The sequence below is a fragment of the Mesoplodon densirostris genome, chromosome X (assembly GCF_025265405.1).
Source record: "Mesoplodon densirostris isolate mMesDen1 chromosome X, mMesDen1 primary haplotype, whole genome shotgun sequence".
Lineage (NCBI taxonomy): Eukaryota > Metazoa > Chordata > Mammalia > Artiodactyla > Ziphiidae > Mesoplodon > Mesoplodon densirostris.
In genome coordinates this window covers 75,229,871-75,301,959 of record NC_082681.1, presented here as the reverse complement: position 1 = coordinate 75,301,959, position 72,089 = coordinate 75,229,871, and the positions used below count along the sequence as shown (strand labels likewise).

Genomic DNA, 72,089 nt, shown 5'->3' with positions numbered 1-72,089 from the left:
TTTTTACACCTGAACATCTAATCTCTTTTGTAAATATAAGTCAGTCTTGCTCTATTATGGGAAGATGTTATTATTCCTATTTTACACTCTGACATTACCAGGGCCCTGTACCCTATCAGTATCTGGGGTCTTTCACTAACCTTTTCATGATCATGTTTTGCCTTAAGAGAATACAAGATGTTTGAAAATAATTTTTTCCCTAACCCAACCACCTGTAGAAAGGACAATCAAGACTGAGTTATACTAAGATAGAATTTAATAACTGATTTTGTTTTTCAGAGAGTGTTTACCCTTTGAGATAGCAAATGATTGTTTTAGAAGGAATAAAATAAATGAGTTAAGGACATGTTGAGCTAAAAATGAGAATTAAACGAGCAAGTTGTATATTATTTATCACTTGTCATGATGGACATCATTCCTCATCATATAATTTCAATATTGACATTCTCCCTTGAGGGATATGACTTTGATTTCTAAGACCAGACTGGAATTATGGGTAAAAGGAACCTCTTTCTCTCCTGATTCAATTCCTTAAATTTATGGAATTTTCTTTCTTTCTTTCTTTCTTTCTTTCTTTCTTTTTTTCTTTTCCCTGATTATCAAAGTGGTAAGTACACATTTTGGAAAATTTGGGAAGTATGGAAAAATATATATAAGAAACAAATCACTCTTAATCTCTCCAGCAAGAGGCCACAAGAAATAGTAGACATAGCAAAGAAAGGCAATGCTATTTCCAGTTACTGAGAAATGAACTTTGTCCCTCTACCCCCAATTGATTGAGCAGCTTTATAATAATAAGCTAACTTCATTTCCACCAGGATTTCATTGATATAGGGGCTTTTAGAGGGAGATACTAAATGGTCATAAAAGGAGTGAACTAGGGATGAAAAGGATTCTATGACAAATTTTAACTAGAGTGCATAAAATAATGTATTCATGATTGTGGTTCCAGGGACCAACCTCATTTCACCTCATTTCTAGTCTGTTACTTGTTCATATCCTAATGGATGTGGCCAGCCCTGTAAGCCCTGATCCCACATGTCCTGCCTGCTAGGTACTAATATAAGATTTTTGTTGATAGTAATTTGGTGTTATAGGCAGGGACTCAAGAATAATCATGTTTTGACTTAACCTATGTAGAGGTCATAAAGGAGCCATACACACAAGTGACAAAGACAGATAGGAATTAAAATATTATTTTGTGATTAGTGGAGTTAGTGCCCAGTACTCTGGTACAGGGCTCTCTGGTAAAGCTAGGTTTCAGTACATAACCTAAGCTCAAGGTCCAGAAAGGGCTTCACCTTTTCCTGCCAAGTCCCAATCTTATTAGTAGTTGACCATTGAATTGATAAGAACTATTAACTACATGAAACATCAAGTGAAGGAGGCAAGAAAGCAAGATTGTTGGGCACCCAGGAGACTGGCTTAGTGTTTTAATTTCTCTGACTGGCAAAAAAGCACTAAAGAGAAAGCCATCTAGAGTACATGACCTTTTAACCCATAGTGACCAGCCCAAACACACTAGAAAACATGGGTCAAGTGATCTAAGCCAATCAAATTACTAGATTTTCCCTGAGGGAGGTAGTGGAGGTGAGGAAGCTGTGATCCTCCTCTTTTTATTCTCACTTTGTGCTTAACTGCCACTCTGAGAGAGGAAACTGTACAATATGTGGATACCCCCATGGGAATCAGATGGCCCTAATTCTTTTAGAGATGGGAAATTTCTCTAAATGGATCTTAAGGACACAGGTTTTGTACTCAGATAGCTGGGATGGACAGGCTCGCATTCTGTCTTCTTGTAGTATTTAGACATTTGTTGTAGTGGTCCCTCCAGTCTCTCCTTAGTTTTTCCTAAGGCCGCCCCCTTTTTCTTCATTATCCATCCTATATATTTAGAATACAGTAGACTTTTGAATAACACAGGTTTGAACTGCTTGGGTCCACTTATATAAGGATTTTTTTTTCAATAATACGTGCTATAGTACTACAATCCGAGGGTGGTTGAATCTGCAGATGCAGAACCATGGATAAGGGCCAGCTGTAACGTTATATGTGTATTTTCGACTGAGGGGAGTGTTGGTACCCTTAAGCCTCGAGTTGTTTTGGGGTGAACTGTATTTCCATTTTCATTTCCCTTTGGCTCCTGTATTCCTAACAATCTAATCTACTTCCTCTTATGAGAAGGTATTCAACATTTATAACAGGTGGCTCTCTGAGTGAAATTCATGGCCTAGCAGTCCTCACAGTCTCAGTCTCCTGCTCATCTATGTATATCCGTGTCCCCAGCAAGATCCCAAGGGTTTTGCTCTATGTCACGGTGACTGCTGTTGTCACTGTCTGCTCCAGGTTCCTTCAGACTACAAAACCTGCCTTTTAGGGAAGGTTCACCCCTTGTTCTCCCAAATGACCCAACAAGGAAAGCACCCTTGCCAAATCCCTAAACCAAAGCTGCTACTGTTGATACTTCCAAAGGCTGTGCCACTCAGTGAGCACCAGTGTATCTGCTGTCATGTTTTCTTTCCTGAAACCTTGCCTTCCCTTGGGTTTTTAATTCTATAGGTCTTGTGTAACCTGTAGTATAATATTCTTTTTTGGCTTCCCCCACACATGCTGCAGCAGTGGCATATGCCTCTAGTTCTATTTCCTTCTGTTTTCCCCTATTTATTTCTTAAGGTCCTGTGTCTCCTCTACTATGTGTAATGCTAACACTATTTGCTGGATCATAGTGTCTTTTGTCTTTCCTTTCTCTTTGTTTTGTGGTCTTGACATTTGTTTTCTTATCATACTCCTTCAGGTTTTGCCTTTTGGGATCCCTCCCATAGGGAGAACTATAAAGAAAAGAAGTTCCAGGTCTACAGGAAGCATTCACTGTTCAAATAAAACTGCCTTACCCGTCTTCACATCCCTGAATAGGAGAATTTCTTCCAGGTGGTATCTTTGCGTCATTCCATTATCTAACCCAGACCAGATCCATACATAATGAAATCCTACTTTAGTGATTTTATCTTTTCTCCTCTTCCCTTAGAGCTCTAACTCCCTAAGTGCCATGGGCATCTTCCCCCGTGCCCCAGGCTATACCTGCTTCCCCAACCATAAGCACTGTGTCTCCTGAAACTCACTAAATGTCTGAAGTATCCTATACTGCTCATCATGGTCTTTCTCTCTCTCTCTTTTTTTTATTGGAGTATAATTGCTTTACAATGGTGTGTTAGTTTCTGCTTTATAACAAAGTGAATGAGTTATGCATATACATATGTTCCCATATCTCTTCCCTCTTGCGTCTCCCTCCCTCCCACCTTCACCATCCCACCCCTCTAGGTGGTCACAAAGCACCGAGCTGATCTCCCTGTGCTATGTGGCTACATCATACAGAGTGAAGTAAGTCAGAAAGAGAAAGACAAATACCATATGCTAACACATATATATGGAATTTAAGAAATAAAAAAAATGTCATGAAGAACCTAGGGGTAAGACAGGAATAAAGACACAGACCTAATAGAGAATGGACTTGAGGATATGGGGAGGGGGAAGGGTAAGCTGTGACAAAGCGTGAAAGTGGCATGGTCTTTCTCTCTTGATGTTTTTCCTGAATATTTTGTAATCTGTCATCAAGAGAAGGATTGTAATCTGCTCTTATTAATGACACTTTGTCTGCAGTATTCAGAGGGCACCTCAATAGTTTTGTGGACCTAGGCTAATTTGTGGGAGAGGGTGGGATAATGGGACCTCTTTGCGGGTACATCCTTCTTTTCCTTTACATGTAAGCCAAATTTTGCCTCTAAGATCTTAAGCCTTCTCAACCTTCATTTCCTGATAATCCTCTGGTTTGCTTTCTGACATTTCTAAAGCTAAAATGGTCTCCTGGGCTGTGGTTCTCTGTTCATATAAAACACACCATTGGGACTTCCCTGGTGGTCCAGTGGTTAAGACTTCGTCTTCCAATGCAGGGGGTGCAGGATCGATCCCTGGTCGGGGAACTAAAATCCCACATGCCTTGCGGCCAAAAACTCAAAACATAAAAACAGAAGCAATATTGTAACAAATTCAATAAAGACTTTTAAAAAATGGTCCACATCAAAAAAAAATCTCTTAAAAAAAAAAAAGCACGCTGTAGTTGCTCTGCCTGCTGCCAAGGTCCTATGCTGTTGCTGTGCCAACCAGATTCTCAAGGCCATGGCATTACTGCCACAGTCTTTTTTTAGTGCATTGGTTTTTTGTTCTGACTTTTTTCTTTGAATTCATGGTAATTTATTTCATTGTTTTTTTTCCCCTGCCACCTCATTCCTAAAAGCAGCCATATTCTTCCATGTATTTAGGGCCCTCACACTTCTTGATCTGGTTTCCAATAAAGTCTACCACCCCTTGGGTTTTTTTTTCATTTTTTTTTTCATTGCAAAGAAGGTCATTTCCAGAACGCTGTACATATTAACTTTTTTTTTATGTTGGGGGTAGGAGTTTATTAATTAATTTATTTTTTTGCTGTGTTGGGTCTTCGTTTCTGTGTAAGGGCTTTCTCTAGTTCTGGCAAGCGGGGGCCACTCTTCATCGCGGTGCACGGGCCTCTCACTATTGCGGCCTTTCTTGTCGAGGAGCACAGGCTCCAGACCCGCAGGCTCAGTAGTTGTGGCTCACGGGCCCAGCTGCTCCGCGGCATGTGGGATCCTCCCAGACCAGGGCCCGAACCCGCATCCCCTGCATCAGCAGGCAGGTTCTCAGCCACTGCGCCACCAGGGAAGCCCCCACCCTTTGGGTTTTTGAAATCAAACATAAGGATCAGGGTCTACCTAAGGGATAATCAGAACCAATTCAAGAACTTATGGTAGGGGAAAGGGGGCCTTAGAAGCATGGCACCCAAGTCACACACATCTCTAGGTGAGTCACACTACATTACCCTCTTATAATGAATGTAACTCAGAATAAGGTAAAGAGCAACATAATATGAGCAGCTGGCACCACCTATTAACAAAATGCCCTAATCTTCACCCACCAAATCTCAGTCTACAGTCATGACAGAGGAACAGAATGAAAAAAGGGGGAAACAAACTATGGTACCCAAAATCATGCCACTGTATTGAAGGGAAAGGCTATGCCCCCCAAAAGACATACAAGCTTTATCCATAATAATCAAACATTAGAAACAATCCAAATGTCCATTAACAGAGGAATGGATAGACAACTTGCAGTATTTTATTACACGGGGTACTATTCAGCAAAAAAAAAAAAAATTAGGTTAAACATTTCTGGCAAGAATGCTTCATAGGTGCTGCTGTGAATCTTATGTTGCATCACATCAGGAGACACATTATAATGTCAGCTTGTCCTAATAACAGTAGTGCGAAGTTTGAACACTTGGTTAAGATGTCTCCACAGACAAAAACTTTCCCCTTTGTAATTAGTAAGTTATCAGTGGGATAATTCTTTCATACTTTATGTATATACTCTTCTCTAACAACTTCCCATCCCATGATTTTAGCATCATTTGATGATACTTACCTAAATCAATTATTACATTGGGGTTACAAAATGATGATTTTCTAATTGTATCATCCTTTTACATTTATTAGCTGCCATTCTTCTATAAGGAAAAATTTTTCCTTAATTTTTTTTTTCCTGCACAGAGTATTTTAACACTATCACTCTTGGGATCTTAGGAATGTATAATGGTAGCACCATACTATTCACACTATTTTAAGCCATTTAAAAATACCTTGTTTTTATGGCGATCTTTCTGTATAAGTGCTGTCAGTAGTAGTCTGTTTATTTTTAATGAATGTATAGTATTCTATAGTATAAGCATACAAAAATTAATTTAACTAGATTATTAGTGAATGAACATTTAGATTGTTTCCAATCTTTTGCCATTGTTAACAATGATACTACAAATATCTTTAAACATATCTTTTGTGAATACATTGGAATTAGTCTTTAGATATTACAAGGTCCCAGGATATGTCATTAAAATTTTTGTTAGATATTACCAAACTGAATACAATAAAGATTATACTCTTGACCGCAATGCACAAGAGTGCCAGTTTCCCTATCCTCTTATAATACAGTGTGTTGTTATTTTAAAAAATCTTTGCAAATCTGAAAGGCCAAAAAAATCTATCTCCTGGCAGTTTTAATAACATTAACTTTATTATGAGATTGTGTACCTTTTCATCTGTATTAAAACCATTTGTATGTTTTACTATGAGAGTTAGCTCATATATTTTGCCCTTTTTTATTGTTGTTGGCTGTGCTACTTGTGGGATCCTAGTTCCCTGACCAGAGATTTAACCCAGGCCCTGGGCAGCGAAAGCACGGTGTCCTCACCACTGGACTGCCAGGGAATTCCCTTGCCCATTTTTCTATTAAGTTATTTTGATCATTTCCCTGACTAACTACATATTAAGGAAATTAGTTCTTTATTATATGTGTTACAAACTGTTCTCCAGTTTCTCATTTGCCTTTTGATTTTGTTTATAGTATTTTTCCCATACAGGGAAAAAAAACCCATGATTTTTATGTAGCCAAATTCATCAATCTTTTTTCTAGTAGCTTCATTATTTGGCTTATTTTAAAAGTTTTTATTAAAATATAATGTACAGAGGGCTTCCCTGGTGGCACAATGGTTAAGAATCTGCCTGCCAATGCAGGGGACACAGGTTCGAGCCCTGGTCTGGGAAGATCCCACATGCCATGGAACAGCTAAGCCTGTACGCCACAACTACTGAGCCTGCACTCTGGAGCCCACGAGCCACAGCTACTGAGCCTGTGCGCCACAATTACTGAAGCCCGCATGCCTAGATCCCGTGCTCCACAAAAGGAGAAGCCACCACAATGAGAAGCTTGTGCACCGCAACGGAGTAGCCCCTGCTCGCCACAACTAGAGAAAGCCCGTGTACAGCAATGAAGACCCACCGCAGCCAAAAATAAATAAATAAATAAAATTGATTTAAAAAGTAAAATAAAATATAATGTACAGAAAAGTGCACATTATCACATATATCATAAATGTAGTTCAATGAATTTTCATAAACTGAATACTTCCATGTAACCAGCATCCAGGTCAATAAATTGAACATGAACAGTATCCTGGTGGCCTGTTTGGTGCTCCCATGCAGTCACTACCTGTTCCTTCCCACACAAAGGAGTAAATTAGTTTTGAAAGTCTTCATTTTTTAATATAACATTTTAAAAAATCCATTTTAGGGTAAAGAGTGAGTCCAGGATCCAATTTTATTTTTTCAAATGACTAGTTAGTTGTCTCAACACCATTTATTAAATAATAAATCTTTTCTCCGATAGGAAATTTTACATTTGTCATATACCAATTTGGTATATGGACCTATTTCTGAACTCTGTTTTTTCCATTGATTTTTTTTTTTTTTTTTTTTTTTTTTTTTGCGGTACGCGGGCCTCTCACTGTTGTGGCCTCTCCCATTGTGGAGCACAGGCTCCAGACGCGCAGGCTCAGCGGCCATGGCTCACGGGCCCAGTCGCTCCGCGGCATGTGGGATCTTCCCAGACCGGGGCACGAACCCGTGTTCCCTGCATCGGCAGGCAGACACTCGACCACTGCGCCACCAGGGAAGCCCTCCATTGATGTGTTTAATTCTTCATGGTTTCCAGCAGGGGAGTGACACAGTCTAAGTTTTTAAAAGATCACTTTGGCTGCTGTGTGGAGAATGGACTGTATGGTGGGGTAGTGTGCAGAGTGCAAGTAGGGAGACCATTTACAAGGATATTTTAGTAATCTAGGTGAGAGACAATAGTGGTTTAGACTAGGAAGGTACAGCAGAATAGAGAAAAGTGGTCAGATATGAGGGAAGGTTTGGGCATTTAATTCATATGCCAGTACCACAAAGCTCTTTTAATTTCTGTATCTTTATAATATACTTTAACGTCTCATAAAATCAATTCCTCCTCATTACTCTTTTTTTTTCTGGGTTTTCTTGACACGAATAATTCTTTTCTTATGAGCTTAAGAATCAGTTTGTTCAGTTTCAAAAAATTCTACTGTTGTCTTTAGCAGATCAAATTAAACTTATAAATTAATACAAACAAGAAAGAACATCTTTATACTATGAGTAGTCCCATCTGGTAACAGAACATTGATGGAAGACTGTGTCCCTCAAAAGTGTATAAAATAATTCTTCATACAGATCTTTTATGTTTCACATTTTTTAGTCCTGAGGTGTTTTTGTAGTTGCTATTTTGAAATTGGACATTCTCTACCATTATATTTTTTATTGCCAATTATTAAGTATCTCAAATATACAAAAGTACAAAAAATCAGACACCTATGTTACTACCACCTAGACTTAATGAATGTTAAAAATGTTCATATTTACTTCAGATCATTTTTACACCTTTTTTTTTTTTTTTTTTTTTTTTTTTTTTGCGGTACGCGGGCCTCTCACTGTTGTGGCCTCTCCCGTTGCGGAGCACAGGCTCCGGACGCACAGGCTCAGCAGCCATGGCTCACGGGCCTAGCCACTCCATGGCATGTGGGATCTTCCCGGACCTGGGCACGAACCCGTGTCCCCTGCATCAGCAGGCGGACTCTCAACCACTGCGCCACCAGGGAAGCCCACCCCTATTTTTAATTGAAGTATAATTGATTACAATATTGTATGTTACAGGTGTACAATATAGTGATTCACAATTTTTAAAGGTTATATTCCATTTATAGTTTTTATAAAATATTGGCTATATTCCCTGTGTTGTAAAATATATCCTTGTAGCTTATGTTATACCTAATAGTTTGTCCCTCTTAATCCCCTACCCTTAACATGCCCCTTCCCTCTCCCTCCCCTCACTGGTAACCACTAGTTTGTTCTCTATATCTTTGAGTTCACTTTCTTTGTTATATTCACTAGTTTTATTTGTTTAGATTCCACATATAAGTGATATCATAAAGTATTTGTCTTTCTCTGTGTGACTTATTTCACTTACCATAATATCCTCCAAGTCCATCTATGTTGTTGCAAATGGCAAAATTTCGTTCTTTTATATGGCTGAGCAGTATTCCATAGTATATATACCACTTCTTCTTTATCCATTCATCTGTTGATGGACATTGAGGTTGCTTCCATATCTTGGCAATTGCAAATAATGCTGATATGAACATGGGGGTGCATGTACCTTTTCAAACTAGTGCTTTTGTTTTTTCAGATATATACCCAGGAGTGGAATTGAGGGTCATATGGTAGTTCTATTTTTAGTTTTTATGAGAAATCTCCATACTGTTTTTCACAATGGCTGTACCAATTTACATTTCCACCAACAGTTTACAAAGGTTCCTTTTTCTCCACATTTTTGTTCTTTTTGATGATAGCCATTCTGACAGGTGTGAGGTGATAGCTCATTGTGGGTTTGATTTGCATTTCCCTGACAATTAGCAATGGTGAGCTGTGCTTGTTGGCCATCTTCATTTCCTCTTTGGAAAAATGTCTATTCAGGTCTTCTGCCCATTTTTAAATCAGGGTTTTTTTTTTAACGTTTTTATTGGAGTATAATTGCTTTACAATGGTGTGTTAGTTTCTGCTTTATGACGAAGTGAATCAGTTATATATATACATATATCCCCATATCTCTTCTCTCTTGTGTCTCCCTCCCTCCCACCCTCCCTATCCCACCCTTCTAGCTGGTCACAAAGCACCAAGCTGATCTCCCTGTGCTATGCGACTGCTTCCCACTAGCTATCTATTTTACATTTGGTAGTGTATATATGTCCATATATACACTACCACTGTCTTTGTCCCAGCTTACCCTTCCCCCTCCCCGTGTCCTCAAGTCCATTATCTAGTAGGTCTGCATCTTTATTCCCATCTTGTCCCTAGGTTCTTCATGACCATATTTTTTTAAGATTCCATATATATGTGTTAGCATATGGTATTTGTTTTTCTCTTTCTGACTTACTTCACTCTGTATGACAGACTCTAGGCCCATCCACCTCACTAAAAACAACTCAATTTCATTTCTTTTTATGGCTGAGTAATATTCCATTGTATATATGTGCCACATCTTTATCCATTCATCTGTCGATGGACACTTAGGTTGCTTCCATGTCCTGGCTATTGTAAATAGAGCTGCAATGAACATTGTGGTACATTACACTTTTTGAATTATGGTTTTCTCAGGTTGTTTGTTTTTTGATGTTGAATTGTATGAGCTATTTATATACGTTGGATATTAACCCCTTATTGGTCATATCATTTGCAAATATTTTCCCCCATTCAATAGATTGTCTTTTTGTTTTTTCAATAGTTTGCTGTGCAAAAGCTTTTAAGTTTAATTAGGTCCCATTTGTTTATTTTTGCTTTTGTTTCTTTTGCCTTTGGAGAGAGATCCAAAAAATATTGCTATGATTTATGTCAAAGAGTGTACACCTTTGCTTTCCTCTAGGAGTTTTATGGTTTCTAGAGATCATTGCTTTTTAAAGAATAAAAAGATATGGATAAAATTAAAGTTCCCCATCCATCTCATTAATCTCATTTCCTCCTTACAGGTAACCTGATATTGGTGAGTATCCCTCTCTACATTCATATGCATCCATAAACATTATATAGTATTGTTTTTTGCATTGTTAAATTACAGTATCATAGTGTGCATGTCATTTTGTAACTTGTTTTTTTAGTTGAATATTTTCTTTTTGAAATTTATCTGTTTCTATGTGTAGTTTTATTTATTTTGTTTTAACTGAATAAGAGAATTCCATTGTATGAATATAATACAATTTAAAAAATCCATCCACTATTAATGGAAATTTGGCAAGTTTCTAACTTTTTGGTATTCTAAAGTATGTTGCAATAATCATGTCTGTACTGATCTTCAGTTTTATTGAATATTGAATTAGTTTCTGAATAGCAGTTAATTCAGTGAACAAATATTATTTTACTTCACAATATGTGCCAGACACTATTCTAGGAGCTGTGTATAACAACAGTGAACAAAGCAGACACAATTTCCTGCCTTCTGAAGATTACATTGAAGTTGGGGGAGATAGACAAAACCCAAAATGTCTAAAGAAAATATAGAGTATGTTATATGCAGATAAGTTAGAGAAAAATAAGACAGGGAAAGCGAATATAGAGTATAGTGATCGTTAATCTTAACTGTCAACTTGGCTAGGCTATACTACCCAGTTATTTAATCAAACACTAATCTAGATGTTGCTGTGAAGGTATTTTATAGATGTGGTTAACATCTACAACTAGTTGGCTTGAAGTAAAGGAGATTACCCTCAATAATGTGGGTGGACTTCACCAGTCAGTTGAAAGTCTTAAGAGCAAACCTGTAGTTTCCTGGAGGAGAAAGAATTCTGCCTCAAGATTGCAGCATCACCTCTTGCAGTTTCCTGCCTGATGGCCTGCCCTATGGATATATGACTTGACAGTCTCTGCAACTGTGTGAGCCAATTCCTTAAGATAAATCTATTATAAATATACATGGGAGATATATATATATATATATATATATATATATATATATATATATATATATATATATATATATATATATAAAATTATGTCCTATTGGTCCTGTGTCTCTGGAGAGCCTCAACTAGTGTAGATTTTGGTTCAGAATCTTAAGAATATGTTGTCTCAATTGGTTCTGGAATTGCTTCTCTAATCTGATTAGTTTAAATACACAAATGACTCTATTTCCAGTGGAAAAGAGGGCACTGGGGAAAAATCAGAATTTCAGGAATTATTGAACATGAGCTCTGAAATGGCATTAATTCTAGGAAACCCAAAACGTCACTGTGCTCCACTAGTCAGAGTAGGGGCTCATGCATGTCAAGTGATCAATGGAGTTTTAGCTAATGTCCATCTCACAGTAGTGGATCCAGTGGGTCCTCAAATATATCTGTGGTTATTTCTCCAGTCTGGAGTGCATAGTTGGAATAGTTGGAATAGATATAGTCAGCAACTGGCAGAATCCCTACATTGGTTCCCTAACCTGTGGAGTGAGGGCTGTTATGGTAGGAAAGGCTAAGTGGAAGCCACTAGAACTGACTCTACCCAGGACAATAGGAAACCAAAAGCAACACCACATTCATAGAGGAGCTGCATAAATCAGTGCCACCATTAATGACTTGAAGGATGCAGGGGTGTTGACTCCCACCACATCCCCAATTCAATTCACCTATTTGGCTTATGTAGCAGATAGGTGGACCTTAGAGAATAACAATGGATTATCATAAACTTAACCAGTTGGTGAGTCCAATTGCAGTTGCTCTTCCAGATATGGTTTCTTTGCTTGAGCAAATTAATATATCCCCTGGTATCTGGGGATATTGCAGCTATTGATCTGGCAAATACTTTTTTTTCTCAATACCTGTTAGTAAACACCACCAGAAGCAGTTTGCTTTCAGCTTGCAAAGCCAGCAATACTGTCCTGCTGCAGGGGTATATCAATTTTCCAGTCCTATTGTCATATTTTAGATTATAAAGATCTTGATTGCCTTTCTCTTCTGTAAGACACCACACTAGTTCATTACATTGATGACATTGTGCTGATTGGAAGTAGTGAACCAGAAGTGGAAACTACTCTAAACTTATTGGAAAGACATTTTCATGTCAGAGGGTGGGAAATAAATCCTACAAAATTCAGGAGGCTTCTATCTCAGTGAAATTTCTAGGGGTCCAGTGGTGTGATATGAAGATATCCCTATGAAGGTTAAATTGCTTCATCTGACCCCTCTACAACCAAAAATGAGGCACAGTGCCTAGTGGGCTTCTTTGGATTTTGGAGTTAACATGTTTCTCATTCAGATGTGCTACCCTGACCTATTTACCAAGTGACCTAAAAAACCGTGCATGGAGCCCAAAACAAGGGAAAACTTTGCAACATGTTCAGGCTGCTGTACAAGCTGCTCTGCTATTGGGCCACATGTTCCAGCAGATCCAATGGCACTTGAAGTGATATTTGTCAGTGGCAGATAGGGATTCCACTTGGGGACTTTTTGGTTGGCCCTTATAGTCAATCATAGTGCATACCCTTATGATTTTGAAGCAAAACCCCGAGAGCCTCTGCAGATAACTACTCCACTTTGGAGAAATAGTTTTTAGCTGCTTGCTGTTGGGCTTTAGTAAAGACTGTACACCTAACCATGGGCCACAAAGTTACTATGAGACCTGAGATGCTCATGATGAAGTGGATATTGCCTCCCCACCCATAATTTTGTCCATGCACAGCAGCACTCCACTAGCAAACGGAAGTGGTATATAAAATTACTCTTTAGCAGACCCTGAGGGCAAAGGTAAATTACATAAAGAAGTGGCTCAAATGTTTATGGTCCCCACTACTTCTATATTACTTCCTTTCTCCCAGCTTCTATCTACTGCCTCATGGAGAGTTCTCTACAGTCAGTTGAGTGAAGAAGAGAAAACTTGGGCCTGGTTTACAGATGGTTCTGCTTGATATGCAGGCACCACTTAAAAGTGGACAGTTTTACTGCAACCTCTTTGTGGGGCATCTCTGAAGGACAGTGATGAAGGGGAATCTTTCCACTGGACAGAACTTTGAGCAGTGAACATGTTTGTTATTTTTACTTTGAAAGAGAAATGGCTAGAGGTGTGAGTGTGCCTATACCAATTCATAGACTGTAGCCAATGGTTTAGATGGGTGAGCAGAGACTTGGAAGGCACATGATTGGAAAATTCGTGAAAAAGAGGTCCGGGGAAGACATATGTGGGCAGGCCTCTTTGAATGGGCAAAACCTCCCACAAAAAACGGAAGATATTTGTGTCCCATGTGAATGCTCACCAAAGAGTGACCTCGGCAGAGGAGGATTTTTATAATCTAGTGGATAAGATGACCTGTTCTGTGGATAGCAGTCAGCCACTTTCCTCAGCCACTCCTGTCATTGCTCAAGGGGCTCATGAACAAAGTGGCCATGCTGATAGGGATGGAATTTATGCATGGGCTCAGAAACATCGACTTCCACTCACCAAGGAGGACCCACTGCTACACCCACTGCTGAGTGTTCAATCTGTCAGCAGCAGAAACCATCACTGAGTCTCTGATATGACACCATTTCCAGAGGTGATCAAGCCAGTTATTTGGTGGCAGCTTGATTAAATTCGACCACCTCCATCATAGAGGGGACAGCCCTTTATTCTTACTGGAACAAACACATTGGATATGGATTTGTCTTCCCACCACACAGTGTTTCTAACAAAACTACCATCTGTTGACTTACAGAATGCCTTATTCACTACAATGTGTTCCAAAGAGCATAGCTTCTGATCATGGAACTCATTTCATAGTACTTGAAATGTGGCAGTGGGGCCATACTCATGGAATTAACTAGTCTTACCATGTTCCTCATCATCCTGAAGCAGCTGAATTGATAGAACCATGGAATGGCCTTATGAAGACTCAATTACAGCACCATCTGGGAGGCAATACTTTGCAAGGCTGGGGCATGTTCTCCAGGAATTTGTATATACCCTAAATCAGCATCCAATACATGGTACTATTCCTCCCATAGCCAAAATTCATGGGTCCAGGAATCAAGGGGTGGAAACGGGAGTGGCACCACTACTATTACAGTAGTTATCCACTAGCAAAATTTTTGCTTTCTGTCTCTGCAACCTTATGTTCTGCTGATCTCCAGGTCTTAGTTCCAAATGCTTCCACCAGGAGATACAACAATGACTCCACAGAACTTGTAGTTAAGACTGTCACCTTGCCACTTTGGGCTCCTCATGCCTCTGAATCACTAGGCAATGAAGGGAGATACTTTACTGGCTGAAGTGATTGATCCTGATTACTAAGGAGAAATTGGGCTCTACTACAAAATGGAGATAAGGAAGAGCATGTATGGAATACAGTAGATCCCTTAGGGCATCTCTTAATACTACCATCCTTGTGATTAAAAATCAATGTAAAACTATAATAACTCAATTCGGTGGGACTACTAATGTCTCAGACCTTTCAGGACTGAAGGTTTGAGTCATTCTATCAGGCAAAGAACCACAACCAGCTGAGGTGCTTGCTAAGGACAAAGGGAATATGGAATAGACAGCGGAATGAGGTAGTTATGGATACCAGTTATGACCATGTGAACAGTTGCAGAAATGAGGGCTATAAGTGTTATAAGTATATACTCCTTATTTTGTTATGAATATGTTTGTGTGTATATTTATGCCAAATACCCTTTCCCCCCTCTGTTATCCCCTCATAGAACATAAGATGCATTAATAACAATTAACTTTAAATGGTAGCATTCATGTTACAGGATATCAAGAAGAGTGACTCAAAGACTTTGCATTCTCTTATGGTGAAAAAGCACATTTTTCAGTTGTACAATGACTTTGTTATTGTCTTTATTTGGAGATATGTGTATGGATACCAATTGGACAAGAGGGGGACAGTGATGGTTCATTTTATGTATCATCTTGGCTAGTTTATTGTATCCAGCTATTTAATCAAACACTTATCGAGGTGTTGCTGTGATGATGTATTGTAGAGGTAGTTAAAATATGCAATCAGTTGACTTGAAGTAAAGAGTACCTTTGATAACGTGGGTGAGCTTCATCAATTAGTTGCAGGATGTAAGAGTGAAAACTGAGATTTCCTGGAGGAGGAAATTCTGCCTCAAGGCTGAGGTGTCACATTCTGACAAATTTCCACCCTGCTGGTTTGCCCTAGATTTCCAACTCAAGACTTCAACATCAACTCTTCTTGAGTTTACAGCCTACTGGCCTGCTACAGATTTCAGACATGCCAGACCCCACAATCACATGTGCCAGTTCCTTAAAATAAATCATATATATATATATATGTATGTATATATGTATATATATGTATATGTATGTATGTATGTGTATATGTGTGTGCTCTCTGTGTGTGTGTATATATATATATATATATATATATATATATATATATATATATATATATATTCTGTTTCTCTGGAGAACCCTGATGGATGTAATTGTGGAAGGGTAATTTTAAATAAGATGATTAGGAAAGATGACATTTGAGTATCATTTATGTTTCCAATAATAGTTCATGCTTTTTTTTTACCGTTTAAAAATAATTTCTTTATTATTTTTATTTATTTGTTAAACTTTCATTTTTTGATAGTGTAGATTCACAGTTTTGTTGATCTTTTCAAAGACCTAGATTTTGCTCTTTTTTTCAAAATTTTCAATTTTGTTGATTTCTGCTCTTATCTTTTTTTTTTTTTTTTTTTTTTTTGTGGTACGTGGGCCTCTCACTGTTGTGGCCTCTCCCGTTGCGGAGCACATGCTCCGGACGCGCAGGCTCAGCAGCCATGGCTCACGGGCCCAGCCACTCCGCGGCATGTGGGATCTTCCCAGACTGGGGCACAAACCCATGTCCCCTGCATCGGCAGGCGGACCCTCAAACACTGCGTCATCAGGGAAGCCCTCTGCTCTTATCTTTATTATTTCCTTCCTTCTTACTTTGTTTGGGTTTGTTTTGTTCTTCTTTTTCTAGTTTCTTGAGTTAGAAATTAGATTATTGTTCTAAAACCTTTCCTGTTTTCTAACTTAAGCATTTAGTGCTATAAATTTCCCTCTTAGCACTTTAACTGCCATCCCAGATATTTTGGTATTTTGTATTTTCACTTGCATTTAGCTCTTTTTTTTCCTTTCAAGACTTCCTTTTTGACCCATGAATTATTTAGAAGTGTCTTTAATTTCCACATTTCATGATTTTCCTCTTGTCTTTCTGTTACTGACTCCTAGTTTGATCCATTGTGGTCAGAGAACACACTGTAGAATTTCAATTCTTTTATTTTATAAAATATTTATTTATTTATTTGGCTGCATTGGGTCTTAGTTGCATCACATGGGATCTTCGTTGTGGCATGCGGGACTTTTCGTTGTGGCACACAGGCTCTTCATTGCAGTACGTGGGCTTCTCTCTAGTTGTGCTGCATCAGCTAGAGCTCACAGGCTCAGTAGTTGCAGCATGCGGGCTCTCTAGTTATAGTGCGTAGGCTCTGGAGTGCATGGGCTCAGTAGTTGCGGTGTGGGGGTTCTCTAGTTGTAGCGCGCAGGCTCCAGAGTACATGGGCTCAGTAGGTAGGCGGGCTCCCTTGTTGTGGCACATGGGCTCTAGAGCGTGCAGGCTCAGTAGTTGTGGCACACAGGCTTAGTTGCCCTGCGGCATGTGGGATCTTAGTTCCTCGACCAGGGGTTGAACCCATGTCCCTTGCATTGGAAGGCAGATTCTTAACCACTGGACCACCAGGGAAGTCCTCAATTCTTTTAAATTTGTTGTTTATTTTGTGGTATGGTCTATCGTGATGAACGTTCCATAAGCACTTAAAAAATGTGTATTCTGCTGTTTTGGGGTAGAGTATCTTATATATGCTAATTAAGTTGGTTGATAGTGTTGATTGGTACTTCTATATCCCTACTGATTTTCAGTGTAGTAAATAGTTCTATCAATTGCTGAGAGTGAGATATGGAAGTTCCTAACTACAATTGTAGATTTGTCTATTTCCCATTTTACCTCTATAAATTTTTGCTTTGTGAATTCTGGGGCTTAGTTTTTTTGATGTGTACACGTTTAGGATTATTAAATCTTCTTGGTGGATTGATCTTTTTATTATATGTAAAGGTTTTATTTGTATCTAGTAATAGACTTTTCTCTGAAGTTTACTTTATCTGACATTATGTAGGCACTTCTGCTCTTTTTAAAAATTAATGTTTACATGGTATATCTCTCTCCATCTTTTTTTTTCCAACTTAATCCATATCATTAAATTTGAAGTGAGTTTCTTGTAGCCAGTACATAGTTGGGTTGTGTTTTTGATTTTTAAAAAAATTTACTTGTCCAATCTTTGCCTTTTGAGTAGTGTGTTTAGAACATTTAAATTTAAGATGATTATTGATTTGTTAATGCTTAAGTCTATCATTTTATTGTTTATTTTCTGTTCATTTCCACTGTTTCTTGTTCTTCTGTATCTCTCTTATTGTCTTCCTGTGAGTTACTTGACCAATTTTTACAATTCTATCTTTATTTATAGTTCCTTGGGGTGTATTACTTTCTATAGCCTTCTTAGTGATTGCTCTGGGTATTACAATATACATTTATGACTTATTACAATTTGCTGATATCAGGGTTTTACCACCTCATTTGTGGTGTGGAAATCCTACTTCCATTTAGGTCCTTGTACCCTCCTCACTTTAAAATATTATTGAGTGTCAGATGGATTTGTAATTTTTTGTTTCATTCATCATGTATGGTATGGGCTGAATTGTGTTTCTTCAAAAGATATGTTAAAATACTAACCCCTAGCTCCTCAGTATGTGACACTATTCAGAAGTAGGGTAATTGAGATGGGGTCAAACCAGAGGCTGGACACTTATTCCAATCTGACTGGTGTCCTTATAAGAAGAGAAGAGACACAGAGACAGAGACACACACAGGGAGAACTCCACATGATGATGGCAGCAGGAATTGAAGCACCACGGCTACAAGCCAAATACTGCCAAAGATTGTCAGCCATCAATATCTAGGTAGGGGAAAGGAAGGATTCTCCCCTATGGGTTTCAGAAGGAGCAAGTCCCTGCCAACACCTTGATTTTGGACTTCTAGCCTCCAGAACTGTGAGATAATAATTTCTGTTTTTTTCCAAGCCACACAGTTTGTAGTACTTTGTTATAATAGCCTTAGGAAATTGATACTGATTTTGGTAATGGGAAGTGAGGTGCTGCTATTTAAAAAATACCTAAATATGTAGAAATGGCTTTGAAATTGGGTAATAGAGGCTGGAAGAATTTTGAGGTGCTTGGTTTTAAAAAACAACCTAGATTGCATCGAAGAGATAATTGGTAGAAATATGAACATTAAAGGTGCTTCTGGTGAGGACTTAGAAGGAAATAATGAACAAGTTATTGGACACTGAAGGAAAGGTGATCGTTGTTATAAAGTGGCAGAAAACTTGTCTGAATCATATTCTGACATTGAATGGAAAGTAAACTTGTAAGTAGTGAACTTGGATATTTAGCTGAGGAGATTTCCAAGCAAAATGTGGAAGGTGAGGCCTGGTTTCTCCTTTCTGTTTATTGTTAAATGCATGCAGAAAGAGATAAATTGTGGAATGAGCTCTTAAGCAGAAAGAAACCAGACAAATAACAGAAATAAAAGGTATCCAAATTGGAAAAGAAGAAAAACGGTCACCATTTGCAGATGACACAATTAATATATATAGAAAACCCCAAAGACTCCAACAAAAAACTATTAGAACTAATAAATGAATTCAGTAAAGTTGCAGAATACAACTAATATACAGAAATCTGTTGCTTTTCTATACACTAATAATGAACTATCAGAAGGAGAAAGGAAGAAAACAATCCCATTTATAATCACATCAGAAAGAGTAAAATAACTAGAATAAACTTAACCAAGGAAGTGAAAGACTTATACTCTCAAAACTATAAAATATTGATGAAGGAAATTAAAGCTGATACAAGGGAATGGAAAGATATCCCTTGCTCTTGGATCAGAAGAATTAATATTGTTAAAATGTCCATACTACCCAAGATAATCTACAGATTTAATGCAATCCCTATCAAAATACCCATGACACTTTTCACAGAACTAGAACAAATAATCATAAACTTCATATGGAACCACAAAAAATCCCAAATTGCCAAAGCAATCTTGAGGAAAAAAAATAACTAAGCTGGAACTATTATGCTCCCAGATTTCAGATTATACTACAAAGCTACAATAATCAAAACAACATGGTACTGGCACAAAAACAGACACATAGATCAATGGAACAGATTTGAGAGCCCAGAAATAAATCCACGTGCTTATGGTCAATTAATCTATGACAAAGGATGCAAGAATATACAATGGAGAAAAGACAGTCTCTTCAGTACATGGTAGTGGGAAAACTGGATAGCTACATGTGAAAGAATGAAATTAGAACATTTTCTCACACCATATACAAAAATAAACTAAAAACGGATTAAAGACCTAAATGTAAGTCCTGAAACCATAAAAATCCTAGAAGAAAACAGGTGGAACACTCTCTGACATAAATCATAGCAATATTTTTTTGATCTGTCTCCTAAAGAAAAAGAAATGGAAGCAAAAATAAACAGATGGGACCTAATTAAACTTGAAAAGCTTTTCCACAACAAAGGAAACTATTGACAAAACAAAAAGACAATCTATTGAATGGGAGAAAATATTTGCAAATTATATGACCTAAAAGGGGTTTATATCCAACATATATAAACAGCTCATACAACTCAATATCAAAAAAAAAACAAACAACCCATTTAAAAAATGGGCAGAAGACCTGAACAGACATTTTTCCAAAGAAGATATACAGATGGCCAACAGCCATATGAAAAGATGCTCAACATCTCTAATCATCAGAGAAATGCAAATCCAAACCACAATGAGCTATAGTGGTAATTTTATTACCACTATTATCAATATAAAACCACCTGCTATATCCCAATATCAAACACCATTATTTGTATGATCAGTATTAATCACAGCAGTATTACTTCTGTTATCATTACCTGTGCTAGCAGCCGGAATCACTATACTACTAACTGACCAAAACCTAAACACAACCTGTCAGAATGGCTATCACCAAAAAGTCCACAAATAACAAATGTGGTTCCTCAAAATCTAAAAATAGAATGACCATTTGATTTCCCAATTCCACTTCTTCGTATATATTCAAAGAAAACGAAAATGCTAATTTGAAAATACATGTGCACCCCAATGTTCATAGCAGTGTTATTTACAATAGCCAGGATATGGAAGCAACCGAAGCGTTCATCAACAGATGAATGGATAAAGATTATATATATATAATATATATTATATATATATATTATATATATATATCACAATGGAATATTTCTCAGCCATAAAGAAGAATGAAAATCTGCCATTTACAACAATGTAGGTGGACCTAGAGGGTATTATGCTAAGTGAAATAAGTCAGACAGAGAAAGACAAATATTCTGTGTTATCACATATGTGGAACTAAAAAAAAAAAAAACACCAAAGACAAAGTGAGGTCTGTCTGCATTTTATGTGTGTGTGTTCATGAAAGGCTTTTTTTTTTTTTTGCCATACGCGGGCCTCTCACTGTTGTGGCCTCTCCTGTTGCGGAGCATAGGCTCCGGACATGCAGGCTCAGTGGCCATGGCTCACGGGCCCAGCCGCTCCACGGCATGTGGGATCTTCCCGGACCGGGGCACGAACCCGTGTCCCCTGCATTGGCAGGCAGACTCTCAACCACTGTGCCACCAGGGAAGCCCCATGAAAGGCTTGTTGATTCAAAGTTGGTATAATTCTGACAAAAGATGGAAAGTATTTTTATTTAATGGCTAAAATAATATCAAAATGTGGCAGTAGCATAACAGATTATCTCACATACCTGCCATTTTGAAACTAATTATGGTCTTTCTGATGATTTTTAAATTTGAAATATTTCAAAAATTGTACAGTCCAACTCTCAATATTTTGTATTGTACTCTCAAATTTGTATAATTAAAATTCCTAGAAAATGTGACCAAATTAGAACACATGAAGCATTGCTCTCTGACCTCAACTCTACTCCTTTCCAACCACACTGGCCATCTTCTAGTTCCTTAAGTACTGCAGGCTTCTCTCTGCCAAAGGTCCTTTGTATGTGGTGTTTCTGGGAAATCCCCCACTCTCATCTCCATATTCCTCTTCACCTAGGTCAATCCTACTCATTCTTAGGGTGCAAGTCTCAGTATCAGGTCAGGTTTCTTTGTCAGTGTTTCTCATGAAACTATGTTACTTTCCTTCAGAGCTCTTATCAGTTTTAAATCATATGTTCATAATCAAAGCGATTTTTATACTAATGTAAGTTTTATGAGGAGAAAGTCAAAGTCCCATTTTGCTCACCATTGGCATCCTCAGTACCTAGCATAGTTCCTGGCACACAGTAGGTGCTCAGAAATAATTTGTTAAATTAATTAATTGATTAATGAACAAGTGTCCATAGTTGCTTCAGTAATTTCTAATTTTGCCACAGCAGCCCAGATAATGGGTTTTAAATTAAAAGGAAGGGCCCTGCAGTATCATAATAGCTAATATTTATTGAGTATCTTATATATGTACCAGCCACTATTTTAAATGCTTTATATGCATTATCTCATTTAATTATTCCCCAAATCCTGTGAGATAGGCACCATAATTATTCCCATTTTACTGATGGAGAAATTGAGGTAAGTCTTATTGTTAACAAGATGAGACGATTGAATTCAATCCCAGGCAGTCTACTTCACATTCCATGCTCTTAAATGCTAAGCCATCTAGCCCAACCTCTTCATTTTCCAGATGGGGAAACTGAGGCCCAGAAGAGAAGTGACTTGTTTTTCTTACAACCAATTTAGTGGCAAAACCAGGAATATAACCCAAGTATCTTGATTAATAATTTATAACTTTTAACTACTTCATTCTGCTATTGATAATAAATTAACTCTAATAGAACTATTACACACATGCAATTATAAAACATGTTATTATGTTTAATATAATGACTCTTTTAATTTCATTTTGAAAAATGGCATCTTTCTCCAAAAAAGATCAAAGCCTTTTTGAGACAGGAGTTTACTAATTTTCTTAGTTTTTAGCCTAATAAAAAAAATACTTGGGGGTAAAATGCTGGAGTGATTTCTAAGGAATCAAAATTAAGAACCTTTAAGAAAATACCTGTACACATCTGTTAAAAAATAGCAGATGTTAAGTATTACCTGACTGCCCGCTTGGTCCCAAGATTTCACAAGTGTGATCTTTAATCCATGATAAGTCTATGGGAGTGATAGTCTTTTTTAAAATAATTAATTAATTAATTTTTGGCTACGTTGGGTCTTCATTGCTGCATGTCGGCTTTCTCTAGTTGCGGCAAGCGGGGGCTACTCTTCGTTGCGGTGCTCAGGCTTCTCATTGCAGTGGCTTCTCTTGTTGCGGAGCACGAGCTCTAGGTGCGCGGGCTTCAGTAGTTGTGGCTCACGGGCCCTAGAGTGCAGGATCAGTAGTTGTGGCACACAGGCTTAGTTGCTCCGCGGCATGTGGGATCTTCCTGGACCAGGGCTCGAACCCATGTGCCCTGCATTGGCAAGTGGATCCTTAACCACTGCGCCACCAGGGAAGTCCCAGTGATAGTCTTGTTATACTAGTTTTTTTCTTTTTTCTTTTGGCAGAGACTCTGGGATACAGAGATATCAAAATAATTTGTCACGAATTTAGCAGCTAGTAAGTGGTGGATCTCGGCTCATTCTCAACTCCAATTCCAAAATAGGGGGTAGGGTGGAAGGTGAGATATTGATTACTAGGAGTGGCATTTTGTGACATTAGTCCCTCCATAACAATGCATGGAAGTTTTTTTTCTTCTCGGGTCCTTAAGGACAGCAAATCATTATAGGCATACCTCGTTTTATTGAGCTTCGCTTTTCGCACTTTGAAGTTACTGCATTTTTTACAAATTGAATGTTTGTGGCAACCCTGCGTTGAGCAAGTCTATGGACACCATTTTTCCAACAGCATTTGTTCACTTTGTGCCTCTGTGTCACAATTTGGTAATTCTTGCAATATTTCAAACTTTTTCATTATCATATTTGTTATGGTGATCTGTGATCACTGATTAATGATGTTACTCTTATGATGGTTAGCATTTTTAAATTAAGGTATGTACATTGTTTTTTGGTAAACATAATGCTATTGCACACTTAATAGATGGCAGTATAGTTAAACATAGCTTTTATATGCACTGGGAAGGCAAAAAATTCTTGTGACTTGTTTTAGTGTGATATTTACTTTATTGCAGTGATCTGGAACTGAGTCTGCAATATCTCTGAGGTATACCTGTAGTTACTTTATGTGTGATTATTAAACTTAAACTGACCAGTGGGTGTTTTTCTTTTTAAATTATTAAATTGTACCTTTCTGCTTCATCTGTGAGCCCCTAGAAGACAAGGTATGTTCTTTATACAGTTGACACAGGGATTGAGGCACCGACCCGCTTCCCAGTTGAAACTCCATATGTAACTTTACAGTGGGCCCTCTGTATCCGCAGTTCTGCATCTGCGGACTCAACCAACCTCCGATCCTATAGTACTGTAGTATCTCCTACTGAAAAAAAATCCACATATAAATGGACCTACACAGTTCAAACCCATGTTGTTCAAGAGTCAACTGTATTTAATTTTTTTGTTTTCTTATCATCTAGTACAATATCTGACACAGAGTCAAATATTTATTGAATAATTGTTAATGTCAGTATTAATATTTATATCATATTTTTGAAGTGGTATAGGCAATATAGTTTATGCTGGAAATAAGTGTCTTGAGTTAGAGACATGGGCTTGGATGGGACAAGCACAGAGGGCTTTGTCAGCTCTGGTGAAAAGTCTTTGAAGGCTATTCATTGTGTGATCTTGAGGAAGTTTACTTCACCTCTCTGGGTCCCAAGTTTCTTAAATGTAAAATAGAGAAAATGCCTCTCTTGCAGAATTGTTGTGAGAAATGATAATTCATGTAAAGTGCATTGCACATAATAGACAATAAATAAATGATAGTTATTTTCTTGGGTCAGTGGAGAGGAGGAGATAGACTAAAACTCCATTATGATGCGAGGAAGATGTTTTGGAGAATTCACGTCCCTAATACAGAAGTTCCTAACCTGTGAATCTTCTGAAATTATATGAAAACTTTTGAGTATGCTCATTTTCAGGGGGCAAAGACCCATTGATTTCATTAGATTCTTAAAGTGGTATGTGGCCTGAAAAATTTAATAACTACAACTCCAATTATTTTAAATAGAATACTGTATTAAAGCAGTGTGATAATCACTTCTCTCCCAAATTAAGTCCATTTAAAGCCCAACTCCAAGGCAGATCAAATGTCTTTAGACAAAGGACTTGCCATCTTCCCCTTAAGCTCTGGTACTATCTCAACTTTGGCCAAGAGGGAAAAGAAGGAATGTGAAACTACTGGGAAAAGAATGGAGCCACTTATCCGCTCCAACCATGCCATTAATTTAGTTCAAGAGGAATTTTTCTCTAGGGCCACGTTCTCTAGGATACACCTCTGAATCCTGAACAGAGTGAAGAATATACACTTGTGATATCCATCACACAGGGAACTCAGAAGTTGGGAAAAACAAAACCTCATAACATTAGAGGGGTCCAATTCTGGGGGCTTTAACTGCTCTGCCCCTCATTCTCTATCATCCCCCACTTCTTTAATCCAGCAACTCCAAATCTCTTTTTACTCTTTAAAGTAATAGCTTCAGAGGTTGTTTTCAGTCTTTCATAGTCCCTGGTGAAGAGAAAAAGACAATATAGTGCATTTTAAATAAAGGATTGTCTGATTGTCTTTTGGTGTTAAAATGATCTTCTGTGAATTGATAATGAAAAGTTTTATTTTTTAAAATGTCTTTACTTAGCAAAATAAAAAGTTGGTGACTATAGAGACTCCCTTCTCCTTTTCTTTTTCCATATTTAAAAATTTCCCAGGTGTGAAATCTAAGTCTGGAAATCACTGAATTAGGACAATGTTGCAATAGTTCAGGTGAAATACCATGAAAACTTGAATTAAGGCAGTGTCAATGGGAGGGGGTGCATAGAAAGGCAGGAGAATTGAGAGTGGCCAATTGGATGTGAGGATAGAAGAGAAAGGAATTGCTGGTGAACCTTGCTCTCTGGCTTGGGTCACTAATTGGATGAATGGCAGCACCATTAACTGAGCTAGAACACACTCAGAGGATAAAGGGACTTTGAAATGATCTTGAATAGATAGGTCTGAAGAACTTGCAGAATGTCCAAGTGGAGATAACCAGCCTATAACTGAAATATAGCACAGGAACTCAGGAGAGGTTTGTGGAAATCTAGGTGGTAGTTGAAGTGGTGGAAGTGAATGAGATCATCCAGTGAGAATAGAGGGCCACTTTCTCATACACATTTTTCAATTTCTTTTTTAAAAATATATATATTTATTTATTTTTGGTTGTGTTGGGTCTGTTGCTGCACAAGGGCTTTCTCTAGTTGTGGCGACCGGGGGCTACTCTTTGTTGCAGTGTGCAGGCTTCTCATTGCAGTGGCTTCTCTTGCTGCGGAGCAGGGGCTCTAAGCACGCGAGCTTCAGTAGTTGCATCATGCGGGCTCAGTAGTTGCGGAACATGGGCTCTAGGGTGTGTGGGCTTCAGTAGTTGTGATGCACGGGCTCAGTAGTTGTGGCTCTTGATCTCTAGAGTGCAGGCTTAGTAGTTGTGGCCCATTGGCTTAGTTGCTCCGTGGCATGTGGGATCTTCCCAGACCAGGGATCAAACTCGTGTCCCCTGCATTAGCAAGTGGATTCTCAACCACTGTGCTGCCAGGGAAGTCCCTTTTCAATTTCTTTGAGTAATGATATTTAAAACCAAAGAAGTGGCTGTTGGCTTGTGTGTGCCACAATGACCTTCTTGTGGTTAGCCAGGGCTCTAGGTTGTCATGGGTGGCTCACGTGGACTGGGTACTTGGAAGCAAAGTCCAGTTTGTCTAGACATAGCCAACATTAAAATACTGAGCACAGTGAGGCTAGAACTTGAGAAAGTCCCATTAAAGGATATTATGGAAAATCTGACATCTTTTGGATAACAGGCAAATTAAAATTTATTACTTTTCAATAAAGAGCTTTGACACTTGGAGAGGACTGCATGTCTGCAGAATCTGTCTGGATCACAAAACAAGGACATCATTTGTTCTAAGTCTTTTGAAGACTGGACACACTAGAACATGATCCCCCAATTTGAGGGGCAGCAAAAATCCTCTGCACAAAACTCTAGCCCAGTGCTTCTCAAATGTTCACATGCATGCAAATCACCTAGGAATCTTGTTAAAGTTCACATTCTGATTCAGTAGAATTGTTGTAGGGCCTGAGATTCAACATTCCTAACGAGTTCCCAGATGATGGTAATGCTGATGTTCCTACTCAAAGTGTTACTCAAAGTGTGGTTAGAACCTTCTACAGCAATTTTACATTGATCAGTGGACTTGTGTTAAACAGGGTACCAAGTTTTTGCAATTATTTTCTTTATCCCTATGTTATGTTTGTTTTCAAATGTAATTTTACATGTTGAATTGAGTACATGAGAGCTTTTATTTTGCATATCTTTTTAAATTTCACTTTAAAAATCATTCTTATTGTGTTTTATAATAGTATTAGTTTGTGATGGATTGGAGGAAAAAATTGATCCCTCACCACAGATAGTTTGAGAAACACTGCTCTAGACAATGAAGAACTTTTTATTTGGGACATAGAATTTAATTAGAAATGGCTGGTTTCTGTTACATATGATTCTAAAGCAGTATTTTAAACTTTTCTTTTTTATTTATTCCATAAACAATAACAAAACTCAGCTAGGTAACATTATGACAGTTTCACCATACACTCAATCACAAATATTTAAAACCTTTGCAACAGGAACAACAAAACCAGAGGTGTTACAAGAATAATTTACAAGAAAATCTATAAAACAGCAAGAAGCTCACAAATGTTCATTTTCTTTTGCACAAGATCACTACACTCTTCCACAACATGTTTTGTGTTACAAAATTCCCAACAAAAGTGTATTTTTTCTTTGTATTGTGGTTTCTAAAACCAGAAACTTTGAAGTAAATATCCTTTTATTAGCACCTAGTGGTGCAGAAAAAGGAAAATTCTCACATACAGACACTTCACAGCACTTTTCTAAGAAAAATATACACTTACAAAATATGTTACAAATTGGCACACTTAAAAATATACAAGATTTTGTAGGCGTCTTAAGAGTGATCCTTAAGCTTTATTCAATTGACTCTACAGATTATTTATAAAGCTTAACTCTAAAAGAAAAAGGCAAATAATTTCCTAACATTTTAAAGTTGCAGTGTCATATGTCAAACAGAAACTTAGGTTACATTCATAAAAATGACCTCTAACACTTTCATTTTAAATTTTCTTAAATGCTTAAGGGGCTTGGGAAAGGAGAAAAAAAAATGGGGATAATCATTTTATTTAGCACCATAAATCAGTAACTTACTAAAGAGGTGCATTCAGTTTTATGAAAATTAAATTAAGGACTAGTACATTCAAAACTCTGTAGGCAGCAAACTCTAGTCAGTGCTACAAGTATCCCAGTAGAGCATCTCAAGCTTTCTACCCTCCTTCACTGGGAGTCAAAAACAAAAGGCCTCTTCTAGTTTTCATTCTAAGCCTTTTCTTTTGTGTTGTAAAACTAGACATCTCTCAAGGAGGCAAAATGATTTAAATATCTCCTTTCTTCTCTTTGAAGGGGATGTCTTTCTAAGACTCAGAAACCACTGAGCCTGCTAGATGCATAGACATCCCTTCCATCTCATGTTTACTCAGATAACAATTTTAAAGCCTCATTCACACCTTAAACTTTGTACTAACTCTCTGTTTTACACTGTCCTTCTCCAATGTTTTACCTCTTAGTTATTATTCTGAAACCAAGAGTACGTCTCAAGTATCATGTAGCTGCAATAGGAGCTCTGCTTCATGACTGTAGCTACTGTTTAATGCTCTGAGTGAAAAATGTGCCTTAAAGGGTAGCCTGAGTACTGCCATCAAAATAATACCATGCTGGCTGAGGACCCTCAAGCTGATGACAGTGTTTCCCAAGTTAAACAGTCCACCTAAAATCTTTTCTCTCTTATTTGGGTCCTTGAGAAACCTTTACAAAATCCCAGGCCTACACTGTGTTGACAAGATCCCTATTTGTTACTAAAAATATTTGATTTTGGTACTAAATCTTCCAAACATGATGGGCTTAGTGAATTTTATGATTAGAAAATGAATTTCATATTAGTGTTATTTCATATAAAGGACATACTCCTGTAGTGATGGTTAGTCACTTAAAAAATCTCTAAATGAATACAAAAACTCCTTAAATTAGATAATTTCTCAACAATACAGGAGAAAACATATACTTCTCGTTCTAGCAATAGTTAGGACTAGCTAGTGCTCCATTCTCTTCAGCGCAGAAACTTAGCTCTCTGTAAATCTTGGAACTGTTCTGAGAGCATCTGTAAATTGAAGATGCAGCAGATCTGCATTAGGCTGGTTCAGCTTGGTAAGAGCAAGCTTGGTTAAGAGGTCCTTGGATATGGTTTTTCTCCTTTAGGCAGTAAATGCTAATTAGAACTCACTAAAATGGAAATTCACTACAACTGCAGAACCTCACATAATAGGACAAAGGATGCTAGCCAGAGTTGTTTACAGCTTGTGAGCATCCTTTATGCTTCTCTCTCTTTTATACACACTTACCCCCCCCATCCCGCCTGCACACATACAGATGCTTCCCAGCAAGAAAAAATGTCAGAGAAGGTGAAAGTTGTCACAACGCCCACCTAGCACCAAGGACTTCAGGGAGATGGCTAAAGAAGTGATGGTCAAGGTAGTGTTGGAGGTTTGAAAACATTTAGGAAAAGGTAAGGCCTTAACACATAATTGCACAAAGTAACAAGTCAGAAGAGAAAGCAGGGAAGAAGCAGCATGTGAAGAAGCTGGTATATGAGACACTGGAGAGGCCACTGGTTCAAGCCAGTTATCACAGACCAAACATAACGCCCAAAGTCTTGAAGAACCTTGGTCAAGGCCACTGTTTCAGCACCCTGCTCCACATAGTCCAGCAACTAACCAGGGCAGAAAGGGATCAGATCTATTCTTATAGATCTTCAAGGAAAAGGAGTTTCCAATTTTCCTTAGTCATGCAATATAATTCTGCATGTGTGTGTGCATGTGTGTGTGCATGTTTAAAATTAGATTTGAAAGTAACCAAGGCAATTAAAAGTAATTAAGAGTGAGAAGGTTTCCCTCTGAACTTCTGGAAGAAAGTAGCCTGGCTAAGGTTCTTATAGTCTGACACTTTGGGGAGGTGGAATATAAGATTATAAAAGAAGAAAAATTCTAAGATCAAGAATTGAAATTAAGTAAGGAGAATACGGGAGAATACCATTCCCAGGAAAGTAAGATTAAATGAGAGTCTGTTGGGGAGGAATTCATAGGAAGCAGCTTCTCAGAGGGAAGAGGTTAGAAGGGAGTGGCAATCAGGGATTTCAGACCAAGGAAAATTCCATATAGCTGACTTGAGATATCAATGATAGGGCAAAACACTACTTTTCTATCACTGGTCCTCACTCCACTAAGGCAGCTGGTTGAATAAGGGAGCTACAAAAAGATAGGCCTACTATGTTGTTACAGGAAGAAAATGAATTGTGAGAGCAGAGACAAGACCAACAAAGCTCTAAAAACCAAAGAACTCGGAACATAATGTACTGAGAGTGATATTAAGTGCATTTAAGAGAATAATCATCTTCTGCCTTATCCTGTTGCTCATTTCTCAAACTCAGCTTCCTGTTGCATTTTGGTACAAAATGATCGGTTACAACTCACTAATTTAATCTTAAAAACATATAATGAACTGTAGGCCAAGAAAAAAGGTACTTTAAAATGGCAATTCTCTTTGGAGAAAGGGATGAACCATGTCCTAGAATTGGCCCCTAGTGGGCTCCATAGGAGCAACTGAAAGAGTATCCATTCCAAAGGACTCATGATAGCAAGTTCTGACAAGGAAATTGTTTATTTCCAAGAGTTTCAGGCTGTCCTTCTATCCCACCTCACCCCATTCTCCAAAGCTGAACTGATACTGAGAAAAACTGGGACAACTGCTCCCATATTTATTTTTATAAAACACATTGTTCTCACGGAACATTTTCTTTATTCCTTATTTGACTGCCACCTTTGATTACATAGAGCGCACTCCATTCCTGTAAGCTAACAGGTGACTTTGAGATCTGGAGTCTTGGGGATCACAGTACAGGCAGAGTTGGTTATTCCAAACTAAATTCAGCTGCAAAACAGAAAAATAAAAACCAAAACAAAACAAAGACCAGTTCCTAGGAACCAGCCATAGCATTTAGTAAAAACAGCTAGCTATCAGAGTGGAGAAATAGAAGAAAATGTTCCAGTTTGGTTATTTTCCCTTTTGGATGGCTGCTGTAGAGCAGGAGACATGTTGCACCCGGTGCCTTTACATTAAGTAATTTTCCAGGACTCACCACACACAAAGCCTAGGAATAGGCCTGAAGCAGCCTCATGAAATGCTCTTCACTCACTTGTCCCCACAGACATACACAATCACACCATCAAGAACACAGGCTTGTTCATTTTACTACCTAGTAGTAAGTAGTAGAGCTGGCTGGTAAAAGGAATCATGGACTGGGAAGTGTGTATACTTATATATATGACAGGCTTCCTTCCATTTCTCTCTGACTACTTTCAAATGTTGCTTCTCTGTTTGTGAATATATTTAGGTGGCAATGACTAGGTAGGTTCATATTTTGCTTAAATTTTTCCTTTTGAAACATCTTCCCTTTTTTTAAAAATTCCCTTTTCCCCCACCCACTTATTCTCCACCCTCCCACCCGCAGCCTATATATTCACAAGTTAATAGGTTAGTAACAATATTAGTAAGAATAGTAAGAGTAACAACGACAACAACCAACAATATTAATAATATGAATCCCCTATATCTCTATAGCACTTTACGATCTACAAAGCGCTTTCACATCCATTATCTCATCTGTGCCATAATGCATCAGTCATCAGACACACAGGCCTTCAACTGTGCAAGGAAAATAGACCAAATGTTAGAAGTCAAGTGGTGAATAAAGGGGAAGAAAAAGCTAGTCGTGAGGGATGCTGAAGCTGTGAAATATTTTAAAAAGGGAAAGGGCTTGAATAAAAAAGTGTGATTTCAAGAATTTATATTAAAGATTGGGAAGTAAGTTTAGTGTGTGGCATCAAATACTAGTTATCCTCAGACTAAGTATATATGGCCCCAATTAGTTGTTATCACAAATTGTTCAGCTTATCGAATGTGATTCATAGGTGTCAAACTGAGATGCCTTAACATTTTCTTTAAATGACATTGGCATTGCAAGATTAAACACTTAACACTAAAGCCATGATATGAGTGCACTTTTGACAAAACTGGAATAAAACATTTAGGAAACTACTTAAATAAAAGCAATCTATGTACTTCATTTATCTTAGTGTTAATTTTATAGCTATTTTATAATTTATCCCAGACTATTATAAAATATATAAAACTGAGATATAAAGTATCAGCAATATAACTTTGCACTTTAAATAATTTTCAGCTACAGATTTTGCTTTTAGAAAACAAACTTTAAAGCAGCTGTTTTGTTTCCTTGTAAAAGTTTCTGTAAATGCATATACTTGGGTCCCTGATGGACTTAGCTGTTGTGACTTCCAGACTTTTCCAACACTTTAACCCTTATACAATGGAACAAACAAACCTTTATTGTGCCTTGTTTAATGGTTCATGTTTCCATACAGGACAGTAGAATTTAAATTTTTAAAATAATGTATGTATGCTTATATATATATATTTTAAAACTTAATTAATGAGCTTTAAACTGTGGGGTGAATCTGTGAGATGAGGTAAGGAAATTTGGCACATTTCAAACAGTATCCTTTACGTTTTGGTAAATTGTGTAACACAACATATTTTTCCACTGTGATCTACAGGTGCTATCCACATAAGTGGGGGTGGTTAATAGCAAGAATCACTGGAATGTTTCTAGTAAATTAACAGGGACAAGCTCCCCAAATACTCACAACCAAATGTTGATATAGAAGTAAAAATATATACAATACAGTCACTTTTTTGTAGTTTGGCACAATGTTTTACTTCCTTTCCCCTTGGGTAAACAGTGCATAAACTACTTTGTGCAACTGTATGACTTCTAAAGTCTTTTACATAGAACATCAGATTAAAGTTTGCTTCCAAAGACTTATTCCCACACTTTAAAATTCTTTTCTTTAAGCACTTACATGTCAACATACATACCACAAGGCATATTTTGAAAGAAATAAAACACAAACATCAAATGTCTTTCTGGAAAATGGGAGTCTCTTCTTCAAACACAGGTAAAACCCAAAATGCTGTTTCTGCTTTTAGGAGATTGTAGTCGGAATCCCTGCAGAAAAACCAAACAATTTATGCCATCTTAGTTAGCTTTAGTGTATGTCCCACGAAGGGATCATACAATCTAAATTTGTTTACATCATACTAGATGCCGTACGATGCAGAAAAAGATACAAATAGCAGGGGCCACTAGAAAGCACTCCTAATTGCCATATGATGAGATTTTGTTTTCCAAATTATGCTCTTTTTGCTTAAATGATCTTGGCATTTTTGTCTATATAACTTTTAAATTCTGTTATTCAAATATTTTCTCACTGCAAAGCCCTTCCCTTCCCCAAGTCATTCAAGAGCATATTTTAGTTGTATTTTCTCAGTAAGTAAAAACTAATGCTGACTAGCAGAAAAAGTAGCCTTGTCAGAATTTATCCCTAGTCAAGCCACTACAATATTGCCCAATCTTTTGTGTGGCTTAGAGGTATAGGGATTTTCATGCACTTTTTTTCTTTTCATTTTCATTTGAAAAAGAAGGGAATGGGACAGTTTCTTTCATGCAAACTGCTTTCAAGAGGGAAAAAAATGAGGGACTGCGGGCTTAGCAGAGCAGGAAAGCTAAGGGTGCATCATCTCAGCCATTTTGGTGCAGTATTACCTCAGTTTTTCAAAAGAAGCTGTCCCAGCCTCATCCTTGTGGACCTGTTCTCGCTCCATACGCTTTCCCTTACACTTCTCATCTCTCAGGGCCTTGGAGCTGGTTTTGTGACGATATAACTTTTTGTGTGTCGGTCCATTATTGCCTAAAGTGCTCAGGTTATTATACTTTTTATCAAAGAAGGCAGAGCGAGAGTCCTCGTTATAACCAGGCATGCTTGCACGACCAGGATCACCTATCGCTGCTTTCCCATTGCTTTTACTCACACCCTTGATGGACCGGTGATTCTTAGTGGCTCCTGGAGAGCCACTGTTGGCCTTTTTCTTAGATTCCTGTGGTGTCCCAGCCAATATTTTGAGGGTTTTTAATTTTAGACTATTGGACTCAGGGGAGTAGAATATATTGGGGTCTCCATGGTGCTCCATGGGTTCGCAAAGGGGCTCTATGGAGGCCATCATGAATCTCTGCACATCTGCCATACCAGAGGCAATGTTGGACAAGATATAAGAAGGCTCCTGAAATTCCCGTTGATCATCATCCAGAAGGTTGTTGGTGTTGGTGCCCATGCTCATGTCACTCCAGCCTGGGCTGCTCTCCTTCCCTAAAGACCAATCTCCAGAAAGTCCCTTCTGACTTGGCATCTTCATAGAGGCCACAGGGCCACTATGTTGGATACATTCAGCCAAAGTCTTCCCTGTGGAGGATATGCTGTTGATTTGGCCTCCTCCACGACTGATGCCAATTTGCATTTTCTCTCCATTGACTGCAGCCATGAATTTCCCTTTCTTTGTTGACTTAGGGACTTGGCGGGAGGCTTTGCCAGGTGGTTTTTCAATCCCCTTGTTGTTGGCTTTGGGGTTTTTTTTCCTGTTGTTTTTCTGAGAAGAGCTTTGGTTCGTAGCCCCACTCTTGTTGGGTGAACTTTTCTTTCTTGATTTTGACACCTTGTTGTTGGTACTCATTTGACCAGATGGATCATTAAACGCTGATAAGCAAGGGGCTTTTTGGAGCAGGCTGACAGAATCCTCATCATTGAACATATGGAACTGAAACTGATGGTTATTTAAAGTAAATCCATCATCCACTTGGACCTGACGTGAAAGGGTACTGCAGTCCCATTTGATTTTTTCCATATTGCCCAGTATTCCTGGGACACCCTCTTGGAACCCCTTTAGTGTTCCTAGTGTCTTGATATTCTCACATCTGGTAATCTGAGGGGAAAGACTGGGGGTGTCAGGTGGGGACACCTCTGAGAGGGAAGAGTGGCGGAATTTGTCAGGAGTGAAGTTGGAGATATCCAGGAGGTCAGTGGACTCCTTTAGTGGTGCTATTTCATCAATGCTCTGCTGGATCACCAGCTTGGGGCTGCAATGGGCCAGGAAGTCATCAGTGATATCATCATCACCATCCTTTTCACAAGACTTCAAGCTTAAGGAGCAATAATTGCTTGAGTTGACAGAGAGTGGGGCCATGGAATCAAAGCTAAAGAGCCGCCCATCATCCATATTCACTGGACCCTGCTGGAAAGGAAAGCAGATCTCTCCATTATTAAAGTGACATAATTGATAAGAGTCATCAGATGAGAGCTGGGTGTCTTGCACAGAGGCATACAGGACCTTGTTGCAACTACTGCCACCACTGTTGAGGCAGATCGGATTGTATGTTGTAGCTGTGAGGTTATTTTCCATGGAAACTACTTGGGAGACTCCAAATTCACATGATTGGTTTGGAGCTATCTCCCTTGAGACTGCAGCCATGAATTCCTGGGAGCCAGAAGTAGGTTTGTTGGGCCACACATTTCCATAGTTGCTTGATTCCATTTTGAAGTTTTGGGATGATTGAAGCAGCTCAGACTCAGAAGGCGAGGAAAGCACACAGTCCTGGGCAGGCTGGAGAGGTACAAATGATTTTTCTGTTTGAGTGAGGCTGACTTCATTTTGCTCTGGAGAATGCTGAGTGAAGTATGAAATGCCAGTATTATTTGACAAGTCAGAAGCATCTAACAATGTCTGCAAGTACCCTCCAGGGATAACAGGTATATTGTTGGCAACATGAGCAGATGATAGAGGCATTTCAGAAGAGCAAGTGGTTGATAGGAAAGTAGAGTTCTTAGCAACCTTTGTCTCATGAAATTCAGATAGATGTGAACCACTTGAGGTCCCAGGAGTAGCTTCATTCTTTGAATTAGCCTTGGAAGATTGGTCTCCCAAAAGAGGGGTCATTTGAACAACTGGCTTGCTTTCTTGCCCAGCTTTGATTTTCTTGGATTTTAACCTGGCTTCACTTTTAAATTTGATTTTGTTGAGCACTTTCCTCTCTGGCCCCTTAAATTGTGCATCTTGGGCTTTGACTTTCACTGAGTCAGGGCCTGTGATGTCATTTAAATGTGATCCATTTGCACAGCCGGGGGCAGCCAGAGGTGCTGACTTCAGTGTACCTTTCAGGCCTCCATCTTCTTTACGACTACTAGCTTGCCTCTCATCATTGCAGAATGAAACCTGCTTACCACTTGCTGAAGTTTCCATGGATGGGATTCTTTGAATCCTGTGCCTGTTGCCAAGTTTAGATTTTCGTTTGCGAGCAGGTGGCAGGAATGACACCTCAAAGCTACCTGGTTCAAAGCTTTGCTTTTGGCATAAGGGTGTTTTGTTGGAGTCTGAATTGCTGTTTCTCTGCTTTTTCTTCTTTTGCCAGAAGCCCTTCAAGGGGGCCAGCTTGGTATATTTGTTGAGCTGCGTCTCACTCAAATTCACTGTTGTCTCACTGGCATCCACCCTGCCCAACTTCACCAGCATGTTCTTCTCACCTTTAAAACGATTGATGATGATATATTTGATAATAACAGGGGGCTCCTTACGAGTTACTTTTCTTCTCTTTTTGGGACACCATTCATCATCATCTTCCTCTTTACAGCCACCTGGCAGCCATTCCTTCCTCTCATTTACTTTTTCACCCTCTAGTGAATCAACATCATATAGATAATCTTCACTATACCTGACTTTTCTCTTGGCTCGCAGCCCATAATTCTGCTGGGAGGAGGAGCTGCCAGAATTAGTGTCCCGAGCCATATAGCGGCTACAGTCCTTGATCTCCCCCATGGCATCATAAGAGACCTCAATGAAGGAACTGTCATCACTAAAATTCCCTGATGCCTCCAAGGAATTGGCAAGATGGCCCTGCTTTGGATTCTTAAATTGCCCTACTTCAGGTCCACTGCATGGTTTATTTAAGGCAGATTTTTCTCCATTATCCTCTGCATCTTTTTTCTCTACACCTTTGTCTTCCTGGCCTTCTTCTTTGCCTTTCTTCTTGTCCAAGTTTTTATCTTCCTCCCCCCAGATAATGCTCACATCAGGGACCTTGAATTGGGAAAGATCACTGCTCTGCTTCAGGACCCCACTCTTAGACTCCCGCTTGGGGCAGGTAGTGAAGACACTGGGAAAAAAGTTGAATTGGGCATCCTCCTGCATCAGAAGGGTGGTTTTGTCTCGAACATTGTCCTGGAAGGATTCATATCGAATTTTCAGGGAGCAGACATCACTGCCCAGTGTTGACTCATCATCATCGAACATGTAGTTATCCACATCTTCTTCAGAGAACAGGTTGACAGACAGCTCATTCTTAGAACAGAGGTCAAGCAGTTCAATCTTACTCTCACTAATAAAAGTCTCAAAGTAACCCCAATCCTGATTGGAATTTGCCAGCAAAGCCTCTTCCGTATTGCACTTATCTAATAGTAATGCCTCATAATAACTTTTCTGAGCTGGGTCCTCCAAGTCAATGTCAGGTTTCTCGGCTTCTCGTCTATCTCCTGCCCTTGATTTGTGCAGTGGGAAGCCTAGGAGCTGGTCTGAGAGCAGCTGCTCTCCGTATTTCATGTTTTCTCCAGCATTAATACACTGAATCCCTATATCAGAGACTGCACAAGTTTCATAATCCCTATTTAGATCACTGACTTTTAGACTGATCCCTGGCTCAGGATCTACTGCATCCTTGGATTCCATGAAGCAGCCCAAGCAAGTCCGGCTTGGCTGCATGAGGCACTCCCCATTCAGAGCTGACATGCCTGCAGGCTCCATTATGGCAAATGGAGCTTTCTCACACTCATTGGGCAGTGACCATGTGTTCAGGCCTTTTGCAACACCAGATGTAAGGGAGATGGCATTCACAGAAGCACTATTAGCAGCATGCTCAGGTGCTTCAATCAGGCCCAAAGGAGAGGGAGGGCTCTGCATACAGGGCTTCTTAGAGGGCAAAGGCAGGAGACCTCTGGGATACATCAGGTTCTCTTTTTGAGTCACCAGTATAGGCTGGATTGGTGTAGCAGCTTCTAGAGCTTCAAATGACTTCACTGCCACATCCTGGTCCTCTGAATCTAGAGAAAAGGGGAAAAAATGACAGAAATAAAGTTAAAGGTATTAGAGCAGACTCATTAACTCTCTTTCCCTTGATCAGTTTCTGGTACTTGATCTTATGATATAAAATCTAAGCTTCAGCTTCTCTAACTTTAGAAGTAGAAACTACAGAGTTAAAGAACAACCTTGACTTTATATTGAACATTCATGTGAGTGAAAAATAATATTTTTTTAGGTTCAGCTGTTTCTTCAGACACACACAACACTCTCCTCAGAAATGAGGAAAAAATTGGATTGCTTGATCAACTGGAAAGTCAAAGCTTTCAGGGTGGGTAAATGATGAGATGGGATATATTCATGGTTTTGAACTATGAAGCATAGTCCTGTCCTTCAGACCTCACCTATGTTTTGGAAGCTCCTACTGTGTCTAAACATTCCAAACTTCATATCAGAGCATATTTCTAATTCACCAGGAATTTAGAGGAACTTAAATATCCATTTGATAGAGATGATTTGGGAGAGCAAAGGGGTTGGATTCAATACATCTTAGAGACCCTTCTAGTCCAGTTAGAGATCTGGTGGAATAAAGTTTAGGACTAACTCCTACCTCAGAGGCATCCTAGACTTAACTTGCCCCAGCTCTGTGGATACCGTAAATCTATAGTACTAACAAAGGACTACTGGGAGAGATAATACATACCACAATTAAATTCCCTTACCATTTTCCTTGACCCCATTAATCATAGTGTTTTCTCCGTTGGCTGAGGCAACAACAGCCTTATCTTGTTGGTTATCCATGAATGGAACCTCTTATTGTTTCATTCCAAGTCCAAATGCTGTCCAACCTGCACATTTCAAATACATAATATCAGTCATCAAATTTTCTTCTCTGTTTTAAGCTCATTTCAGCTAGAGAGGTTTTAAAAGGTTCACTGGAATTTACCTATTTCCAGACTGGCTTCATAGCCACTATTGTTTTTGTTTCATAGTTTATACCTACCATATAAGTCAATTTGGAAACTCACACTTCATTCATACATTCTAGATCCTTCTGTGCCCTCTAGGCTACCATACCATTCAAAACTGAAATCTGAGGAAGCAGACAAACATCTTCTTCCAGAGAGTAATACATTTAACCTAATCATGACCATCCAATTAGGAAGGATGCAAAGTAGAGCCCAGACTAACCTGAGACAAGGGGTGTGTACATGTGGAGATTGGCTTTATTTCTGTTTGTCTCATCTCTAATTCAGATGATCATAAGCTCTTCAAAAAACAAGCCAATTTGTATATACACACATATACATCACATTCGTATTTTCTCTGTGCTTAAAATTTGACTGCTAAGTATGAAAGAGGTAGAGAATTCCTTCCGTGATTTCTTGGCTTTCATGACCTGAGCTCTGGTTTTGACAAATATTTCTCGAAGCCCGCAGCAGGATTTTTAAATGTGACTACAAAGAAGATATCTGAAATTTCTGAAAATGTCCCAGCATTATTTGGTATTTTTAGTGTATAGAACACATATCTAGAGCCCCTCATGTCTTGCCCACCTACTTGGAGGGTAGGTATATGCAAAATGATATGAGGCACAGCCACTCAAGGTGGAGGTCTCTACCATGTGCCACTGCAGCATCTATAAATCTCTATTTATTCCAAACCCCCTTTCTCTAGACCTTTTCCCCAGCCAAGGATCCATCCCTTTATTAAAAAGCATAGACTACTTTACTGATGGCCAAGCAGCTATTATAAAAATCTCAACTGTATATTCACTTACTCTAAAACATGCAAATACTATAAAAGGTAGGTCCAGCATTATGGGAATAAGACAATTTTAAATGATTCAATCTTTATACCCTAAAGCCTATCTGGGCCTATTTCCTTATCTGTAAAATAAGAAGTCTGTATTAGGCAATCACTCCGTTTTTTAAAAGTTAGATGATCCTGGGTTCCCCTAATATTATATATCATAATTGCCCAACTTTCTTCTCATTTTATACAAGACCTGACTTGAAAGTAGCCAATAAAACCACAGGTGTCAGGAAAAAGAGAAAGAGATGCTTACTTGTTGTATTTACACAGAAAGAAGGGCTGGAGATTTCTAAAAGGTAGAGATGCTTGGCTAACAATGTCAAAGTCACCATCCTTTGGCAAGGAGGGCTCATTTGTGGTGGAATCGAATGAACAGATCAGATGGTTGAGCCTCTGCTTCAGAGAGGACCCTATGGGCAGATGGAATCATAATGTCATCATGGATTACTCTGTGTATCTTTTTTAAAACAGGAACTCAGTAGAACCTCAGGTATCATTTTACTCTTCTTTAACCCCTCCACTAATTGTATCTTGCCAAGAACTTGATAAGGGGCAAATTATTTGTATATTTCAATAATTTAGTGGCTTCTTGTCCCTTATGCCTCAGGCTAACTAAAAGGAAGTCCATTTTTAATCACCAGGAAGACCAAGGCACAGAGAAACAAAAAATAAAATAAAGTCACAAAATAACATAATGGCAGATCTAACAAAGGAATCCAAGTCTCCAGACCAAGAAACCAGGTGTTTTTTTCTTAGAACACAAATGCTTTTTCTATTCTTACCACTTCCAAACCCTGGCCAAAACAAGGCTGTAGAGATATGTTTCCACAGGTTACTGATCTATACTTATACCCCCTTTCAGGTAATGAAATAAAGAACAGCTGCCTCAGACAAGTATTGATTATTAGCAAAAATTAATGTACCATAAAATATATACAGGAGCAATGCACTTAAGTATCAAGAATTATCCAGGGGCTTCCCTGGTGGCGCAGTGGTTGAGAGTCCGCCTGCCGATGCAGGGGACACGGGTTCGTGCCCCGGTCTGGGAAGATCCCACATGCCACGGAGCGGCTAGGCCCGTGAGCCATGGCCGCTGAGCCTGCGCGTCCGGAGCCTGTGCTCCGCAATGGGAGAGGCCACAACAGTGAGAGGCCCACGTACCGCAAAAAAAAAAAAAAAAAAAAAAAAAAAAGAATTATCCAATCTTGTCAGACATGACAAGAATACTGTGTCATGGGACATATTAGTGCCACTGTAACTCTACTCTGGGATGTTATTTCCCTAAGACCATATATTTCCTCTCAGAAAAATCTGTCCAAGCACCCAGGATTTATGGCTCTGCAGTAAATGGAATCTTAAAGGGTTGAGAATAGAGGAAATATGCTTTGGCAAAAGATAAAGAAGAGGTGGAGAGGGGTATGGGAGCTTAATAAGTTGGGAAGGGGAGAGGAAGGGAGCACTAGGTGCTGGGCTGGATAGAGTTACAGAAGTTATCTCATTCTGTACTAACAATCACCTTGTAAGGTTGGTTCTACTAGGTTCTTTTTTTTTTTTTTTTTTTTCTTTTTCTGGGCCGCACAGTGTGGCTGGATCTCTGACCAGGGATCACTAGACCACCAGGGAACTCCCTTATTTTTTTCAAAAGGGCAAACTGAGTATCATAGATACTAACTTAGATACTAACAGAGGTACTATATTAGATATTAACTTAATGATTATCGACTATTTGGGCTTTTTTTTCTACAGAATTAGAAGGCTAAATCCTGAGCAGACAATCCTTCAGTCCTTTCCTATGACTTTTCAAATCTTAGCTCTAAATGACACAACTTAAAGGTATGTATTTTCCCACATTTTTATTTATTTATACCTTGGCTGCTTATAAAAAATGATTCATGAGAGGGATTATAATTTTTTATAGCTACAATACAAACAGCTCTGGGCTTGCTTTAGCTCTTCCCAACTGATCAGCATTTTAAGATAGCAAATTTTGTGGGGTTATTAAAATCTATTTTGAGCTAAAATTGATTAACACTTTTGGAATAATGTACAATAAGTTGCTTTGCTGATCATGGTAAATCATACAGTGTGTAACGGCACTGATCTAACATTAGCATAGAGACAGGTATGTTGAAGCAAGAAAATGCTCATTTGAAGTGGAAAAGCAACCACTCCTACTTGGCTTTCCCCTCAGTTGGGCCTGAAGAGGGCTCATAGATCCTGTCCCAGTAGGCTGCTATGCTCTTGCCCAAAGGCCTTTAAGGCTCAGGTCTTCTCTTCACCTCCCCTCTATACTCCCAGTCTAGATGACCCACATGAGCATTTGTGTTGGGGGCTGTCCCTGGCCTTTCCCAGCTGAAAAAAATAACAAGGAAAGAAAGTATATCATATTTCTGCCTATGGACCTGAGACAACATAGCCTTTGGGACTGGAGTAGTGCTGATCTCTGGACTACCAGTTTAAATCAATTCAACAAATTGACTATGTACTACCTGTGGTCGTGGTGGTGTACCAGAAACTGTAGTGGAAAAGACAGGTGACTGAGACTAGATCCATGTTCTCAAGGTGCTCAGAGTCTATGGGGGAAAACAAGCCATAGACAAATTCTAATAAATATATAATACACTGAAAGAGAGGCAAAAAGTTTCTACAGGAGTTCAAAATGCAGAGATATTATTCCACTTATAGAGAGGAGGGAAATCAGTGAAGGCTTCACTAATAGCAGCAGCATTTGAGATGGATCTTGAAGGATGGTCTTTCAAGAGGTGAGGATGGAAAAGTATAAAGGAGAGAAAGGCATTCCAGGCTGAAGGAACTTCCTGAGATGCCATGAGTCTCTCCCTACTCCAGTCTAGCTAAACAACTGCTACAGAATCATAGGCCTGACAACTTTCCTTGCATATAACACCTTTTTCAATCAATATTCAACTTCTCAAGTTGTATTCTCCTTTCATTCTCTTCACCTCCCCTCTATACTCCCAAATATTCTAACTCTCTCTGTTTCATTAATATGCTAGACCATTTTTTGCTTCCAGGAGTCTTCCTTTTGATATTCTCTCTGCCTGGATTGCCTCCCCCCACTCTTTCCCCTTCCTCTATTCCTTCCCTTCCCCCCCTTCCAGCTTCTCTTTCATCTCCCTCTCCTATTCCCTACTCAAAATCTCCCTGACACTTTCCTTGATTCTTCCCACCCCAAACAAAATTTGTCTCTTCCCTTCTGTGGTTCCCAAAGAACTTTGCTCTCCTCTGTGTTTATCACCTTATATAAACATTACTTCTTTATATCTGATACCCTCAAAAGACTAAGCACCCCTCACCTCCACAGGGCTTAGCCCAAACGGTGCTTAGAACATGGTATATACTCTGTAAAAGTTGACTAGAAGATGATGTTGAATGGTAGGAAAAGATGGCAGAGAATTTGGGGAACAGTAGTGGTTGGCTAAAATACAGTAAGTTCCCTATGTTCAAACGAGTTCTGTTCTGAGAGCACATCTGTTAAGTCCAATTTCTTCGTAAGCCCAACAAAGTTAGCCTAGGTACCCAACTAACACAATCGGCTATATAGTACTGTACTGTAATAGGTTTATAATACTTTTCACACAAATAATACATAAAAAATAAACAAACACAAAAGTAAAGAAAACATTTTTAATCTTACAGCACAGTACTTTGAAAAGTACAGTAGTACTGTACAACAGATGGCATACAGGGGCTGGCATCGAGTAAACATGCAAGAAGAGTTACTGACTGGAGGAGGGAGAGGAGGTGGGAGATGGTAGAGCTGAAGGATTGTCAGCAATAGGAGATGGAGGACAAGCTGCAATTTCACTCACACCTGACATTGATGGCACAGGTTCTGGTTCCTTGCTGGATGCAATTCTATCTACCCTCTTGAAAAAACGATCCAGTGATGTCTAGATAGTAGCTCTTTTTTCTCGTCATAGATGACACGTTAGCACTGGATTGCATTCTGAATGGCTGCTGCAACCTTAGTGTACCATTCTAGGTTCGGATCCTGTGCCTCAAAAATTAGCAGTGCCTCCTCAAATAAAGAAAATCCCCTTACCATTTCCTGCATCGTGAATCTCTTCAGTTCTTCAGTTACTCCTTCTTCCTCTAGTCTCTCTTAGTCCTTTCTCCAGGCCTCCGTTTCCATCAGGTTTTCATTAGTAAGCTCCTCGTGTTGCACAGCAAGGAGTTCGATGAAGTCATCCTCTTGCAGATCTAGCTCCAGTTTCTCACTGAGGATCACTAAGTTGCTGAAGACCTCTTTGGACTCCTCATCCACCTTCTCAAATCCATGAAAATCGTGAACAAATTGCGGGCAAAAGTTCTTCCAAACCCCACTCATGGTGACTGGCGTAACCTCACGCCAAACGAAGTCAATGTTTTTATGGCCTTGTAGATGCTATAGTCCTTCCAAAATTGTCACAAGCTTGATCCTGATTCATCACTTGCCTTTACTGTTTAATGAAAAGTGTGACATAAATAATATTTCTTGAAAGTCACTATAACTCCTTGGTCCACAGGTTGGATGAACGACATAGTATTCGGTGGCAGATGCACTACTTTGACATTGGGATGAAAGTCGTCCATGAATGGGGGATGGCCCGGAGCACTGTCAAGGCAGCAAAAGAATGTTGAATGGGACGTCCTTCTCCAAGCAATATTTCTCTACCTCCAGGATAAAGTGGTGGAAAAACCAGTCCTGGAAAATGGCCTGTGTAACCCAGGCTTTGGGGTTACTCTTCCACACAATAGGAAGAGAGCCCTTGGCTATGTTTTAAAGGGCTCTTGGGTTCTCTGAATGATAAACTAAGAGAGGCTTCAGCTTCATATCGCCAGAAGCATTGCCACCAAATAACAGAGTTAGCCTATCCTTTGCTGCTTTATAGCCTGGCACCAACTTTCCTCTTTACTGATGTAACTTTGGTCTGGCATCCTCTTCCAGGACAGTCCTGTCTCATCCATATTAAAAACATGCTTGGGTAAATACGTGCCTTCATCAATAATTCTAGTAGCATTTCAGGAAATTGCCAGGCAGCTACCGTAGCTGCACTCACTGCCTCACCACTTTTACGTTGTGAATGTTGGTTCTAGCTTTGAACCAATGAAACCAGCCATGGCTGGCATTAAAATATGCACCCTCTGATTTTTCTCCGTGTTTCTTCTTCAAGTCTTCATAAAGGCTTTTAGCTTTCTCTCGAATCAGCATTAAGCTGAGCAGGACTCGATGCTGATGCTGATCCTGCATCCACATACTGAGAAGTTTCTCCTTCTCCTCCATCACTTTTCCATGTTTCAACATTATTGTTGACATGATCGGCACAGCAGACTTCACATGTTCCATGATCTTGTCCTTGTTCTTTAGAGTCGTGCCGATGGTTGAATGATTCATGTTATAAGAATGAGCGACGTCTACTATCTTTTCACCACGCTCCACTCTCTCAGCTACTTTCACTTTTGTTTCCATTGTTATCCCTTGGCGCTTCTTAGCAGTACCAGCTACATCACCTCTGATTTTATGCTTGCTTCCGGACATCCTGGGCTGAAATATAGATACTGCACTATTGTACTCTATACAGTACTGTCAAGTACACAAAAGCACGACCACTTGTAGAGGATGCACCCACGTAACAATGTACGCCAGACACGTGAACTAACTTACATGAATGGGCATGCAAACACATGTTTGCATCTTTGAAAGTTTGCAACTGGAAGGTTTGTATGTAGGGGACTTACTGTATCGGGTACATATAAGAAGATATGACTGAAAAGGTAAGAACTATACTCTGGAGGCCACCCAAATCCTAACTCAGGAAGACACTGAGGGTTTTGAGCAGAGGAATGCTATGATTAGAACATTGGGACCAGTGAGGGTGGGAGAATCAGAGTTAAGAAAATAGGTTAGGAGATGCGATGTTCAGGTGTGAGTAGTCAAGAAGATTAGAATTAGGGAGGAGGAAATAAAAATGGAAAGAAGATGTTAAATTTGAGTAGAACTGCAGAGGTGTGCTGTATACATTTGGAAAATGATTTAGATGTGGCAGGCAAGGGAGCAGGAATTGGCATATAGAGAGAAGAGAGAGGTCAAGGAGTTAATAGATGGTTGTAAAAGGAGCATTAGGGGTGGTTGGATTCCAGGTTAGAGTAGCCTTAGAAATACAGTGCCAGGATGTTCACGAGAATAAAGCAAGGTGAGTAATAAGCCAGTTGTGAGGTCCAACATGGATAATGAAGCTGACAAAGGTCTTAGCTGTCATACTGGAAAGGAGGCAACTGACCAGCAAGCTGTTATAGATCTACAGGTTTGATTAGGGACTGAAATGGATCAATGAGATAGGACTGTTGTAGCGAACAGGTCCACAGAAGGTTTCCAGGTTAGCCTAGCCAAGATCTATCTAATCTAATTCTTCGCAGTTCAGCTCCAGTCAGTTGATGGATGACAGAATCAGCATTAGTACAGAGAGCACATACTTATCCATAATGCTGCCTGGCTAATTCATTTTTCTAATATCTACCAGGATTTCATGATACTAGGTTAGAAATATGGAGCCTTTAAGTACAGAAATAAAAATAAAAGCCTTAAAGTACAGAAAACATGCTTAAAAGAGGAGCCGTATAAGTTTTAAAATATTAAGGATGAGAGAGACATCAAAAAGATGATCACAGTAAAATGCTAAAAAAATTCTATATATCTCAGAAGTGTGGTATGAATCTATGTCATCTCTCAAGATAAAGATTCCAAAATTCAAAAGATATGTACGGCTCTATTTACAATAGCCAGGACATGGAAGGAAACTAAGTGTCCATCGACAAATGAATGGATAAAGAAGATGTGGCACATATGGAATGGAATATTACTCAGCCATAAAAAGAAACGAAACTGAGTTATTTGTAGTGAGCTGGATGAACCTAGAGACTGTCATACAGAGTGAAGTAAATCAGAAAGAGAAAAACAAATACCGTATGCTAACATATGTATACGGAATCTAAGGGAAAAAAATGGTTCTGAAGCACCTAGGGGCAGGACAGGAATAAAGACGCAGACCTACTAGAGAATGGACTTGAGGACAAGGGGAGGAGAAAGGGTAAGCTGGGACGAAGTGAGAGAGTGGCATGGAGATTTATACACTACCAAATGTAAAATAGATAGCTAGTGGGAAGCAGCTGCACAGCACAGGGAGATCAGCTTGGTGCTTTGTGTTCACTTAGAGGGGTGGGATAGGGAGGGTGGCAGGGAGATGCAGAGGGAGGGGACATGAGGATATATATATATATGTATAGCTGATTCACTTTGTTATAAAGCAGAAACTAACACACCATTGTAAAGCAATTATACTCCAATAAAGATGTTAAAAAAAGATATGCATGAAAAACTCATATAAGAAGTGATATCATATAATGGATGGAGTACAACCACTAACTAGCTGGGTGTCCTCAGATAAGCTCCTTCCCCTCTCTGGTCCTCAGTTTTATCAGCTATACAATAAGGGAATTGAAGTAAATTATATCTAAGGATCTTTCTAACTTTGAGCAATCTATAATTCATTTAATTTTTTTTTAATTTAAAAAATGAAATTCCATGTACAAGGAAAAATCACATATATTAAGAGTTCTGATTTAAGTTTTGTGTGATACTGAGGTGATCCTATAATGTACACCTGAGGGAACTCTTTACTCTCTTCCTTCTCATGTCCCCTCCTGTATTTGTCTGATTTTTGTACATTCCTACCCCAGTTCTGCAAGAGGTAGCAAATAGGGTGCTGCTGCTGGTGACAGGGCTCTGTATGTTCCATCTGCCTTAATTTTTGGCAGTCATCAGCTTAAGGGAGGGGTCTTATTTGCTAATAGGCTCCTGGGCAGCAGCTATAGTGGCTGCATTTTGGCACAGCTCAGTGGTTCAACATTTGGCTCTCCCTTCCTCTTACTTTTTCCTCCCTCACTATTGTTATCTGCACCATCCTTTGTGATATCACCCTAAAGGAATTTCCAAAAAGAGCAAGTACATAGGATCAAAAATCAGTGAGAAAGTATGTGAAAATGCGTTGTCTATGTTAAAGCACTATACAAATGCCAGAAAACCTAGTATGCAATAAGACCTGAATTAGGGGTGGACAGAAACAAGCAGAGGCATTCATGGGCTCAAGTTGGGAATAGACAGCCTCCCCACCAGTCTTTACCTAATTCTTTGCTGAGCGCTAGTAGTTTTCTGGTAGCATCTTTAGGATTTTCTATGTATAGTATCATGTCATCTGCAAACAGTGACAGTTTTACTTCTTTTCCAATTTGGATTTCTTTTATTTCTTTTTCTTCTCTGCCATGGCTAGGACTTCCAAAACTATGTTGAATAATAGGGGTGAACGTGGACATCTCTCTCTTGTTCCTGATCTTAGAGGAAATGCTTTCAGTTTTTCACCAATGAGAATAATATTTGTGGTGGGTTTGTCGTATATGGCCTTTATTATGTTGAGGTAGGTTCACTTTATGCCCACTTTCTGGAGAGATTTTATCATAAATGGGTGTTTTTCTGCATCTATTGAGATGATCATATAGTTTTTATTCTTCAATTTGTTGATGTGATGTATCACAATGATTGATTTGCGAATATTGAAAAATCCTTGCATCCCTGGGATAAATCCCACTTGATCATCGTGTATGATCCTTTTAATGTGCTGTTGGATTCTGTTTGCTAGTATTTGGTTGAAGATTTTTGCTTCTATGTTCGTCAGCGATACTGGCCTGTAATTTTCTTTTTTTGTGTGATATCTGGTTTTGGTATCAGGTTAATGTGTCCTCGTAGAATGAGCTTGGGAGTATTCCTTCCTCTGCAAATTTTTGGAAGAGTTTCAGAAGGGTAGGTGTTAACTTTTCTCTAAATGTTTGATAGAATTCGCCTGTGAAGGCATCTGGTCCTGGACTTTTGTTTGTTGGAAGATTTTTAATCACAGTTTCAATTTCAGTACTTGTGACTGGTCTGTTCATATTTTCTATTTCTTCTTGGTTCAGTCCTGGAAGGTTGTAGCTTTCTAAGAAGCTGTCCATTTCTTCTAGGTTGTCCATTTTATTGGCATATGTGGCCTGTAAGAGACTCATGATCCTTTGTATTTCTGTGGTGTCAGTTGAAACTTCTTTTTCATTTCTAATTTTATTGATTTGAGTCCTCTCCCTTTTTTTTCTTGATGACTCTGGCTAAAGGTTTATCAATTTTGTTTATCTTCTAAAGAACAAACTTTTATTGATCTTTGCTATTGCTTTCTTTGTTTCTATTTCATCTATTTCTGTTCTGATCTTTATGACTTCTTTCCTTCTACTAACTTTGGGTTTTGTTTGTTCTTCTTTCTCTATTTCCTTTAGGTATAAGGTTAGATTGTTTATTTGAGATTTTTCTTGTTTCTTGAGGTAGGATTGTATTGCTATAAACTTCCCTCTTAGAACTGCTTTTACTGCATCTCATAGCTTTTGGGTCATTGTGTTTTCATTGTCATTTGTTTCTAGGTATTTTTCGATTTCCTCTTTGATTTCTTCAGTGATCTCTTGGTTATTTAGTTGCATATTGTTTAGCCTCCATGTGTTTGTATTTTTTACAGATTTTTTCCTGTAATTGTTATCTAGTCTCATAGTGTAGTGGTCAGAAAAGATACTTGATATGATTTCAATTTTCTTAAATTTACCAAGGCTTGATTTGTGACCCAAGATATGATCTATCCTGGAGAATGTTCCATGAGCACTTAAGAAGAAAGTGTATTCTGTTGTGTTTGATGGAATGTCCATTAAATATCAATTAAGTCTATCTGGTCTAATGTGTCTTTTAAAACTTGTGTTTCCTTACTTATTTTCATTTTGGATGATCTGTCCATTGGTGAAAGTGGGGTGTTAAAGTCCCCCACTATTATTGTGTTACTGTTGATTTCCCCTTTTATGGCTGTTAGAATTTGCCTTATGTACTGAGGTGCTCCTATGTTGGGTGCATATATATTTATAATTGTTATATCTTCTTCTTGGATTGATCCCTTGATCATTATGTAGTGTCCTTCCTTGTCTCTTGTAACAGTCTTTAACATCTATTTTGTCTGATATAAGTATTGCTATTCCACCTTTCTTTTGATTTCTATTTGAATGGAATCTCTTTTTCCATCCCCTCACTTTCAGTCTGTATGTGTCCGTAGGTCTGAAGTGGGTCTCTTGTAGACAGCATATATCCAGGTCTCATTTTTTTTATCCATTCAGCCAGTCTATGTCTTTTGCTTGGAGTATTTAGCCCATTTACATTTAAGGTAATTATTGATATGTATATTCCTATTGCCATTTTCTTAATTGTTTTGGATTTGTTTTTGTTGGTCTTCTTTCTTCCCTTCTTCTTTTGTTCTCTTCTCTTGTGGTTTGATGACTAACTTTAGTGGTTTGTTTGGGTTGCTTTTTCTTTTTTATGTGTGTACCTACTGTAGCTTTTTGGTTTGCAGTTCCTATGGGGTTGTGATATAGCAGTCTATATATGCACAATGTTGTTTTAAGTTGCTGGTCTCTTAATTTCAAATGCAATTCCCATTTCTTGCACTTGTACTTTCCTCATGGTTGCTGGGTTTGCTATCATATTTGTGCATTGATGATTTCCTACTATTACTTTATGTTTGCCTTTACTAGTGAGCTTTCCCATTTGTGATTTTCTTGTTTCTAGTTGTGGCTTCTTTTTTTTTCTCCCCACCTAGAGAAGTTGCTTTAGCATTTGTTGTAAGGCTGGTTTGGCAGTGCTGAATTTTCTTAGTTTTTGCTTGTCTGTAAAGCTTTTGATTTCTCTGTCGAATCTGAATGAGAGCCTTGCTGGGTAGAGTACTCTTTTTTTTTTTTTTTTTCCCGGTAGAATATTCTTGGTTGTAGGTTTTTTCCTTTCATTGCTTTAAATATATGGTGCCACTCTCTTCTGACCTGCAGTTTCTGCTGAAAAATCAGCTGATAACCTTATGGGGATTCCTTTGTATGTTATTTGTTGCTTTTCCCTTGTTGCTATTAATATTTTTTCTTTACATCTAATTTTCATCAGTTTGATTAATATGTGTCTCAGTGTGTTCCTCCTTGGGCTTATCCTGCCTGGGACTCTCTGCACTTCCTGGACTTGGGAGACTGTTTCCTTTCTTATGTTAGGGAAGTTTTTGGCTATAATCTTTCAAATATTTTCTCAGGCCCTTTCCCTTTTCTTCTTCTAGGACCCCTATAATGCAAATGTTGGTGTGTTTAATGTTGTCCCATATGTCTCTGAGACTGCCCTCACTTCTTTTCATTCTTTTCTCCTTATTCTGTTCAATGACAGTGATTTCCACCACTCTGTCTTCCAGTTCACATATTCGTTTTGCCTCAGTTATTCTGCTATTGATTCCTTCTAGTATATTTTTCATTTCAATTATTGTGTTGTTCATCTCTGTTTGTTCTTTAAATCTTCTGTCTTTGTTAAACATTTCTTGTATCTTCTTAGTCTGTGCCTCCATTCTTTTTCTGAGATTTTGAGTCAGATTTAGTATCATTACTCTGAATTCTTTTTCAGGTAGATTGCCTATCTCTTATTTATTTAGTTCTTCTTGTGGGTTTTTATCTTGTTCCTTCATCTGCAATATATTTCTCTGTCATCTCATTTTGTCTAACTTTCTGTGCTTGTGGTCTCCTTTCTGCACCTGAGGATCATATTTCCTCTTGCTTCTGGTGTCTGCCCCCTGATGGGTGAGGTTGGACCAGGGATTTGTGTAGGCTTCCTGGTGGGTGAAGCTGGGTCTTTTCCCTCTGGTGGGCAGAGCCGTGTTGAGGGAAGTGTTTTGAGGTAGCTGTGAGCTCAGTACAACTTTAGGCAGCCTGTCTTCTGATGGGATGGGCTGTGTTCCTATCCTCTTGGTTGTTTGGCCTGATGCTTTCCAGCACTGGAGGTTGTTGGGTGGGGCTGGGTCTTGGTGCCAATATGGGGACCTCCAGGAGGCCTCACTCCAATCACTATTCCCTGAGGCCTCTGCTACTGGTGTCCTTGACCCTGCTGTGAGCTACAGCCAACCCTCGCCTACCCAGGAGACTCTCCAAGACCCCTAGGTAGGTGTATCCCAAGCTCCTATGGAGGTACTGCTTTGTGTTGGGTCCCAGTGCATATGAGACCTTGTATGCACCCTATAAGAGTGGAATCTCTGTTTCTCCCAGCACTATGAGCTCTTTCACTCAAACCCTGCTGTCCTTCAAGGTTAAATGCTCTCGAGGTTCTTCCTCCCAACTCCAGACCCTCAGATTGTCTTGGAGGACTACTTTTATGTCAGAATGCCCCTGTGTAGCCTGTGTGGGTTTAATATTTTTTGATGCAAGGTCTGTTTTTAGTTTAGATGTCTGTCAACTCTTTCTTCATTGTATGCTGGCTGTTATCCCCTTGGTAAGAGGTGTGACTATTGTTTTGTGACCAAGGCCTGCAATGGATATTGAGCAGGCCTCCCCTTTGCTCTGTAGTTGTCACTGACCTGTCAGGGGTGGGATCTACTCCCTAGTTTTTGGAGTAGAGGCCCCCAGATCTGTTTGTTAGCTGTGTTTCTGATCTGCAGTGTGATGTAGGCAGGACTGAAGCACTCCCACTGGGAGAGAAGCCACTGAGTACTCCTTCTCTGGAGCTGTTCACCTGTGGGTGTGCTTTGTTGTGTCACCTTTCACTGGTTGTGCGAGCTCTCAAATTATACTGTTTTTGGCACTGCTCTCAGCCCCACCTTAACCGTGGGTATGCTGGCAGTTGACCCTGGTCTCTCTCAGGTGTTGTTTTCACCAGGACACCAGCATAGACCCACTGAAGTCAGGTCCCAGGATTGCAGTAATCATGGAACTGAACTTGCTGTGGGCGCTATGGGGGCAGTTCAGACTCTGGCTGGGCCTAACCCCCATATGTACGTGTCCACGAAGTCCACAGCTGCTAAAGATAGACCTATCTTGGCTGTGGGAGCACTCACTGTCCATTCAGATGTTCTGCAGATGCTGAGTTTACAAATCTGGTTGCAGGGATGTAAATTTGCAGTTTGTGCAGCTGTGAGGTGAGATTTCAGCTCTTCTTCCTTAGGTGCATGGCCCCTGGGGCTCAGCTGTGGTTTCAGCTACACCCCTGCATGTGGGTCACCCCACCCGGGGACCGGGTATGGAGGAGGAGGAAGCAGTGGCCGGAGGTCCAAGATCCTGTCCCGTTGGGGATGGGTCAAAGAGGAGGAGGTGGCAGCTGGAGGTGTGAGACCCTGACCTGGTGGGAGTGCTTCTTAGTGTCCAGGGAGGCAGGGGCTGGTGTGCAGGGAGAGAAGCTGCAATGGTGGCCTCACCCTTTGTGTGTCACTCAACAATGCTGTTTCACTTACATAGCAGTCTGGGCTTCCTCCACGAGCATTCCTGGTTGCGGAGCTCCTCACTACCATCCCCTCAGGTTGTCTCCTCACAGCCAACAGCAGTCCTCTCCCTGGGTCTGTTCTCCAAACCCCATGTTCCAGCACCCATCCCCCGTCTGCACCAGTGGGCACACATCTTAGGCTGGGGTGCACAGACCAGTTGCTGCGTTCGCCTCTGAGCCCTTGAAGCTTCCCTTCTGTCCCAACTGATCTCCCCGCTGGTGAGGGGACTTCCCCAGGTGCAGGAACGTCTCCTCACCTTCAGCTCCCTGCCAGGGGTGCAGGTCCCAACCCACTTACTCTCCTTTTCCTGTTCCCTTCTTATTTTTTTCATCCTACCTGGTTACACGGGGATCTTTCTTGTCCTTTTAAGTGTCCGAGGTCCTCTGCCAGTGTTCAGCAGGTGTTCTGTGAGAATTGTTCCATTTGTAGATTTATTCTTGATGCATTTGTGGGGAGAGGTAAACTCCATGTCCTCCTACTCCCCCACCATCTTGACTCCTCCTAATTTATAAACTTTTAGACCATAGGTAGCTCAAATTTACTGGCACATCTCAGAGTCCCTTTGCTTTTGCAAAATAATTATATTTTCAGGACTTCTGCTTGCTTTCCCTCTCAAGTTCAAGGAACAAGTGGTAGAGAAGCCCGATCACTGTCAGGTCAAGAATATGAAGTATTTCTTTCCCAAAAGAGTCCCTTTCTTCTTGTTGCCAGACCCATATGGGCAGTATAATGGCACATTAGTTACAGGGAGACCAACCTGGAACACCCATTGATGTGAACAAGATGGTGAGTCCTTGGAAAGACTGTGCCACTGTATCCTGGCACTCTGTGAGAATGGGTTTATACAAGGTTTGTGTCCTAATCACAGAATGCCTTTATTGCCAGGCAGCACTGAGTTACATTTAATGCTTGAGTTCAATGACTGTAGGCTGAATTATCTTTTAACTTTCTCCATATGGATCTCTTTTCTTATTACTAATCTAGCCTGTTAATTAAAAATTTTAAATATTATTAAATTACTTTAAGAAATATAACCACTGAACCACAGGGCTAGAAGGATCTAGGAAGATAGTCAAATCTCCTAATCCCCATTTTACAAATGGGGTAACCAAGTCCCATAAAGGGGAAACTACCTGCTCAATGTCACACAGTGAGTTGCTAACACAAAACATCCTTGGAAATATCCCCATGGCACCAAGTGGTTACTTTTATTTATAAGGTGAAATATAACTTATAAAGAAAAATAATCACTATTCAGAGGGCTAACTTTTTGTTTGTCTTTACTGGAGGAAATACTGTCACAAATAAGAAAAATGTCCTTGCTTATCCCAAGACGGGGAGTGGAAGGGAGTGGAGAAAAAGCCAAACCCTAAACCTATCTGGGAAGGAGGCACTGCTCTTCCAGCCTCTGGCTTCTTGAGCTCTGTGTTGTCACCATCAATATAACAGTTCTGAGAACATATTTCTTTGTTACACACACACACACACATCATGTTCATATATACTCAAAAAAAATTCATGGTGTATTTCTTTTCTCATTGTGGAAGCAGAATGCTGCGTATTGAACTAGAGTTGGGAGACAAGCGGAGCTGGGAGTTCTAAGATAAATGCAACTACTTAATAATGCCTAGTCAAAACACCACTTGAAATTTTGGATGTGGGTTTGAGGGACCAGAGATACCATGACCAGAGATACCATGACCAGAGATACCAAGTTAAAAGGTTTTTGAAAAAGTCCCAAGTGATCACAGTAGATTTCCTTTATAGTCTTTTACTTATCTTTTACTTCATCTTAATCCCCAAAGCAGGAAACAAGAATCTAAAGAAATAAACATCAAATTAACAACTATATTTATTTAGAACCCCTAAGGAATTACAGCTGTATCTACTCATTTCCTGATAGCTATTTTTAGTAAGTAGACAAAAATCATCTATAAATGGTTCCAAGTAAATTGAGGACAACACATAACCAAATACAAAACATCCCATAAACAAAAGTGATACTGCTAACCTGGCCCAGGAATTTGGAATCAATCTTGGTCCTGTACTGGAGTCTTCCCATGGGATGATGAGCTAGCTGTTACAGCTAGCTGTGGTCCTCAGTTTCACCACTGATAAAATCTCTGGCCTTCCTTTCTAATTTCAGAGATACTTCCAAGTCTTTCCCAGTATGTGTACTTGCAAGAGAGGTACCTGTCCTCTATTCTAAGTAGTGAAGAACAGCATAGTTCAACATTGATGAAGATCTATAGATCTGGGGCTTAGTTGAGCACCCTACTTCCTTACCCTTTTTGGCTATGTGAAAACAAGTACAAACAGCTGGTTGGAAGGCTGGGACTGTCACATAGTGTGGACATATGTTGACTATTTACACAACTATTAAATACCTGTTTTATATGTTAGAGTATGCCATGACAAAAACAAAAGTGAGAAACACAAGCTCTACTGCCAAGACATTTACAGTCTAGGAGAGGTAGAAGTATATTTGGCATAGCAGGTATCTCTCAGTATGACAACTCTTAGATTGGCTCAAATATTTACTTCTATATTTTGATTTTACTTTCAAACTATTCTCCTAGCCTTGCCAATCTCTAGGATAGGTCTTCCAGATACTGGTCCAACAAGTATTTCCTTCACCAAGGGGGGGAAAATTCCCCCTGATCTGTATGCCCAAGGCTTAGAAAAATGAATCCACTTTTGATCACTCTATGAAGATAAGTGCAACTTCCCACTCGACTTTGGACTTGCTCTTGCTAAATACACAGCTGCTAGGCAACCCCTAGCAAGTGGTGAGACTACTTTTTCAGATCCCACTCCACCCTCCTCACACTCTTTTTGCAGATATTCTTGTAGTAGACAGAGCTTGACAGTCACTCTCAAAATGACAGGTTGGTAAATGCCTGGATCTTTTCACACCGAGATGATCTATCACTGCCAAAGGTCACAGGTCCCAGACATCCTTCACCAGTAAGTGGACTCCACCAGGGTATCTCTTTGTATAGCTACTTATATGTAGAGAAAAATACTTTAAGATGAGTTTGACCCTTTACAAAAGTACTGTTACAATGGCTATAGAAGTTTTATTTAACATAGGAAGGAAAAATTCCAATAACCCACAAAGGCACCCAGCTACCCAATGCCATATATTCACAAGACCATGCACCCCTATCCCATCAGGAGAATTTTTGTTATATTCCTTTAATTTTCTTCATAGGGCCAGGAATGGTTATCCAAGGGAACAAGGGAAATGATAGGGGTACAAGGTGGGGATACATTAGAAAAGAAGAGGGGCTGGATATAAGAATAGGTATGTTGCCATTCTAGTTGGAGTTCTGCAACAGCCTAGCAATCATCTGTTGCTATTATCTCTCTATTCTGGCCCCTGGCAATTCATAGCCAAGGCAGCAAAAAAGCCCTCATAGCAACAGAATCTCTGAAATGGCTTCCTGGGATATCTTCTACAGCACTCAGCTCAAGCCAATCCTGGTTAAAACCATAAAGATGGCATTCTGGGACACTGTGCTCATTAAAGTCTATATAGGAAACACCCATTTCATGTGCAGTTCCAAAGCCTACATTTGCTGAACAGCAGCAGTAGGCTCTGCAGGACATGTGCCAATTCCAGTAGCCAAGTCCACAGCAGGTAAGAACTCTCAGGGCCAGGCTTCTGGAGGTTCACCTACTGATGAGAAAAACAAGTCCTGGAAAAGGCAAGGGTAAGTGCTGTTCTTTCCTAGTGATACTGGTTTTCTTAGGTTCCTTTGTTATCTTCTCATCTACTGGTAGGGCCAAGTGTTTCTTAAAAGGAATGTTGCCTGCAACTACAGCATCTATTTATCTTTTTTGTGCCAATATCTGGGTTCATTTGCAACTTCTAACCTGCGCCATCCAATACAGCAGCCACTAATTACATGTAGTTATTTAAATCTAAATCTAAATTAATTAAAATTAAATGAAATTTAAATGTCAGTCTCTTACTCACACTAGTCATATTTCAAGTGCTAAGTAATCACATGCAGCTACTGGTTACCATATTGGACAGCACAGATACAGAACATTTTCATTATCAAAGAAAGTTCTACTAGATAGAACTGTTATGCTTACTCCCCAATCATCTAGTCACCTTCTCTGTTTGTATTTCTAGCACTTTATTTATCTTATTGGTTTCAGGCAAAGAGGATTGATGTCATTATATTCCTCAATTCATCAGTAATCAAAGTAAAGGTTCTTTCTTGCCATTATTCATTTATTCCTACACTCTTTCATAGGTAACCATTCTAATGTGGTAAATGTCTATCTTTGTACGTGTTCTTTTAAAAGAACATATTTTCATGTGTATATTTTAAAATTTTATGAAAATGATACATACTATAGATCTCATTCTTAATTTCTACTATGAATCATGTTAAGATCCATTCATACTTCTACATATCTAATCTGTTGCTTTTATCTGCTGTATAATGCTCTATGGTATGCACCCACCACATTTAACCTAGTTGCTCTCATTATTTTATAATTATAATAACCTAGGATGCCTGGCTTAGTACTTTATAGAACTCTTGGCAGAAATTCCTGGCTTCCTAGAAAATCTTCAAAGAAAATTATAACCAAAAGTACTTGTAATTTGAGTATGTGACCCCACTTTTAATTGTGGGTATCTTCACTCCTTGGAACATACACTCTTGTCCTATCCTTCAGTATTCTAACTTACTGGTATTCCTTTTTGCCTGTTATTGGTCACTGTCCATTTTTTGATTGGCTCTGGTCTTATATGAGATTTCTTCCCTATTCTTGACTCCAAATAATGGTTTTCCATTAGTCTTTGGCTTTTATTACCTTGACTCAGGTTATCAGTTTGTGAAGTCTCTTATCTCTTCTTTTTATTTCTGACTCTTCCTGTAACTCCTGCTGCCACTCAAGATTCAGTTCAATGGGTAGTTTCCTGGCTAAAGTTTTCACTGAGCAGTGGGGGTTAGAGACCTAATGGAGACAGGATTGCTGCACTGATAACCAAAGACATTCAGTGCCTAGTGGGAGGTTTCACATTCTCTGTTAGCTTGACACACCAGGGAAATAACCTTTTAATCCAGTGCAAGATAATTTATTGTAGTGTTATCCAGTTCAAAGATGTTATGAAAAACATCCCCAGAGAGATTTAAGATTTCAAAAATATCCTGAGTTTGAACTTAATTCAACTACTCCAGAAGGCTAAAACAACAAAAGATGACCTTTTAGGCACTTCATATGTCAGGCACTGTTAGGCCAGATAATGTCATGCCAAATTAGAATGTTTGTCTCCTGTGGAGGGAGGAGGGTTGGTGGGAAGGAGAGGTTGAGGGTATGTGCTTTAATTAAAGTCATCTGTCAGTGCTAATGACCTAACATTTAAAAAATGATTATTCTATAGAGATACAAATAAGGAATTGAACAGGGAATACTTGATGTTTTTATGGTGTCAGAAAGGGAACAAAAGTATGTTCTAATCATCTTTGATAAGGGATGAGACAAATAGGAACTCATTTAGAGGAAAAAGTCCAGAACAAGGGGACTCAACACTGATGTTAAACTCAGGGAAGAATATTCAAGCAATGTGTTTTCTGTCTTCAAATACCTGAAGAGATATCACAAAAAAGTGAAACTAATTTTTTTTTCTATTTCCTACCCACTGGCATTCAGGTGTCTTTTTTTAAATTTAATATTTATTTATTTGGCTGCATCAGGTCTTAGTTGCTGCATGCGGATCTGCATTGCAGCATGCGAGATCTTTCATTGCAGTGCGCAGGCTTCTCTTTAGTTGTGGCACGCAGGCTCCAGAGCGCACAGGCTCAGTAGTTGTGGCACATGGGATCTGTAGTTGTAGTGCGTGGAATCCAGAGCACGCAAGCTCAGTAGTTGCGGTGTGCGGGCTCTAAAGTGTGCGGGCTCAGTTGCCCTGCGGCATGTGGGATCTTAGTTCCCTAACCGGGGACTGAACCTGTGTCCCCTGCATTGGAAGGCAGATTCTTAACCACTGGAACACCAGGGAAGTCTCTCAGGGGTCTTAAAAAATTTTATTGAAGTATAGTTGATTTACAATGTTGCTTTTAAATTCTGCTGTACAGCAAAGTGACTCAGTAATAGAATATATATATTCTTTTTCATTATGGTTAATCACAGGATATTGAATACAGTTCCCTGTGCTATACAGTGGGATCTTGTTGTTTATCCATCCTATATATAATAGTTTGCACCTGCTAAATTTGTTTAGTCAGACCACAATGGGAAATAACTTGAGGGAGGAAGACTATACAGTTCAATATATGAATCAACAGAGGTGTCCAAAGATGAAATGGTTGCTGAGGGAGGGGCATAGGGAAAAAAGTGAGCTCACTAGCTCTATTCAAGCTGAGGCTGGGCAAAAATTCAGCAACATTAAAGAACAGATTTGAGCATTGGATGGAGAAGCTGGACTAGATGACTCTAATACTTTACAGTTCAATGTGACAGCAAGAAATCATTTGTAAAAATCTGAAGCAAATTCAAGGAGCTGTTAAAAATATATAAAAGAAATACAGCAAAGCCAATGAAACTGGATCCTATTCGAGCTACCCAGTCATGTGTGTGAGAAAGGGAGTAACAGAAGACATTCCCACACTCTGACACCAAGTACCACCTTGGATATGGGCCCATAGCAGCAAGGACCATGGCCTGTCCAGGGACTCAAGTCATGTTGAACCAAGAATTTATAAAGGACAGAGAGACTCTCACAGGAACCAAGGCCCTTTGGGAACTGGAGGAATGCTACTAAAAAATAAAATCTTAAAGAACCAATCTATAGTTTTTTCTCAGCCAAAGTCATGACAGTTTTTCCAAAGCAATTAAGATACATGCAAATTGGCCTAGGTAGATAAGGGTTACTGCCTTCAGTACATTGGCACTACCTCCCCTCCCAACCTAAAAAAAAAGTGTTTTCTCCAGGAAGGCTTTGCCACATTTTTCCAGGGCTCTGCCCAGAGTTTGAAAGCTCAATGACATGACACTCCACTTGGCTGGATTTTATTGCCTGCTGTGCTCTTCAGTTTCCCTTCTAGCCCAGACTCAATTACAATCAAGGTTTGCAGAAGGCAAACAACATGCAGTGAACCTGTCACAGTGCCAATTAAGCACAAACATATCCTGAAAATTAAAATGAAAATCAAATGTCAACACTATGAAAAGAAACTAACAGCTTCTTCAGAAATGATGAATAAAGGCAGAGAGAAGAAAAAAACCAGCAAACCTGCTCTTAGCCTAGCAATGCAGCCCTAGTCCTGTTATATAATATTCCATCATCTCCCACATCTGCATACTCTATACCTTTATCAAATTGTTTGTTTTAGCACATTTATAATAAAGATGTCTTAATGTTGATTTCATAAATTTTATTTAGTGTCACATGGTTGCTCTGGGTTTCCAAGACAACAAATGTACTTTGCCCCAGCCACCCAGTAAATCATGACAGTTCACAATCTTCAGGTCTCTCCTGTGTGTTGACAGGACAAGAGACGCTTTATGGCCTAGGGAATGGCTCCAGCATGGTGGTGGTGGCTAGCATCAAAATTGGTTAGTTTGAAATCCCTGATTACACAGATCAGATTTATTTCAATAAATCTGGTCTATGGAATCAAAGATTCCAAATCAACCTTAGGGCTATAGTCCAAAAGTAGCTACCAGTTACTGTTATAGGTCCCCTCAGTGCCTAGTACAGGGCTTAGTAAATATTAGTTTAATTTCTTTTCCTCCCCTTTTCTCTCTATACCTACTTCAGTTCCAGAGGCAAGTGGTACATAATATAATAATAATAGTGAAAATAATAATAATAACTAATAGTTAAATAGTGCTATCTTCCTTTGGAGATGGATAAAATTAGGGATGGGGGAAATAAATTAATCAGTAATGAATGAAGTCAGTAGGTTGGCTTCTAGTCCCCCAGCTCTGCCACTTAGTAGCTATGTGATTCTGAGGACATCCTTTAAACCCCTCAAGTTCCAGTTTCCTCATCTGTCAAACAAAAGTACAGGTTTCCCCCACTATCTGAAAGAAGAGCATCCCCAGGGAACCTTTTGTAAGCCAAAATGGCGTAAAGTGAAGAAGCAATTACCTTAGGACACATCTTGCTAATGGATACACAAAATAAATCGAGATAAAGCACAGGGGCTCACAGACATAGTTCAACACTATGGTGGCTTGACACTGAGATGCTGAGTATAGTTCCTGGAAAGGAGCTTGGTGGTGCCACTCTCACTGATTGGGGCACACATTGCCTCTTATAACAGCTCTCTGCAAACAAACACTGAGCACTATTTTCGATTTTCACTTTTTTTAGTAAAAGCGAAAATCCTCTTCGGATTTACTTTGGTTAGTGAAAACAGGTACTAATGTAGGTCTTTCATAAAAGTGAAGTGATGGAAAGCAAACTTTTGAACAGTGGGGGATACCTGTAATAGTTACCTCATAGTGTTACTGTGAGAGTTAACTGGTTTATGAATATACATAAAGTAGTACAGCACCTGGCTCACAGTGGGTCCTCAAAAGTAGTAGTTCTCATCTTCTTCTCCCTCCCCACCCCAGAATACCACTTAAAAAATTCCTAGCAGGATACTCTTAAGTTGGGAGGTAGAATCCCCAGGACCTTGGGGGTAGTTCAAGGCAGGGGGCACAGAAACCAGCTTTGAAGCAACTCAACAGGTTGGAAGAGGCGAGCTACCTGAATGGGGCAGTCTGGTCCTTCCTTCATCTTTCCTGTTGATCTCTAAGATATTTTGTGGTACTAATAGCAATGGGAATGATAAAGTTCCTACAATCTATTTGGTGCCTGAAAAGTATTGCTGAGTGAAGGAGGGGCTGTAGAAAGTTGTGGGACATGGTTTAAGATAAATGAAAAAACCTTGCCCTCTGCCATGCAGCTGAGCTCCCCCATGGCTGCAGACTGGATGGTTTTACATGGCTTTAGTATAATTCTACTTTTATCCCCCCACCTTCTCGCCCCTCCCCACTAGCGCTATCCTGGTGACTGAATCTTGCCTTTCCCCCACATCCTGACAAGCTGATGCTGTCAATCTCAAAACAGCCCGAGGTCAAATCCAGAATCCATCTGGGTTTTTAGGTGGAGAGGGATGAGAGAGGGTTTTTGCTGCCAGTGGTTTCCACCTCCAGAAAGTTGATGACAAAAGCCTCTGCTACCTTTCCCTTCCAACCTCTCCTTGGGGAAAGAGAAAACCCTCTATTTCCACTATCTGCTCTGTTGAGCTTATTTCACTCAATGACAGTTTCTATCTTGCTTATTGCCTCACCAGCTATGCAACAAGGAGGAATCAAGCTTTGATGCAGTATCCCCAGAGTCATCTGTTCCCTGCAGATATGAAGGAAACAGGACCTTCTGGGGAAAAAAACAACAACAACACACCATTAAAGTTTTCATTCCAAAGTCCTCAACTCCTTAGCTCCTCAGGTATCCACTACCTCATGTTTTCCAAATGCTGATCCAGCTTCTTATTCAGATTTTTTAAAGGCAGCTAGTTCTTGAGAGAATGGCTGGGATGTGTCTGGTGGGGGAGGGGAGTGGGGGAATCAAGCTACAATTACACTTTTTAGCCAGAAAAAAAAAAACAAATCAGTTGGTGATGAAATCCCAGGAGAAAACATAGATTAAAGTCTGTGCTTTCTAAATCTGTTACTTAACTAAACACAGCTGTTAAAGATGATGTCTTTGCTGTGCATGTATATCTATAATAATGCTGTCATTAGTATTCAGATATGATGCTGGGAACCCTCCACATCTCTAAGATATGCGCTCAGAATGAGTTTCTACAGGACTGGGAGATTCTACACTGATCCATCCACAACCTCACCTGGTTACCCTATGTTCACAGTATGGGAAGAGAAAGAAACTAACATTTACTGATTGGTGTTCTACTAAGTACTTTAAATATATTTATTATTTTAATTCAAACAACAGTCTTATGAGATATATATTATAATCTCCTTAATAGATAAGAAAGTTAAGTAACTCTTTCAGGCCCACCTAGTTAGCAGGAGGGGAATGAGGATTGAAACCCAGCACTGAGTTACTCCAAAGCTCACAGTCCTGCCACTCACCACAAGCTTCCGAGATGCCTGGGCTGAGGGTCAGGGTTCAGTCTTTGGTGGGACCATAAAAGTGGACTGACTCACCCTTAGACAACTTCAATTCAGTAACATGCTGCTCTAAACAATCCAGTTGAACTCTTTACTATAAAACATCCCTTGAAAGGAAATAAAGAAAGGAGAGAAGAGGTTGCAGTAGGTTCCCAATCTGAAGAATATCTGAAATCAAGAGCTAGCATTTACTTGAGATACTTTTTTCAGGTCAAACTTAACAAAAGACCCCCAACACAATAGTGTCTTATCTGAGAACAGACTCTTGTGCAGCTAAGAAAGTAATATATACTATTTTTTCCATGACCAGTCCTAATTAAACTTAAGGAATAAAGTGAATATGATAACAGGGCTATAGAGGGCTTGACAGTTTAGTAGAACTATCACATTCATCCTGACACTTGAAAATTACAACCCAGTGAGTCAGAAAAATAAGTATCATCATCTCTGTGTACACATGAAAAAACTAAGGATCAGGGAAGTAATAAAATAAAGTTGTTGAGATGCAGCTGGGTGGGCCCCGAAGTCGTGACTGTTATCCTTTTTTCAGTACATTTTTAAGTAGGGGAGTGACATGATCAAAGTCGTATTTTATTTTTTAAGATGTTGGGGGGTAGGAGTTTATTTATTTATTTATTTTTGCTGTGTTGGGTCTTCGTTTCTGTGCAAGGGCTTTCTCTAGTTGTGGCAAGCGGGGGCCACTCTTCATCGTGGTGTGCAGGCCTCTCACTATAGTGGCCTCTCTTGTTGCGGAGCACAGGCTCCAGACGCGCAGGCTCAGTAGTTGTGGCTCACGGGCCTAGTTGCTCTGCGGCATGTGGGATCTTCCCAGACCAGGGCTCGAGCCCGTGTCCCCTGCATTAGCAGGCAGATTCTCAACCACTGCGCCACCAGGGAAGCCCCAAAGTTGTATTTTAATACTAGTAAACTCAGGATGAATTGTAAGAGTTAAGGCTGTAGCTGAGAGGAATGCTGGACTAGGAGTCAAGGGCTCTGGTTTCTAGTCATGGTTTTATCACCTTTATTAATGTGTGAGCATCTAAAGCGAAGATGAATATCCCTGCCATTTCTACTTAACAGGGCTGCTGGGGACTCAAATGAGAGAAATAATGGATGTAAGTATGCTTAATAGGTCATTAGATACATTTAAAGAAATCAGACCCTTGGTGACTAGATGAATTATAGTCAGTTTTTAATAAATCTTCTGAGGATGATTCATTCTGTTGCCACTTATGGTATCTAAGTATAATGTCATGACAATCTAAAACATTCTTAGTGAAGAAATAAGACAATAGCTCACCTGAAAATATGCTCCAAAGCTTTTGGATACTTTAAGTACTTTTTTATTGAAGTATAGTTGATTTAAACTATTCTATTGGTTTCAGGTGTACAGCACAGTGATTCAGCATTTTTACAGATTATACTCCATTATAGCTTATTACAAGATAATGGCTATAATTCCCTGTGCTATACAATATATCCTCATTGCTTATCTATTTTATACATTGTAGTCTGTATCTCTTAGTCCCATGCCCCTAATTTGTCCCTCCCCTCTTCCCTCTCCCCTTTGCTAACCATCAGTTTGTTTCCTATATCTGTGAGTCTGTTTCTGTTTTGATATATACATTCATTTGTATTATTTTTTTAACATCTTTATTGGAGCATAATTGCTTTACAATGGTGTGTTAGTTTCTGCTTTATAACAAAGTGAATCAGTTATACATATACATATGTCCCCATATCTCTTCCCTCTTGCATCTCCCTCCCTCCCATCCTCCCTATCCCACCCCTCTACGAGGTCACAAAGCACCGAGCTGATCTCCCTGTGCTATGTGGCTGCTTCCCACTAGCTAGCTATTTTACGTTTGGTAGTGTATATATGTCCATGCCACTCTCTCACTTTGTCACAGCTTACCCTTCCCCCTCCCCATATCCTCAAGTCCATTCTCTAGTAGGTCTGCGTCTTTATTCCCGTCTTGCCCCTAGGTCTTCATGACCATTTTTTTTATTCCACATATATTCATTGGAATCCGTATTTGTTTTTTTCTTTCTGACTTACTTCACTCTGTATGACAGACTATAGGTCCATCCACCTCACTACAAATAACTCAATTTCGTTTTTCTTATACCTGAGTAATATTCCATTGTATATATGTGCCACATCTTCTTTATCCATTCATCTGTTGATGGACACTTAGGTTGCTTCCATGTCCTGGCTATTGTAAGTAGAGCTGCAATGAACATTTTGGTACATGACTCTTTTGAATTATGGTTTTCTCGGGGTATATGCCCAGTAGTGGGATTGCTGGGTGGTACGGTAGTTCTACTTTTAGTTTTTTAACGAACCTCCATACAGTTCTGCATAGTGGCTGTAACAATTTACATTCCCACAAACAGTGCAAGAGGGTTCCCTTTTCTCCACAACCTCTCCAGCATTTATTGTTTGTAGATATTTTGATGATGGCCATTCTGACCGGTGTGAGATGACATCTTATTGTAGTTTTGATTTGCATTTCGCTAATGATTAATGATGTTGAGCATTCTTTCATGGGTTTGCTGGCAATCTGTATATCGTCTTTGGAGAAATGTCTATTTAGGTCTTCTGACCATTTTTGGATTGGGTTGTTTGTCTTTTTAATATTGAGCTGCATGAGCTGCCTGTATATTTTGGAGATTAATCCTTTGTCAGTTGATTCATTTGCAAATATTTTCGCCCATTCTGAGGGTTGTCTTTTCATCTTGTTTATGGTTTCCTTTGCTGTGCCAAAGCTTTTAAGTTTCAGTAGGTCCCATTTGTTTATTTTTCTTTTTATTTCCATTTCTCTAGGAGGTGGGTAAAAAATGATCTTGCTGTGACATGTCATAGAGTGTTCTGCATATGTTTTCCTCTAAGAGTTTAATAGTGTCTGACGTTAAATTTTGGTCTTGAATCCATTTTTAGTTTATTTTTGTGTATGGTGTTAGGGAGTGTTCTAATTTCATTCTTGTACATGTAGCTGTCCAGTTTTGCCAGCACCACTTATTAGAGAGGCTATCTTTTCTTCACTGTATATTCTCGCCTCCTTTATCAAAGATAAGGTGACCATATATGGGTTTATCTCTGGGCTTTCTATCCTGTTCCGTTGATCTATATTTCTGTTTTTGTGCCAGTACCATACTGTCTTGATTACTGTAGCTTTGCAGTATAGTCTGAAGTCAGGGAGCCTGATTCCTCAAGCTCCATTTTTCTTTCTCAAGGTTGTTTTGGCTATTTGGGGTCTTTTGTGTTTCCAGACAAATTCTGAAATTTTTTATTCTAGTTCTGTGAAAAATGCCAGTGGTAGTTTGATAGGGATTGCACTGAATCTGTACATTGCTTTGAGCAGTAGAGTCATTTTCACAGTGTTGATTCTTCCAATCCAAGAAAATGGTATATCTCTCCATCTATTTGTATCATCTTTAATTTCTTTCATCAGTGTCTTATAATTTTCTGCATACAGGTCTTTGTCTCCTTAGGTAGGTTTATTCCTAGGTATTTTATTCTTTTTTTGCAATGGTAAATGCGAGTGTTTTCTTAATTTCACTTTCAGATTTTTCATCATTAGTGTATAGGAATGCAAGAGATTTCTGTGCATTAATTTTGGATCTTGCTACTTTACCAGATTCAGTGATTAGCTCTAGTAGTTTTCTGGTAGCATCTTTAGGATTCTCTAGGTATAGTATCATGTCATCTGCAAAGAGTGACAACTTTACTTCCTATTTTCTGATTTGGATTCTTTTTATTTATTTTTCTTCTCTGATTGCTGTGGTTAAAACTTCCAAAACTATGTTAAATAATAGTGGTAAGAGTGGGCAACCTTGTCTTGCTCCTGATCTTCGTGGAAATTGTTTCAGTTTTTCACCATTGAGGATGATGTTGGCTGTGGGTTTGTCATATATGGCCTTTATGGTGTTGAGGAAAGTTCCCTCTATGCCTACTTTCTGCAGGGTTTTTATCATAAATGGTGTTGAATTTTGTCAAAAGCTTTCTCTGCATCTACTGAGATGATCGTATGGTTTTTCTCCTTCTATTTGTTAATATGGTGTATCACATTGATTGACTTGCGTATACTGAAGAATCCTTGCATCCCTGGGATAAATCCCACTTGATCATGGTGTATGGTCCTTTTAATGTGCTGCTGGATTCTGTTTGCTAGTATTCTGTTGAGGATTTTTGCATCTATGTTCATCAGTGATATTGGCCTGTAGTTTTCTTTCTTTGTGACATCTTTGTCTGGTTTTGGTATCAGGGTGATGGTGGCATCGTAGAATGAGTTTGGGAGTGTTCCTCCCTCTGCTATATTTTGGAAGAGTTTGAGAAGGATAGGTGTTAGCTCTTCTCTAAATGTTTGATAGAATTCGCCTGTGAAGCCATCTGGTCCTGGGCTTTTGTTTGTTGGAAGATTTTTAATCACAGCTTCAACTTCAAGGCTTGTGATTGGTCTGTTCATATTTGCTATTTCTTCCTGGTTCAGTGTCAGAAAGTTGTGCATTTCTAAGAATTTGTCCATTTCTTCCAGGTTGTCCATTTTATTGACATAGAGTTGCTTGTAGTAATCTCTCATGATCCTTTGTTTTTCTGCAGTGTCAGTTGTTACTTCTCCTTTTTCATTTCTAATTCCATTGATTTGAGTCTTCTCCCATTTTTTCTTGATGAGTCTGGCTAATGGTTTATCAAATTTTTTTATCTTCTCAAAGAACCAGTTTTAATTTTATTGATCTTTGCTATCGTTTCCTTCATTTCTTTTTCATTTATTTCTGATCTGATCTTTATGATTTATTTCCTTCTTCTAACTTTGAGGGGTTTTTGTTCCTCTTTCTCTAATTGTTTTAGGTGTAAGGTTAGGTTCTTTATTTGAGATATTTCTTGTTTCTTAAGGTAGGATTGTATTGCTATAAACTTCCCTCTTAGGAATGCTTTTGCTGCATCCCATAGGTTTTGGGTCATCATGTTTTCTTTGTCATTTGTTTCTAGGTATTTTTTGATTTCCTCTTTGATTTCTTCACTGATCTCTTGCTTACAAAGTAGTGTAATTTATAGCCTCCATGTGTTTATATTTTTTACACATTTTTCTTGTAATTGATATCTAGTCTCATAGTGTAGTGGTCAGAAAAGACACTTGATATGATATCCATTTTCTTAAATTTACCAAGGATTGATTTGTGACCCAAGATATGATGTATCCTGGAGAATGTTCCATGAGCACTTGAGAAGAATGTGTGTTCTGTTGTTTTTGGATAGAATGCCCTATAAATATCAATTAAGTCCATCTTGTTTAATTATCATTTAAAGCTTGTGTTTCCTTATTTATTTTCATTTTGGATGATCTGTCCATTGGTGAAAGGGGGATGTTAAAAGTCCCCTAATATGATTGTGTAACTGTTGATTTCTCCTTTTATGGCTGTTAGTATTTGCCTTGTCTATTGAGGTGCTACTATGTTGGGTGCATAAATATTTACAGTTATATCTTCTTCTTGGATTGATCCATTGATCATTATATTGTGTCCTTCTTTGTCCTTTGTAATAGTCTTTATTTTATAGTCTATTTTGTCTGATATGAGAATTGCTGCTCCAGCTTTCTTTTGATTTCCATTTACATGGAATATCATTTTCCATCCCCTCACTTTCAGTCTGTATGTGTCCCTACGTCTGAAGTGGGTCTCTTTTTGGTATTTTTTTTTTTTTTGGTGGTACATGGGCCTCTCACTGTTGTGGCCTCTCCTTTTGTGGAGCACAGGCTCTGGACACACGGGCCTAGCTGCTCCACGGCATGTGGGATCTTCCCGGACCAGGGCACAAACCCATGTCCCCTGCATCGGCAGGCAGACTCTCAACCACTGTGCCACCAGGGAAGCCCTGAAGTGGGTCTCTTGTAGACAGCATATATATGGGTCTTCTTTTTGTATCCAATAAGCCTGTCTATGTCTTTGGTGGGAGCCTTTAATCCATTTACATTTAAGGTAATTATCAATATGTTTGTTCCTATTCCCATTTTCCTAATTGTTTTGGGTTTGTTATTGTAGTTCTTTTCCTTCTCTTGTGTCTCCTGTTGAGAGAAGTTCCTTTAGCATTTTTTTGTAAAGCTGGTTTGGTGGTGCTGAATTCTCTTAGCTTTTGCTTGTCTGTAAAGATTTTAATTTCTCCGTCAAATCTGAATGCGATCCTTGCTGGGTAGAGCAATCTTGGTTGTAGGTTTTTCTCCTTCATCACTTTAAATATGTCCTGCCACTCCCTTCTGGCTTGCAGAGTTTCTGCTGAAAGATCAGCTCTTAACCTTATGGGGATTCCCTTGTGTGTTCTTTGTAGTTTTTCCCATGCTGCTTTTAATACTTTTTCTTTTTATTTAATTTTTGATGGCTTGATTATTATGTGTCTTGGTGTATTTCTCCTTGGACTTATCCTTTATGGGACTCTGTGCTTCCTGCACTTGATTAACTATTTCATTTCCAATATTAGGGAAATTTTCAACTATAATCTCTTCAAATATTTTCTCAGTCCCTTTCTTTTTCTCTTCTTCTTCTAGGACCCCTATAATTCGCATGTTGGTGAGTTTAATGTTGTTGTCCCAGAGGTCTCTGAGACTGTCCTCAATTCTTTTCATTCTTTTTTCTTTATTATGCTCTGCAGTAGTTATTTCCACTATTTTATCTTCCAGGTCACTTATCCATTCTTCTGCCTCAGTTATTCTGCTATTGATCCCTTCTAGAGAATTATTAATTTCACTTATTTTTTTGTTCATCTCTGTCTGTTTGGTCTTTAGTTCTTCTAGGTCCTTGTTAAACGTTTCTTGTATTTTCTCTATTTCCAAGATTTTGGACCATCTTTACTATCATTATTCTGAATTCTTTTTCAGGTAGACTGCCTATTTCCTCTTCATTTGTTAGGTCTGGTGGGGTTTTGCCTTGCTCCTTCATCTTCTGTGTGTTTTTCTGTCTTCTCACTTTGCTTAACTTACTGTGTTTGGGGTTTCCTTTTCACAGGCTGCAGGTTTGTAGTTCCCATTGTTTTTGCTGTCTGTCCCCAGTTGCTAAGGTTGGTTCAGTGGGTTGTGTAGGCTTCCTGGTGGAGGGGACTAGTGCCTGTGTTCTGGTCGATGAGGCTGGATCTTGCCTTTCTGGTGGGCAGGTCCATGGCTGGTGGTGTGTTTTGGGGTGTCTGTGGCTTTATTATGATTTTAGCCAGCCTCTGTGCTAATGGATGGGGTTGTGCTCTTGTCTGACTAGTTGTTTGTCATAGGGTGTCCAGCACTGTAGCTTGCTGGTCGTTGAGTGAAGCTGGGTCTTGGCATTGAGAGGGAGATCTCTGGGAGCTTTTTGCCATTTGATATTACATGGAGGTTGGTGGTCTCTTGTGGACCAGTGTCCTGAACTTGGCTCTCCCACCTCAGAGGCACAGCCCTGATGCCTGGCTGGAGCACCAAGGGCCTTTCATCTACATGGCTGAGAATAAAAGGTAGAAAAGAAAGAAAGAAAGAAGAATATAAAATAAAGTAAAATAAAATAAAGTTATTAATATAAAAATAAGTATTAAGAAAAAATTCTTAAGAAGTAATAAAAATAAAACAAAAAAACGGGGAGACAGAACCCTAAGATAAATGGTAAAAGCAAAGCTATAAAGACAAAATTACACACAGAAGCATACACTTACACACTCAAAAACAAGAAAAAGGGGGAAAAACATATATATCTTTGCTCCCAAAGTCCATGTCCTCAATTTGGGATGATTCATTGTCTATTCAGGTATTCCACAGATGCAGAGTACATCAAGTTGGTTGTGGAGATTTAATCTGCTGCTCCTGAGGCTGCTGGGAGAAATTTCCCTTTCTCTTCTTTTTTCACACCGCTCCCGAGGTTCAGCTTTGGATTTGGACCTGCCACTGTGTGTAGGCTGCCTGAGGGTGTCTGTTCTTCGCTCAGACAGGATGTGGTTAAAGGAGCAGCTGATTCGGGGGCTCTGGATCACTCAGGCCCTGGGGAGGCAGGGGTACGGAATGCGGGGCGAGCCTGCGGCGGCAGAGCCCAGCATGATGTTGCACCAGCCTGAGGCATGCCGTGTGTTCTCCCGAGGAAGTTGTCCCTGGATCACGGGACCCTGACAGTGGCGGGCTGCACAGGTTCCCAGGAGGGGTGGTGTGGATAGTGACCTGTGCTTGCACACAGGCTTCTTGGTGGCTGCACTAGCAGCCTTAGCATCTCATGCCCGTTCCTGGGGTCCACGCTGATAGCTTCGGCTCGCGCCCGTCTCTGGAGCTCCTTTAAGCGGTGCTCTTAATCTCCTCTCGTCGCACACCAGAAAACAAAGAGGCAAGAAAAAGTCTCTTGCCTCTCCAGCAGCTCCAGACTTTTTCCCGGACTCCCTCCCAGCTAGCTGTGGCATACTAGACCCCTTCAGGTTGTGTTCACGCAGCTAACCCCAGTCCTCTCCCTGGGATCCAACCTCCGAAACCCTAGCCTCAGCTCTCAGCCCCCAACTGCCCCGGCAGGTGAGCAGACAAACCTCTCGGGCTGATAAGTGCTGGTCGGCACCAATCCTCTGTGCAGGAATCTCCTGCTTTGCTCTCCGCATCCCTGTTGCTGTGCTCTCCTCTGCGGCTCTGAAGCTTCCCCCCTCCACCACCTGCAGTCTCCACCCTTGAAGGGGCTTCCTAGTGTGTGGAAACCTTTCCTCCTTCACAGCTCCCTCCCACTGGTGCAGGTCCCATCCCTATTCTTTTGTCTCTGTTTTTTTCTTTTTTTCTTTT

General features: G+C 39.4%; 1 protein-coding gene across 1 annotated transcript; it reads right to left on the bottom strand.

The window, feature by feature from the left end:
* Window positions 1-32,938: 32,938 nt before the first annotated feature.
* NEXMIF (neurite extension and migration factor) lies at window positions 32,939-38,782 on the bottom strand. Its single transcript, XM_060086635.1, has 3 exons — window positions 38,704-38,782; window positions 33,630-38,004; window positions 32,939-33,032 (listed from the first exon to the last, which is right to left on the bottom strand). The coding sequence occupies exons 1-3, from the start codon at window positions 38,780-38,782 to the stop codon at window positions 32,939-32,941; spliced, it is 4,548 nt and encodes a 1,515-aa protein (XP_059942618.1).
* Between the last annotated feature and the right edge of the window lie 33,307 nt (window positions 38,783-72,089).

Bases quoted from the DNA above. Each gene is read 5' to 3' on its own strand.
- NEXMIF (XM_060086635.1), bottom strand. From the start codon at position 38,782: ATGGATAACCAACAAGATAAGGCTGTTGTTGCCTCAGCCAACGGAGAA. The intron at 38,005-38,703 runs GTAAGGGAATTT...CCTTTTCTCTAG, and splicing joins TAATGGGGTCAAGGAAAATG to ATTCAGAGGACCAGGATGTG. The intron at 33,033-33,629 runs GTAATACTGCAC...GTTTTTCTGCAG, and splicing joins GCTTCTTTTGAAAAACTGAG to GGATTCCGACTACAATCTCC.